Here is a 68,613-nt window from a genome sequence, read left to right as displayed (position 1 = left end):
TGACCACAAACCATGGTATGGTAATCAACCATGATGTCTGATATTTCCCGTGATGCAAAACTTAGCCTCCGGTACACGAATCACTGTGTCCGGGCTACGCCAGCCACAGTTCTTGCTGATGCCGGGGTTTATGTGTTGGGCGTTATGTCTGTGACAGGCCACTGCAAGGAATCCAGTGTACGGAGTTATGTCACCAAACCGTCCGTTTCAAAACGCCGTGAAATCAGCAATATCCTGCATGCTTCAAGTGTGTTATCAGAAAATGCAGAAAGTGAAAATACCGTTCAGTGAAAATACTCCCATGTCAGTCATGCCACTCTCAGTGCAAATGCTCGACGCTGTGGACGGTAATGTTACACGTAACAGTGGCAATACCATCCAAATGGCAAAATCCCTGTTTTCAGTCACGCCGCCATGTCTCGGAGGGTTGTTCAACAATGCAACAATAAATAACGCCACAGTTCACATCAACTTCACATCCTCGGGATAGTGGATTGGCTGCAGATCGTCATTTTCAACTCCCAATCCTTGTTGGATGTTTATCTGTGTTAAACTGATTTTTTTTCACAATGTTCAGTCCGTTTTCTGTCCGCAAACGCTATTTTCTGACTGCCGCCAATATATTGCCCTTGACCCTGATCTTCAAATTTGGTACATCATGTGACCTTTGTGCATAAATGTGACGCGTAACAAGTTTACGTAACAAGTCTGGTATGGCGCACTGAGTGAAACAAGTTCACGTGGCTGCTTTAATGTAAATATGACTTTGTACGGGTTGCGTCATTACAAATTTATATTCTGATAGCCATCCATTGTATTTCACAATACTATAAAAGCTCATGATACCTTGAACATATAAATTATAATATATTTATTTGCTTACTTATAATAAGCATAAACACATATTTATGATGCTGTTATTGTTTTCTTATTTATCAACATATGTTACCAAGTGTTTATGAATTTGATACAGAATATAACACGACTGCAAAGCATTTACATTAGCAAACCAAATAAAATTCAGTAATAAACTATTGTGTGTTTCAATTCTTTATATCAATTTCGTACGTAATTCATACTTTAATGACTTTTAAACTGTTAAACTCCCTACTTTTGTTATCGTTTTGCTGATGCCAGAGGTTTCCAGCTCCTTCAGCGCTGTCACACGGAGTTCGGGAAAACTTTTGACCTGCCCGAACTGTCGCTGCCAGCAACGAGCGACCTTCCCGGCTCACTGTCTGTGTGGTCGCTGTTTGACACCGTGGCCGTCTCACTGAAGCCTACCCTGATAACAGCGTCCTAACTGAAGGCAGTACAGTATGAAAGCAACCCTGCACATGCTTTATTTTATCGTTCTATATTTTATAGTCGGCATTCTTTTCGAGAAACAAACGTATTCTTTTTATTATTCTATCCTAGTCGTAAAGCACGTCCGTAATATTTAGCATCGGATTTTAACACCCCCTGTAAAACGCATCATGGTTTCGTCCAGAATTAGGTCACGCCCCTTTAGATCGTTCGGTTGGACGAAAACAACGTGGCAGGGAAAATGGGGGCGTTTTTAGCTGTTAATCTATAACACAATGTCGTTTTTGTTATAATTGCGAAAACATTTTGCTGCTACCAAGGTAATAGAATGGAAATAATGTTCGCGTCAGGGCAGTCTACCCTGACGCGAACTTTATTAATTAAGCATATGCATGGCGTGGAAATGACACAGAGGGATTTACTGAAATTACGATTAAACTTCATATGCATATATGTATGAAGGAAGCTACAGATGCATGTCATTAATATCTGCCTATATGTTTCAATTATATGGCGTTTATGTAATGATTAATTGATGGACAGTATATTATTCCATTTATATATTTAAATATCTTTAAGCCTTTGTTCTTATGCTTATTTTCGTTTATATTACATGTATTAACCGTCGGAAAATAGCCGCGGTATTATAAACTAGTGTCTCCAGGTGGGCTCCGGACCAGCTCAGACGTTTGCGCTAGGGAATAAGACGTAAACTAAGCCGGCTAGACTTTAGTTTGTGGGGTAACCTTCAGTTTGAGAAATGCATTTGGCAGGTGCGAGCGTGATGCAGCACGGTGTCAAACAGCCCCAGATGCGAGAGTGGTGCAGCACGGTGTAAAATAGCCCCAGATGTGAGGGTGATACAGTAGGGTAAGCAACTTCTCTAACAAAAATCGACGTCAACGACATGTTCTTACAAATTAACTAACCTGTACTTAGGTTGACCTAACCATAAAGTAGTAAATTGCAAGAACACAAATTGACAAAATATGATATTTTCAGGGTATACCCAACTGCGACAGCCATCTCGATCAGTTTGTCTTAGTCACATGATCGAACGAGGTCGCTCAAAATATCATTCAAGGGAACCGTACATGTGTCTGCTTTTTTTATGATGGTAAAGGTCCTGACCGCAAAGTCACTCTAGTTATAGCCGCATGACGAATGTGATAATTTTTCATGAGGAGATGTGGTTGCCAGGGAACTTTCTTGATTGGACGAGTCTCACAACATGCAGCACACTTAATTATCAAGACTACATCGTTGACGTTGATTCCTATTAGGAAAGTTTTAACGCGTGTGTTTTAACAGCGGTAAGTGTTCTTTACCGTAAAACTGACATCATTGGGGTCGTTTCACATAGTAATGGCGTTGCTCAAAATGCGAAATAACCCACCCGACTAATTTAAGACGGTCTTTTCTTAATCGCAAATTTTGATAGCTTAAATTGGTTAAGTGAACCGCCTTTTCTTTGTGTAAACGTAAATGGGCAATTGCCGACTCACAAAGACATCGTAGATGTACGATAATGGCATGTTGTGGTATGATACTCATGGTAACTGTGACATATTACATATTGTACGATAAATGTACGGTTAACAAATTTTGTACGCCACTTTGTGAAACTGGGCCCAGATGCGTATTCATTCCCAATGTGACATAGGTAGTCGGTATGTGCCGGTACCGGTAGGTTAATTGGCAACACATCTGTAAGGTGTGTGCTGTATGCACAGGAATCCTGTGAAGGTTGCCTCATTTTACCTGTAATACCCTACGATAAGTCACCGGGTTCGTTTAGTTAATCTGTTCGTCACACTTTTGCTTGAGGATATTTATTTTTGGACAGGGGGTGAATGACTCAACAAATCGTCTACAATAAATATCGTGCTGAAATTTGAATGTCCGTTAATGCCATCTAGGCACTTCTACCGCACCAAGAGACAGTGCAAATAAGATCTTCCAATTTCAAACAAGGTCAATAATATTTATGTGGGTTACGAACAAATGACCTGTGTTGAAATACCAAGGTTAACATGGTGGTACATAGACCATGTAGCCTTGTTTATTAAAATTGTCGGACATGCGCAGTTAAAATGTGCAGCTGACTTATTGTCTTCTTAGATGGGTATTAATTCCGGAAGTGACAGGTGCAAAAACATTTGATCTACTGACCGACGTATAAAGGCAAGCAGTCGTAAATTGGTGAAATTAACAGACCTGTCTCTAACGCTGGCCTTTTTGGGTCCAGCAGATCTACGCTACTGTAATAGTAGGCCTATATGTACAGAGGAGGACAGAATGATGATTAGGTGAATCATGACATGCGCAGTGCACACTCACAGCTTTATATTGACTTGCATTTGGTTTAGACAGCTCAAGTTCCCCCTTCATTCTCAGGAACTCCTTGTCTCAAAATCATCTCGTCATACTGAATAAAAGCCCTCTGGCGCCAACCACACATATCGTTTGATGTAAACGGTGCCTATGGTTTTGTACTTCATTGACAGGACGAAAGTCAACCCTACATTATTACCTGTGCCACGCAATTGTCAGGTTTGTCTACATTAATGATCACCTACCAGAGGTTATCAGACAGCCTCGTTACCATTCTGCGAAGCACAGTGACATATAATCGATCAAAAATTTTTCGTCGTCTGTAATTACGTCTAAACAAGACATACAACAGCTTACTACGATCGCCTAATCACTGTTAGCTGCATTGTGGCTGTGGTCATGCTGAAGTTGGAGCGCAGATAAAAGCAGCGTAAAAGCATGCAGTAAGTTGTTGACGTTCTGTAAAGAGAATGATAATTTCCTTGTTTTTGAAAGTTACAGTTACAATTTGGATAGAAGGCAGCGGTAACAAGAGGGTTAGGGCATAGAAGTTAAAACGGGCATTGATTACTATCCAAATGTATGGAAATGAGGGTGTGCATTGGCGTGTGTTGGTTTTACAAGAGGTGCCAGTAACCCGAATAACTATAATGGATTTGATTATTAAATCCTATTAGTGCAGCGAGTGGTCGATTATAAAGACGCTTGTCATTCCATTTCCAGGATAAAAAATGTGCGGGTGGAATCCCGGCCTTGGATGTGTAAATTTCTCGCTCTCACTGTTTGTGGTGACGTAATGGTAAGAAGCGCTCTACGATGTTTGTTTTGCCGTTTCCTCGGCGTAATGTTGGGAACTGTTATGACAGGCATACATGTAAGTCATTAAAGAGTCAACACCGACTTTCGCGAGGTCGGCCTACCTGATAAACGCCATGCTACAGTCACAGCCAAAAGAGAGGGAGTTGGATTCGAACATGTAACCGCATTAGTAAAGCCGGGAGGATCATATCAAAGACTTTAATAAAAATGGTACGTGTTGCTACCTCGATTCAGGCTCAACCATGTCAGCATGAAGCGGTTAGAGCATAGAAACAGAACTGCTTGGTGCAGTGTCAGTGTCATATGACTATGTGGGTGTCATGTCTGGTGTCTGGCGTTACATTGAAGTGGGGACTACATTTAACGGCACCGGACACGGCCTATCACAGAAGACAGCGTATATGTGCATGCACTTAATGTCTCCTTGTAGTTATTTGACCGAAAGTCAGTCCTTTGACCATCAGAGCCAGCAAGGCATCCGTGTAATTGTGAGGTCCACCAGAGAGCAAGTATTCAGATTGGACCCTCTTCTAAAAATTGACCTGCCGCATCTCCACGACATTTTCTTTACAACCTTCCGCAAACTCAATCTCCCTCCCTTCCACAATCCCCATCCACCCCGCCACCACCTATCCCACTCTCATTTAGTTCTTTCCTGGTGCTCCCATCCAAAGTACTAATGACCACGTGAGCAGTATTCCCATTACTCTTTCGCAAACTCGATTGTGTTCGATAGCACTTTCAGAAAATGACTGCGGCTTTTGAGCTTCTTACACCGACAAAAGTGGAGAGACGCACTTGTCCGGATGACACCGCTTCTGTTTGCGGTATTTATTGCACATTCTGGCAACACGCCAAGGGGAAGATAACTGAGAGACACACTGATCTCTGTTGCAAGCTGTATTTGGCAGGAATAAGTACACTTAGCGTTTCCCTTTTTTTCATTCTCGACTTGGGAATTGTCTGATCAAACTGGACAGAAGCCTAAAAATTGACAGTGTATACCATGAAATCGGAAGAATATTTGCTATATGGAGTGTGTTCCATGTATAATGCTTGAGCATTTAGCTTCACGTGTCACTTTTTATATCTTATTTATGCCATGCTTTGTCTTTCAAGTTTCTGTTTCATGTATCAACATTCATGTGGAAAGATTCATACTCCTAGTTTCATATTTCATTTTTTTTTTCAAGAAAATATTTTGGACCTTTCAGTAACCTCATCTTAGTTTGAGACGTTCATTTATGCATCCACCGAAAATAACTCGGTTTGTTTACAGTATAACATGGTTTTCTACATCATGTTGGTCACTTTAATTTTTTGGCACATTGCTGTGCCCGACGTTAAATACAAACAGTAAGACATCAGACAGCAAACCTGCTCGCTTTACACCTACCGGATTCGCCAGCGCCGAGCAGTTAGCCCGCCGGTTTGGCGCATTAACTCTGGAGCCTCTCACCAATGCGGTCGATTTGAGTTCAAGTCCAGCCCATGCTGGCTTCTTCTCCGGTCGTACGTGGGACGCCTGTGGATGATCGTGCGTTAACCACGAGTTATGCCCATTTTCCTCCCGCCATAAGGTTGGCCGCCGTTGTATAAGTGAAATATTCTTCAGCACTGCGTAAAATTCAAGTCATACAAATAAATAAATTATACTGACTGGTACTTGAACATATTACCATGCACTGATGGTCGAATAAAAAAAACAAAAAAAAACAAACAAACTGTGCAATGGATCGAGCTTTGAGCGTTTATACACCCTATAATTTGTATGCTGCTGTTCTGTCTTTAATCGACTTATACCTGAAGTTTTAATGTTGACACTCCTCTTGTTTTCTTGCTTTATGGATGCGCAGTATAAGTGTGCAGGTCAAAAGTATACTACTTTGGTTTCTCCATTATAGGTATTTTCTTCTGTAGAAAGTATACGGGAGAATAATGGTAATATGTTGAGGGTTAAGCATTTAACACCAGGTTTAAGTGGCCTTAGACCCCACACCTCAGACATAAGACACACCGTTAGTGTTATTTCCTGTAACCAAGCCCTAAACCTTGTATACGCAATAAACATCTGGTGCCTGTGAAAAAAAAACCCTTAAAAATCTTAACATATGTTGACAGTTGGGAGTGTTACATATGGCAACGTCAAAGGGACCTTCCGCTTCGGGAGCGGTAGATCCAGGGTCAATCATGGGTCGAGTCACACCTAAGACTATAAAAGAGGAAATTGTATCTTCCTCGCTTGGCGTTCAGCATGAAGGGGATAGTACTACAAACTGGTTGACCCGTATCAGTATAATGGCTCGGGCGGGAGGCTTACCTGCTTTCGGTAAGGTGTCTCAGTGAATCAGCACTAAATAAAAGAGCGGTGAAAATCCGTCCTGCAACAAGGAAACACATTGCATGCATTCTACGGATTCCTTCGTCCTCATGTGGCTGAAAATTTTTAAGTACGACGGTAAATTCCAAGCACTCACTCACTCAAGGGGACTTCACACGCAGCCTTTCTCCATGTGTTTTCGTCTTCCACCCTCATCTTCTATCTTTTCTGCAGAGGCCAAAGCTATTTTCATCATATGCCCACTCTGGGCTTGTCCAGAGGGCAGTGATATGCACTGCTATGACTTGTTGTCTTGTCTTTTGGCAATTGAGAATAATAAATTTAAAAATCCATTAATTCTTAAGATTATAGCCTTGCATAGAAAAGTTGTGAAAAGAGGTAAAGACATTATATTCTGTTGGATACCAAGTCATATTGGTAACCATGGAAACACAATCGTAGACAGGGAAACGAAGGCTGCCCTATACAAACCTGTGTCTCATTTTAAAGTCTCGTATTCTGACTTTCGTCCAAATAGTCTTAAATATATTCGTCGCTTTTGGCTGGGTGAATGGGACTTGCAGGTCCATAATAAACTGTATGCCATTCACCATGTCATTGGCTATAATCCTTACACTTGTGGAATGTCTCGTAGAGACCAAGTAGTTTTAACTAGGTGTCTTATTTTACATTGTCATATAACACACAATTTCACCTTGGATGGGAGCAGTGCTTTCGAGTGTGTTGGATGTGATGCACAATATGACATCAAACATATCCTGGTTGAGTGTGTGAACTTTCCCCATGCTCGGCAGGAACTCTACGCAGTCAACTCTATATATGATTTATTTGACACCATTGCTGGCGATGTTGTCATAAGTTATTTGAAGTCCAATGGCCTACATCGTAAAATATAAATTTTAATTGATATTCATAGATAAACAGTTATATACATATATACAGATTTCTAGATAAACTATTTTTGAAATATGCTGGTTTCCCAGTTTTACCTCTTATTTTTTTTTATCTGATTTTAAACGTGTCTGTACTTTTTGTTTTACTTTTGATGTTCACACTATCATATCGAAAACCTTAACCCTCTCGTGTTTTCACTTTGTTCTCGCCACGATATGGCTGAAATATTGCCGATGTGGCGATAAGCCATAATCATTCATTCATTCTCCACGTGTTTCAAACTTTCATCAATGCAATTCATACCTGCTCAGGATTTAAACAACTTCTATTTTTTTTTAATACCAGACATGCACAAGTACATCAAAAAAGGCCGGCTAGCATCAAATAAAGGTTTCACACTTTAAAATATGCAGTGGTAATGGGTTCCTCGCTCTATACCGCATGCAGATCGCGTACATGGGTACATGTGCCCCATGCACTTCGCGTCAGGCCTGATACAGTTGTGTCATAACTGCGATCCCCGCTTGCCACTTAAAGGGATATAAAAACCACTGCACTGACCGACAGACAGGATTTAGGGGTTACAGGGATACCGAGTCGACGCTGATTGGCTGATATTTAGGAGAAGATTGCCGATGATTGCCTGAGGGTGTAGATAGGATGTCTTGATTAAATCGTCTAGCCTTGGTCACAGTTTAAAGCATCTGCCATACCTAAGGTTCAGTTCACGATAAGCATAGCCTTTAATTACCTTTCTGCCCAAAATGTCGCCCTGCAACGAATATGTATGTCTGTGAAGCCCATAGACTTGACGATGATTGAATAAACATACAATATTTAAAATTTAGGTTAGTCTGGGGATATGCATCCCGTTCAGTTGTTAAACACCATTAAACAAAACTAAGTATATAATCAAATAGTTAAAAAAGAAGACAATCGGAACGCCGTTTTGTAATAAAAGTGCTAAAAGTAACACAGTTTATTGGACATGGTGCAAAGGTTGGGGTTAAAGTTCAAATATGAATTTCACACATTATAACAATGTAATGAATATTCGATTTTTATTGACACATGTACCAATAGAGAGAAATGTAGTCAATACAACCCACTTACAAAATCCACGTTACAAGTGGCTGAAATTTGCGAACAACTGGAGCATTTACAGTCTCAACCACACTTATGATATATGCTCCACAAAACGAAACGCATAGCTTACGCAGAGTGGTTACACCAGATGCTGAGGTGAACGGCAACGTTTGACCTGGTCTCATTGCCGAATGAGCGTCTCTTACATGGACATATTTCACGACTACCGACATTCTTTCCTCTGTTGTGAAATGGTGGAATATGACCACTTCAAAAATGACTCAAATTAATCATCCGACGTCGGACTAAAGTAGATTGATGTTATAAAACTTCGAGGCCTTTTTTTGGCACCCTATATGTTGATACTCAGTGAAATATAATGGCACAAGACGAAGTTGAACGTACAAGAAAGTCACTTAATATCTCAGTCCTAGACAACCAAGGTCATGTACCCTGCCTTGAGTTCAAATTCCCCTTTGATCAGTTTGCTCCTGTAACCTAAGATTAAATTCCATTAGGTTAGATATCATAGCTACTGGCTACAGTCCCTTTATTATAATTCCAAACTGACGCCCATTTTACTCCAAGCATCAAAGCATTTTCTGTGATGAGTATGTGGAAAAATGGAAAATGCTTCGTTTGATCTTAAAACAGCAGTAATTCCATGAAAATGTGTTTACTTTAGGATGAAGACATGAATGAGAGGGGCAAGTCGTTGATCATGAAAACAGTAGTTTTTTTAGTCAAGGAAAAGAAAGAGCACGCATACAGATTAGTATTCAAACAAAAAAGGTATTCCTGACCTTGAAGAATTGGTCTTGTTGATAAAATTCACTTCTTATATATTACCGTTAAGAAGATGCAGATAATTGAAATTGTTTTATATTTGAGATACACTTGAGTAAGCTCAATGATACGTGTTTCTGGGTTACCCATAAAAACTAAAATACTACATCTGTGGTCTATACAGATGGTTTGAAAATTTGGGCATGATTTTTTTTTTTCGCTCAAGCTGAAAATAAATTTAGATATACCAGTACCCATACTAAATGTAGGATGTAAAATGACATATAGAACATTCTGTCAGAAACGTACATGGTGGTATTAATTTAAAAAAGAAAATGAATTTCACTGTAGCAGTAACAGTGGTTATAAAAAAGATTTGGGGAATATTTTACTGCAGAGTACAAAGAATTTTTAACGTAGATGGTAATTAATTCGTGTATAAATGGTTTCAAACCGATAGCACCGATGTCGTAATGATAAAATCGGTATATACATTGTATCTGGATATTGGCAGACTGAAAAAGCAGAAAAGTTGATACCTAAGCAAACTTGACACCAAAAAATTGCTTATATCGTTATCCAACAGAATTCTACACTCAGCAATGGGATATATAGAGCATGCTGGTACAGGATTCCCCCAGAACACCATCAGTAACAGTTCATCTTTTTATTTATTTATGCGATTAGTGTTTTACGCCGCACTCCTGAATATTTCACTTATACGACAACGGCCAACATTATGGTGGGAGGAAACCGAGAAGAGCCCGGGGGGAACCCACGACCATCCGCATATTGCTGGCAGACCTTCCCACTTAAGGCCGGAGAGGAAGCCAGCATGGGCTGAACTCGAACTCACAGAAACCGTATTGGTGAGAGGCGCCCGGGTCATTACGCTGCGCCAGCGCGCTAACCAACTTAAGGCTTGAAGAGGGGAGCTAACTAAAGGAGCAAGTTAGATTAACTTGAGATATAACGGAACCTTTGGCATGAGAGTGACCTCATTCGTTTATATTCCTCGTAAATTTTGTTAAAAAAAAACAAAAACAAACGGTTTCATCTGAATAAACAATGATCACGCTTATTAGAAAAATAAACACTTAAGTTAATGAATAACGAGAATTTAGGAGAAACAGTCGGTATACGATATTTTTACACTGACAGCCCTGACACACATATACACCTTGTTAGTCTTTAATCGAGGAACATTTGGTTACACACCGAGAAAAAAATGACACCTTCTCATATGTACTCAATTTAATAAAAACTCCAATGCAACACGTTACGTGCTTCCCTGAAGAACATCATATAATTTTATCTAGCTAACAAAAATGGACATCGTAATTGAAACGTGGGGATATGACAGCATTTTCGGCAAATACAATATACGTATGTCAAAGTGAAAGGTTTCCAGTTATTTTTTTAATCTTTAATTGTCTAAAAGAACCTTTGAGAAAAAAGGTAGTTTCCGTTTGCGTTAACATCTTTAGAGACAAAGTACTCTTTCCAAAGCGTCTCAAAAGCACTGCGGTTAATCTGAGTGCGGCCGCCCTGAGGGAAAAATAAGAGAAATATAAAACATTTTCATTTATTTATTTAACATATATTTGTAAAATGCAAAACAACTGACTTGTATGACGTCGATTGCGTTTATGCATGGATGAAAGAAAGAAAGCAGACAAAAGCTGGAGGAAACCACTACCATAAGCGACTCTGACGTCAGATGCAATCGTGACGTCAGAGCCAACTGTGACATAACAGTCAACTGACACGTAGGCCTGTTTAAACCGAAACGTTAACCCTGCAGAGACAACATGTTTGTTATATGTGGAGTTACCACAAACCGAAACGTTTTACTCTGCAGAGACAACATGTTTATCATATGTGGAGTTACCGCCCCTGTGTGTACACCATTCAACATTTTGGCTGATTGATAAAAAGAGAAACGGAAGCTTTAGAGTTAATATCGTTGTCTTGAAAGCGTAATGTTGATTGGCAAAGTTTCCAGATGAGCTCTGAGAACAACGGTACTAATTACTTTAGTTAACATACATGTACTTTAGAAACTTTGGTAAGACAAAGATCTCCAATGGAGTGAAGAATACTGCCTCAGTATTATTAAAGGCTGTTAACTCGATTCACATGTCAATCCGCTGACTCTTTGCTGCTTATTGCGAGATAATAAAATCCTTGCGAATGAATACTTCATAATTCACAAATGCTTCGGTAAATATATGCATTTACTTGCAAACTATATTCTATGACCATTATCTGAAAAATTAATGAGAAAATAATTCACATTGCTAATGACGTCTGACAATTTTCCACTTTTTGGGAACTTTAGGTTTAGGTGCCACTTTCACAGAAATGCCGTACTTGTCATAGATCACACATATAGGACAACGTTAACAGCGAAGTACAAACTATCGTAAGACAAATGTAAGATAAAAAATTGCCGTACGCTTCTTTGTGAAACTGGGCCCTGATTTGTTATTTACGTTGGAAAAGTGTCACTTCCTTGTGAATTTTACATTCGGATTTGTTACTTACGTCTGAAAATGTGTCACTTCTTTGTGAATTTTACATTCGGATTTGTTACTTACGTCTGAAAATGTGTCACTTCTTTGTGAATTTTACATTCGGATTTGTTACTTACGTCTGAAAATGTGTCACTTCCTTGTAAAGTTTACATTCGCATTTGTTACTTACGTCTGGAAATGTGTCACTTTCTTGTGAATTTTACATTCGGATTTGTTACTTACGCCTGAAAATGTGTCACTTCCTTGTGAATTTTACATTCGGATTTGTTACTTACGTCTGAGAATTTTTCAAAGGCTGCTTCGCAGTTGGACTTGGAGGCACCGTAAGAGGTGAACACAGTGGTGTATTCCTTTACGTCAATAAGGTCATCACCTGTGAATGCAACAAATGGCGAAATATAACAACAATCGTCTGTACGATCGTGCGTATCAATTTTAGTTCTCATCATCCATTTTCAAGGCTACCCCTACTCCCCTTGCAAATCAAAACTGTTTTTTTCCTATATGTGGACCTGCCCGGAACTTGAGGATGGTTATGTGTTTCCCCCGGGCTCTGCCCGGCTTCCTCTTATCATAATGCTGGTCGGCGTCATATACGTGAGATATGATTGAGTAAGGCGTCATATACGTGAAATATGATTGAGTAAGGCATAAAATCCCATCACATCAATCATAGCCCTCTCTCATCTTAAAAATACAAAAGCTAACAAAACTAAAATCTAACTGAAAAAAAATATGTATATATTACCTGAAGTATCAATGACGTCAAACATAAAGTTCATGTATCTTTTCTGCCAATCAGGTAGGTCTGTTCCATTTTCTGCGGCCCTGACGCATTCCGTCCACATTTTCAGCCACTCCTCTTGCGTGACTTTGTCATCTTGGTTCTCATCCGCAAACTTTCTCAATCCTTCCCAGATCACTTCGAATGTAGCCTTAGCGTTCCTGTGCTTTTCGCTCCCAACCTCCCACTTGTGAATACCACAGATTTTCTATAATGGAAAGAGAAAGTAACATGATTGTTGTTAAACGCCACATTCATATATGAATATGATATATATCATATATGATATTCAATAGCGGCCAGCTTTAACGACGGTCAGTTTTAACGGGAGAAAGGGCAAAAAATACTTGGTGGAAACCACCCAGTTTAGTAAGCTATAGTCAAATTGTCCTATTTAAATGTAGTAAGCAGATTTGCAAGGCATATTGGTGCAAAACAACTGTTCCTCAAATAACAACGTTTACACTCCACAAACGCCCACAAGTAAGACGTCAGTCTTTTGTTTCCACTAAAGCCTAAGACATGGACTATGAGATGGCATAAATCATCATATTCCCTGATATTCACTGCCCTCGGTGGGAATTGAGTGAGTGAGTGAGTGACCGCTTAGGGTTTAATGTGCCTTATTGTTGCGTGACGGATTTCCAGTGTTTGTAGTCTCAGATTTCGTCTGCAATCGACCGTGAATGCGTAGTTGTGGTTGGTTCGTCTTTCCTCTCCAGCATTAGGGAAGCCGCTGTTTGACTGGATACAGTATCTTTTATTAATATTCACCATTTATCGAGTCTTGTGGATTGTTAATTTCTGCCTGCTGGATTATTACAGAAAACAAAACTATAAGCGAAATGTATGACTTGATAAAATGAAGATGGCAGCTCATAAGCTCCAGGTGGAGATTTATATTTTCTCCACGCCAGAGTGGGCGAGTATTCTATAACTCTTCTGCACAGGTGAATTATGAACTTCACTGAGATGGAGATCGTTGTAAATATCATGCACTTACCGTTATCCAGTAAAATGTTTTTGTGAAGTGGACTATAATAGTTCAGTATATGTTATTATCAACTATTTAGAGAAGTGACAGCCACCGGAAATGTAACCTTACGCAATTTATTAACTTATAGTAGCAAAAACTTTAGTTCTTGAAAGGAAATAAGTATTACAGCACTTTTGAGATAGCCCTGGCGTCTTATGGTAAATATTTCCGAATTTGGGGCTCAAACAAGGATGACTTTGATATGTCAATTCCTGTTTTGTGTTCACAAATAAAGGTATTTTGTTTTCGTGACACTTGGTTTTAAACATGTACATACTCATCGAAACCCACCAGGTTTTCTGATAAATAAAAATACATGGGCAATTTTAAGCGTCAGCAAACAAAAAAAAAACAACAACAACAAAAAATGAAAAGAAATAGGCATATTGTGCCGAGGATATATTTTATGTGCTGTCAGATCGCTTTACTACAACTCTCTAAAGAATATAAGGAGACTGAAAAGAATCAAACGTGTATTAAATCCCGAGTAAAATCAACAAGATTCTGTCGTATTTACATGAGTGCGGTCACTGACTTCCTCACCGGCCGTACGTGGGATGGTCTGACAGCAACCTGCGGATGGTCGTGCGTTTCCCCCGGTCTCTGTCCTATTTCCTTCCACCACAATGCTGGCCGCCGTCGTATAAGTGAAATATTGTTGAGTACGGCGTAAAACACCAATCAAAATAAAAAAAATCAAATATTTAAATGAGACTTGACAGTAGATATTATTTCTGCAACACCAGGGATGTGTGCCGTTCGGAACGGATGATCCTAATGTGACATCTGAAAACCCAAGGATAAACCACACAAACCTAATGTGATATCTGAAAACCCCAGGAAAAACACCTGATCCTAATGTGACGTCTGAAAACTCAAGGATAAAACATCTGATCCTAAAACACTTATACAATACTCATTGCTATATGTATATGTACATGTATGCCAGTAAAAACTTGCAACAATTTAGATTTGTTGATCTGTTTGAGATATGACAATCTGTTTAACAGAAAGCGCATGCATACCGCATGCTAATTATGCAAAATCTAAACACATGAATCAAACTGGTTTTTGAAAGTACGCACATTGCATCGCCACAATCAAAGATATTTGGAAGCAGTGATTGCACGGATTTCAGGGAAAGAAATAGGTAAATAATAAGAAAAATATTTTGCATGGATAAGGCTGATTTCAGTGTGTAAATGCACACTAAACTTTATTAAATGGAGAAAATGGCTTATATTATAAAACGTAGGCATGGATCAAGCTGGTTTTCGAACTTAGTGTCAAGGATCAAACAGTAAATCCGGGAACCTTATTGTGTTCAAATGAAGACATTCGGAGCAGTTATTGTGCTGTTTTCAAGGCGTGAAGAGGCAAGGCAGACAGGCAGATGATCAGACAGACAACAAGCCAACCAGACGGACGGACGGACGGATGGATGGGCAGACAAACAGACAAACTGTCTCTTTCATTTGAAAGACAATGACAGCATTAGACCAAATGTAGATATACATCACTAAAGCGTTCCGCATAATGTTTTGAAAGCATACTTTTTTATTTTTGTGATGTTACATAAACAATATATCGCAGATATAAGTAAGCATATTCGCTGTAAAGCCCAAGAACGACGTATTCCGAAAGCAGCTTTGCCTTTAGCAGGTGAGCGTGTGCCAAGTAGTGACTCGACATCGTGTTTCCGGTTTCTCTAACATGGCGTACATCATGGCTTCGCACGAATTACAGATTAAATGTTGATTTGTACAGTTACAACACCCATCGAGAAAAAAAGATGGCTGCGGCCATTTAACTCTTCCATTCATCTTCCGAAATAACTATGGTTATATTATTGTTTTTTTTTATCTATTGAAACGGTGCTCACATCGTTTGCACACGGGCGAATCACCTGTATGTACCAGGTTCAAATTCGGCGCTCTCTTGTCTCCAGCGTCAGGGTGTTTTTCAAAAAAAAAAAACCAAAAAAAAAAACCTTTATTTAAAGTAAAAGAAAGGTAAAACATAAAGTAAAAAATAACTGAAAACTATGCGTAGCATGGCATATTTTACTCAAAACTACTTAAACCATTGTGCTAGAAGGGTGTATGTTACCACATGTTAAGCAGAGAGATGGTCAGTTAGAATAAAGTCTTAACTCAGACAACGGGGTAAAACATCTGATCGTATGCCAACTGCCACACTCTCGTCATATGTACTGTGTCTTTTTGTGGCGGGACGAGTCCATGCTGTTAGAGTGTTGCTGCTGCTGAAGTATAATGCTAAAGAATGAGTGAGTACCTAGGGTTGAACGACATACTTAACAATTTTTCAGCCATATGACGACGAAGTCCTCAGAGTGCATGTAATATGCTTCCTTGTTGCAGGACGGACTTCCGCCGCTCTTTTATCGTGCTGCTTCACTGAGACGATTTACCGAAGGCAAGTCACCCGCACCATCGGAGCCTTTATACTGATATGTGATGAACCTGTCGGTGCACCATCCCTTTATGCTAGACGCAAAAGCGAGGAATCTACTGCCCCTCAAAGCGGACGCTTTACCAACTGTGCTCACGGTGCCCGTGTTGCCTAAAGCACCATACATGTCTTTGGCCCCACTGAGTCACAATATACTGACACCAGGCTAACCAGTCTGGTTTCCTTGCTCTCACCTCACAGTGTCCTGCGCCAAGCAAGGCACAAACAAGTCCTATTTTTAAAGTCTTAAATTGTGACCCAATGCAGAAATTTGTAAGTCCATAAATATCTATGTTTTATAATTAAAATGGCAGCAAGAGAATTAGCCGGCTCGGTGATGTGGTTTTTCCTTAGGACAACCATTCACAAAGCAGAAAGAAATGTTGTGCTTTACATTTCCTTGATATAAAAAAAAAATCCATTTACGAACGCAGATTTTTATAAAAAAAATATCATCAAAGAAGATTAATTATGGCGAAGCCAGTATAATCACTGGGAAGAGACACAGGTTTAGACTAGCGTTGGCTGTTGTGCTGAAGTGTTTTATTTTTGTAAATTGAAAATAAATTGCAATTTGTCCATTTATTTGAATATAAGAGTATCCTTAGTTTTTTTTTCTCCAGGAAGATTTTTTTTCTTAAGCTCTTGAATCAATTTTAGGCATTATTTTTCTTTGTGGGAAGACAGGTTTCCTAAAGATGAAATCTTCCTCTGCAGAGACTGATTTTTATATGTGACAATTAGAATAGCATAGCGAGAACTCTAGAGTAAACAGAAGACGTGTCCCTTTGTTTATTTAACTGATCAGTGTTTAACGCCACACCCAAGGTATTTTCACGAAGTGCCTACATAAAGATCAACACGCACATCTACTGTGTTCTCGCTGAAAGGCCTGACCCCAATGAGTGTGGTGGGGGATTGATAACAGAGCTACACATCGTCGCGTGATTTGGTCATGCTGTTGCTTTTATCAGTTGATCTAAATCAGCTCTGGGCATTGTTCATCAGATAGGGGTAGGCAGCAGCCATTATAGATATTACCAATTGAAAAAATGACGAATTAAGTGCAGCATTGTCGGTAGAGAATGTCACAATGAGCTACGGTTGATGGAGATTGGAGAAAACAGACGACAGTTGTCAACGCGCCAGTTGAAATGGTTACCTTGTTGCCATAGCAACACAGCCACCGTGTCGTATTCGGTTTATGCAGGAAATTAACGTCTGGACGGAAGGGAATGCTAGAAAAAAATACAGAGGCTTTGTCGAGGAGAGAAAAACACGGGAATTCACGTGATTTGATGAGCTTTTACAGTTCATCACGCCTAACATGCCGATTTATTTATAGAAGGAGAGAATTGGAATTTGCTGGGATTATACCCTTGGTTATTAGCTGTAGGAAAACACTCTGCCTGCATGGCGGGAACACGAATGAATCCTTAAAGAACACTGTGTACTGTCACTGACAGCGTGGCGAGACCGTTTGAGGAAATCGACGCATTTTGTCAGATTGATTAACAGGCTGGTTGCTTAATTCATTAATCGATTAGTTTATGTCGATGATTAAATATTAATCAGTGAGTGGTCGGAAAATTCAATAGAAATACCAAAAAGATGGCCTCAGTGATTATTAATGAACTGATTTGTATCAAAATTAATAGAATTAAGTTGTCAAGACAAGAACATATGGCGGATGTACGGTGTGAAGCATGTGCATTTCAAAACTACGTCCCACCAACAAGATCAACAATATACCCATCCCTAACAACACCATGCAACAGGTAAAACAACAAAAGACAAGAACAAACTGGTGTACGTAGGATGTGAGAAAAATAGGATTAAACTAATTCGAAGAAAGATGATTTAACCGCCTTGTTCACTTTCGTATTTACTCATATTTCATATGCTTTATTAGTATTTGCCGTATTTAGTAAACACAACGTTTTTGGCAAAAAATACTTTTAACTCTAAATAGTGTGAGTTGTTCCATTGGGAATGTTGGTTGAGCCACATAAATAAAATATATCGATCAAATGTTTTTTTGTCTGAATGATACAATCAGTGAATACGTCATGTGTTATTAGATTAGTTTCATTTCAGACTGCCTTTGAAAAAGACTTATGGCGTTTCAATTAATAACACTTTCAACTTAGAACACTTCCAATTACAAATGGCCCTGGAGGTTTTGCTCAGCTCCTCAAAGTTTCGCTGCGGGTTTACGTCAGGAGATTTGGCACGTGTTTAATTTCATTAACCTATAGTCCTACCGCCCCTTGTACAGCGGAATCATTAACCTACACTCCTATCGTCCGTTGTACAAGGGAAACATTAACCTATACTCCTACCGTCCGTTGTACAACGGAAACATTAACCTACACTCCTACCGTCCGTTGTACAACGGAAACATTAACCTATACTCCTACCGTCCGTTGTACAACAGAATCAGTTTTAGAATAGTGTTAAAACGAACTAATCAATCAAATAAATAAATACAGAAAAAAATAAATAAAGAAATAAACGATCGTGTAATACATACATGTTTGACAATTATCTTAATTTGTTTGAGTTAACGATTATTAGGCCTAACTATGAAAAACAGTGCCGAGGCATTTTTGGAGTTTAATTCATTTGTATAATCAAAACCAAGAGAAGTACGTGTTCCGCCGTAACGTACACAAAACCGAAAACACAATACACATTTAACAAAGGTAAAATTTCAATTGTCATTTGCAGACTTTGCGCTCTAATATCCCCATTACCCCTGAAAATCCCTATTCGGGAGTTTCTGCCTCTAATTCCCTTTTCTTGAAGGTGAAAATATCATACTTTACCAAGTGACCTGTCAGGCATTTTAGACAACCATTTCTTAAATTATCTTTACTTTAATATGGTCGTCTGAAAACAACTTCACAAAAAGCTATTCTTAGCTGACGGACGATGCAGGAGGCAACATTTTGACAAGTTACATGATACAGTATGGCTTTCTGTACCGTTAGTGATGAAAGAGTTCGACCTCAAAACTTCCAAATACCCACCGTTTTTGCTCCATTACCAAACAGGTAAATAGGAGCGCTGAATTATCAAAATCTCATGCCAAAGCACCTGTGAACAGAGGCATGGGCAAATGAGGTTTACACTGAGAAATATGGCTTTAGAAGGACATCTGTCTGCTGTAATGTTTCAAGTGTTTAGTATGATATATTCTAGCCAAAATCAAACCTCATTTGTTTCTTGTAGCCGTCAGAAGCCTGAGCTACAGAAATTAGGCTTTTACGTTTTACTTTTTTTCTTTGTCCAAACTATCAGAATGGGTGAAGGGATGATGTATGTTTACCATAACACTATTAGTATTACAGCCATATCGTGACGAGAACTTTTTGGAAGAAGGAAATTAAAAACGCACGATGGAGTCCTCCGTGGCTCGGTTGGATATCGCGCTAGCGCAGCGTAATGACCCAGGAGCTTCTCACCAATGCGGTCGCTGTGAGTTCAAGTCCAGCTAGTGCTAGCTTCCTCCCCGGCCGTACGTGAGAAGGTCTACCAGCAACCTGCGGATGGTCGTGGGCTTCCCCCGGGCTATGCCCTGTTTCTTCCCACCATAATGCTGGCCGCCATGGTATAAGTGAAATATTCTTGAGTAAGGCGTAAAACACCAATCAAATAAATAAATAAATAAATGCAAAGTACATGTACACAGGTTCGAAAACAACGAACCAGTCCCTGTGCATTGGGAAGGATAACGTGAGCCAGTTGACACGGCGAGTGTTTGTGCATGTATTCATGGCTTATAAACTTAACATGGAAAATAAAATAAAAGACTCACAGAATGGAGAGTAAAACAGCGAAGATATATACTTGGGAAATGGTCACACGAACCGGTAATCGGTGAAATAAGGCCTGTTGTCAATTTAACTCAGTTATGGTATTATTCCAAGGTTTCATGTAAATGTTTGAACAGTTGCAAATCACAGGCCACATAGCATTATGGTTTAAGCAAAATCAGGGGAAAAATGCAGTGATGTTACATGGAATTTACTTGACATCATCCGGAATGTACTTGACATCAAATGGAATGCACTTGACATCACATGGAATGTCCATTCTAACCGAAATCTAACATATCCATTTCATTTACATGGGTACCATTACTTCCTCGTTATTCTCAGATCCGTACGCTGCTGAATTCACGCTAATTATATGTTTATCCAAGACGCGGCTTCACAACGTTTAAGCTGTCGTAGAAGAGGTCATTTCCCACAGTGTTGTAAGGTTGAAGGAAATGGTTTTGTCGGTGTTTTCTCTTGCTGGCTTCCGAGGAGCTTTACAGAAGTAATGGCGTTTACCCATAACGGCTTGTGGGCGTTAAGCTAATGTAGACAAGGGAATCACGTGTGGTCTGTTTTATTAAGGAAACGCTGTTTTAAACCTCCAATTAACGGCGTGACGGTGGGCGGAGTGATTAGCAAATAGAACAGGGGTTCTAAGGCCAAGCACCGGGTTATTAACGTCCGAGAAAACGGGCTGATCTTAGGGCCAAAGCAGTCATCGCTGGCCACCGATGACAATTCTCCGACACGTCTGACAGCTATACTGTCCGGCCACAGGCATAAAGCTCTCAAGTTAATGAGCTGCCACAAATACGGCTCTAAAGCATCGAGCGTGCTACCATGTTCAGCGGCTCTATCCAGGCGGGAACGAATCCACTTCCTTAGCAGACGACCGTAGAGACCAAATTATCACTGGGCACATGTCGTACTCTAAAATAGATTTCATAGCGCCGATGCGCAAAACGTTTGGTATATGCGACACTGGATGGGCACTGCAATTAACTCCGAGCGCAGTTTAGGGGATGGGAGGGAAAAAAACCGAATATTGGGTTAAGAAATGGAGGCCTTAGTCGTGGAAGGGATGGAGGAAGCCAGTTTTTCATCCTCGAAATCAATGGTGTACGGAATGTTCAGCTAAACTTTCTCCGTTCTGTGTTTGGGCAAATTGCAGCATAATGTCAGTGAACTTGACAGCAGGTAGACAACAAAAACTAACCCTAACTGATCTGATGTCAACAAAAAAAGAGATATGTTAGGTTAAAAGAAAAGGCAAGGCTAGGAAAATGTATATAGGCCCCGATGAATCAATGAGGTAACGGATTTTTTTTTTAATTTATGTGATGTTGTAATCGAGAGTTCAAAGTTCAAAGTTCAAAACAAGCGCAAGTTATTTCAATAACCACGTGACCACGTAAGAATTCCTTATTAGATGTTAGTTTACAGAGTTACTTAGCACGTCAGAAATGGTGTTGAAGACCACTTACGTCTGTTTTCACCCTCTTCCCAAATACCTATTTTTGTTCTAATCAGTTTGTTGACCCCAGTCATTCAGCCCCTGATTAACGAGCACAAAGCCGTGTATTCAACACTCAGCCCTTTGCTTGTCTCTGTCTTACAGCGGTGGTTTGCTTAGCTGAAGTGCCATTAGTGAAAGACCAAAGACTGTATGCTCCGACGCGTTTGTTTCGATTTGCTGTTGCCTTTTGCTGCTAAAACCGTGGATTTAATACATGGTCATGAATTCACAAAGAGGATGTGCAAGGCCATGATCAAGAAACACAAGCCAGGTTCCCGTTTGAGTGTTAACACATAGATACAGTTTGTAGTTGCACTGTAGTTGTAAATTGTATATTTATATGTCACATTTGTCATGTGGGTTTTTTATAACGAGGGAGATGCTGTAGTTTTCACCTAGTTGTAACATGCTTGAGGCCTTCACGATAGGAATATTGGCATTTCATTACCTGATGCTCAGGAATAGAATAAATGGCAAATTCTGGTTGGCTGACTGGGTGAGGCGCTATGTCGGGTCACTTCGACATGACGTTCCAGTGAGGCATTATTGAAACTACAGTACCTTGCACTAAGAATGCTACAAAAACACCCCTTTGAGACATCACCAAGTTAGAGTCATGTGCAGGGAGACGTAAATCGCGAGAAAACATACAAATTTGACTAAAACGCGGTAGAAATATATGATAGAATATCCGAACATGCCTTTTCATTACCCATAAAGGAACGTTACGTAACTCGTGCGAGCATGTATACATGTAATACTGCCACGCCACGGCTTATTCTCTGCAATTCAGACTTAGAACTTTTCAACCCACTTAAAACAAAACTTCACAATGTCGCAGTATAAACTATATATTTTTAAACTTCCATATTTGTATTTGGAAGTTTTAGTTTGTACACATATTACAGAAAGAACTCGGTTACGCCAAATCATCTTCAAAAGATCAGGTGACAGGAGAACTTTTAAACAGCGACGGGTTATTCCAACCAATGTTTCCAACTTGTTTAGAAATGAGTGAGTGAGTGAGTGCTTGGGGTTTAACGTCGTACTCAACAATTTTTCAGTCATATGACGACGAAGGAATCATTAGGGTGCATGCACGTGTAATGTGCCTCCTTGTTGCAGGACGGATTTCCACCGCTCTTTTATTTAGTGCTGCATCACTGAGACGACTTACCGAAGGCAAGTAAGCCGCCCCGCCCGAGCCATTATACTGATACGGGTCAACCAGTCGTTGCACTATCCCCTTCATGCTGAACGCCAAACGATGAAGTTACAACTTCCTCTTTTAAAGTCTTAGGTGTGACTCGACCAAGGATTGATCCTGGATCTACCGGTCCCGAAGCGTGTTTAGAAATGAACTTAGCTCGCCTCTTCCGAACGGTTGAATACATTGCACAGGTTAATTTAGAATAAATAAAGAATTAAATGACTCCGTTGTATTGAAATCAAAAGATTCGGTGGAACGAACCATCTCAGTTTACGTCAAAAAGCTGAAAAATATATGATAATATATGTACTGTTAAAATTAGTTATTTCGAATTTTACAACAACAACAGAAACAGCAAAAATAGATTGCTAGAAAAAAAGTGTGCTCTATTAATAAATCTAGGTCAAACCTAATAGTATATCAATACAATATAAAATACAAAAGCATAGAGAGAAAAACCAGACGACAGAATGATATCTTAAAAATTGTCAAACGTAACTTGTGAAATTGTGCTTCTTGTTAATTTGCTTCCGCTGAGGCTGTATTATTCTAACTGCCCATGCTAATGCCGAAAACACGTGGGAAGGTCTGTCAGCAACCTGCGGATGGTCGTGGGTTTTCCCCGGGCTCTGCCCGGTTTTCTCCCACCATAATGCTGGCCACTGTCGTATAAGTGAAACATTCTTGAGTACGGCGTAACACATCAATCAAAAAAATCAAATAAATTATGCTGAAAACGTTTTAACAGATACACCCTCTGGCATCATGGCTTAAATAGAACTGAGCAAATAAACTGCAGTATAGTAAATGCATGTCGCTGGTATAGATTTATTCAAAATGCTGCGTGGTCACCACATTTAAAGAAACAATTACACGGAAGCATTGCAAGGGAAGAAGTACGCTCGCCGTGCATGATACATTGAATGCACCAGCGTATCACAACACGCCTCAGGACATCTGACTGTATGTAATCTTGTGGGTGGAGTAATGCTAGACTTGAGATGCTCAGCCTGGTGGATATAAGTGCTGATTCCTAATGACGAGCCATCCAGCAGTTACCAACAACGACATCATCGTAAAGCAGCTGGTGCAGAGAGAAGGCACCGATGTTGATCGAGAGTCAGTTGACTCCCTCATTCTTATGCTATCAAATACAGTTTATCTGAATTTAATTAGTCTTTCGGCCTCACCAGTCGATATGTGCGATGTTGTTATGCGCGGTTGGTATCGATTAAATGTCAATACTGAAAATAAACACAATACGATAACGTAACGACGCTGAAGATTTCTCAGCAATGGTTAACATCGAGATTTTGATTCTACCGTGAACAACATAGAAAAAGGCAACGGACTGACTGAGTTCGCAGTCAGAAGCTCGGCATAGTATTGGTTTTTGCATACATGTATAGGTCTGCATTAGTTTCTGAGAAAGGGCTGGAACATGGGCAAAATGATAGTCTCTAACAAAAAGTTCACGGTGGAAACAAAAGTCAACTAGCAAGAGTATGTTTTCTTGAGTGTTTTGGGAGCACGGGAACTCCAAATTCTGTGTCGAAAAAAATCACGATTTGTTCAAGCTTGACCTGAGAAGCTGCGGAATGAATTCTCCGCCCTTCCAGTCAAGGAATTTATCAAATATGTAACACATGGAAATATCTACCTGGTTTTCAAACTTATCTGAGGTTCAGTAAAGTTAATTGGGATACTAAATGTTAAAAGAAAAGACAACACGATGCCAAATGGATATACGCATGTATGAATCTCTAAAGCATCTCGCTTCGAATTTAGAAGGTACACATTTTTTGTTTTGTCATGTTGCACCGCCCTATGTCCGTACTTGAAAAAAGCAAATGTATGCATGTTGAGAACATTGATAGCGCCACTATGTTAACAAGTCTAACCAATTAGGCGCCAGTTATTTCTATAAACCGGGAACGGAACTGTTACCGCTGACTGGATGCATACCCTGTTTAACCTCTTAGCTATATGAGGTTGGGGCACGTGTGACACCTCAAGACCTCGTACATGGAACAACTGCCAGATTAAAAGTTTATCTTTTGACTTAACAAACACGCCGGAAGACGATGACCGTGGTCTTTTAATTCTGGTTCCATTTCTCTTCTCTTTTTAGATAACTAAAACTGTACACTGTGTATTGTCTTTGCTGCTAACAGACATGGGACATTGTTTGAAGCGGTCATCAGAAGAATGTAAAGCTCACAAACGAAGAGACGAAGTGACAGATCCAGTTTAATAACACTTGTTTCGCTTTCACAACTATGATAACAAAAAGGAACGTACCTTTGGATGAGTTTTTGCGAATTCCTATTAGATGAGAAGGGCCACATCAAAACTACAAAAAGTGAACATAATTATAGGGGACAGGGGACATACTCACTTGTAAGGCTAGTTCAAAATCAGCCCATTCAATAACCCCGTCTAAGTTACTGTCTGCAACAGAAAACGAGTCAGCCAATTAAGGTCCAATTATACACTGTAACATACGCTCAAAATAGTTTACCTTTTCGACTGATCATATTTTCACCAAAGGGTCAGTTTTGCACTTGGCTTTTTCTTTTGGCTTTTATAGGGGAACTCGTGGAATCTTAGGGACTGAGAACTGTGGAAAATCTGTAGATTGTTGCAATTTCAGTCATTTATGTATTTATTTTTTTTCTTGTTCATGCGCGATATTTTATGTGAAACAAACTGTTACGGGTATTCATAGGAGAGAATGTGTGGCCAATGAAAGGTCATATACCCAGGACATAAAAGAACTACATCGTACAGAACAGAAACAAAGCAACGAAGGCAGTGTAAGAGCTGGCAAAAGCTTGCACATATCTGGCATAATCCCGTCCCCTGCCAATTTACATCAGGTATGGGTTCACTTTAACGGGTCATGCAAATACTTAAAATAGTAGATCGGCTGTAAGTACGACCATTAGTACCGTTGCTTAATCATAATTAGCTTAAACATGACAGTGATCACAGTTGTAAATTATTAAAATAAATCAATTATTTAATCCTAGTGTATGCAACAATACGTAATTAACGAAAGACTTGCATCTTACGACGTAAAATCAGAGCACAATGTGGTGATAGGCTGGTGGGATCCGGTCTCTCACGGCATCATTTTTACTTAATTCTGCTTAAGCCATGGTGCAAAGGGGTTTGCAAATTGCTACAATTTATGCATTTACACAATGAAGTTAGAATAAAACCCTGACTGAGGTACATGTACAGTGACAAGAGGACGTATTCCAGCCACCACACTGTCGTGGATGCTCTAGTTCTGCTCTGTATGCCGTTATATTTTAACTGTTCTTGTCAATCATTCTAAAATAGTAGTAACTTGTGCGCCACCACGATAGCTTAAGGGGAATGATTTTATTACATTATACTGGTCTAGAATTACTTAAATTCTTTTTCGTCTCCCCTTCGAAAACACGAGCTATATTTATTAGGGAATATGTCTAAATATTCTGATGAAATCCGTTGGTTTATTTCGGGAACTACTATCCTCAACTCTCAAAACAGACCGCTTTTACCGATAAAAATGTATTGTGCACCGTATAAACAAAAATTTAAAAAATGACAGCTGCCCGCAATGACCTACCGTAGAATACGTTGAACACGTGCAGTATTTTTTTCTTTTGGAACTCGGAGAGCTGATATTCCGCCATTGTTTGTGCCTTTTCCTTCCTCTTGGTCAAAACCTGGAAAAGAGTCATGAATGAATTGGCAATTAACTTCGGTACAGCGTTAATAACGACGTCGTATGCGACTGTGTATGTCGAGCATTTCAAAGGAAACATTGATTTAGTCGAAAGTCAATGCCGCGGAAGCCGTAGCAGATGAACAATCAGTCAGGTCTTCCTTAAGAAATACGTATCCAAGCAAAGGTTTTACAGCTGAACATGAGTACTCGGAAGCCCTTCGGAAATCAGTTGTTACTATAAGGCTTCCGAAATATATGATATTGGGTGTCGGGAACCAGCCAGTGTAGCGTGTATGCAAAGGCAGGAAATATATAGATCTGTTAAAAGCCCTGTATGACTTGTATGATTAGGAACACTGTTCAATGTTTTCATAATTGACTTGCTTGTACACAAACAAGGCAGCTGAATGTACCCTACACATAGTTTAAAGAACTAGCCCTTATACATATATACGTGGTAACAGACTTTTGCACACCAATCGTCATCCATAATGGATTTTCATTATCAGCAAAGACAAACTCAATTTTCCAAAACAACATTGCCCCGATGGCTCAGTTGGCAGAACATCCGCTTTGGAGCGGTAGATCCAGGGTCAATTCTGGGTCGAGTCACACGTACGACCTTAAAAAATGGGTTATAGCTTCCTCGCTTGACGTTCAGCATTAATGGAATAATGCAACGACTGGTTGACCCGCATTAGTATCATGGCTCGTGTGGGGCGGCTTACTTTAGCGGCACTAGATAAAAGAGCGGTGGAAATCCGTCCTGAAACAAGGAGGCACATTGCATGCACTCTTAGGACTCATTCGTCGTCATATGACAGAAAATTTTTCAAGTGCGACGTTAAACCTTAAGCACTGATTTACTCACTCACCCACTCACTCACCCACTCACTCACCCACTCACCCAGGGAACTAAAAGTATATCAAGTAAGACATTATTATAAATCAATTCCCTTAAGCCAAGTCACAATTTTCCAACCATGCCAGAAGGACGCAATAACTGTTCTAGGAGAGTAAACTGCAATTACCCATTTCTCAAGTGTGCAACTTTTATTCAAAACGATGTGTAAACCCTTTCTATCTTCGTGTGTTAAGCAGAATTAGGTGTATTTGTAAACTAGATCAGTAGAGATTCTGTAGCTGAAGGATTCTTTTTACAGGGGCTTGGGCAGTTTAAGGATCAAGTGTTGTAAGAACATCACATTACGCTCATAAATCTACTAGGGTTTTGTTGCAAAACTTTTTTCCCAGCTACTTGTATACTTTTATGAAATACCTCAAAATGGACAGCCCTTCTCTCTAATGATACAGCTGTCATTATCGTATCTACGACTCTTGGCTTTCATAGCACTTAATAGCTTACTGAGTACATTGATTCACCAATGGTATCGATATTAAATAGCCACACTGCAGATGTTTAAAGCACGTTATGTATTTACGTCAAGCGCTAATGTGCGTGTGCACTGACGTGAAGTACCTATGTTAAAAAACCAATTGTATTCGTGCACAACGGTACTCTAACAAAGAGGTTATAATGCTCACATGTTCATTAATTGCAAGATTTTTTTCAGCAGACCAATGCTTTAATTGGTTAAACCATTAAGTTATAAACTGATATACCTACTGTATAACAAATTCAGACTTTTATCCGCCCAGTCTACCAATGTCCCAAGTTCTTCGTAGGTAACGGTACGTATAATGGAAACAATCATTTGGGGAGAAGCAGTTAGGAACGTGTTTTCTAAATTTCAAACATATAGAGTACGCTATCTCCACGTCATGAATACATCTTACAAAGTTAAAATTCATAGAACCCAAATGGCAAAGTCAACATTTTTGGCGCCGATACTTGTTCAATTTGCAATGAATGCTGCTCGCCAGTGACCATATTTTAATGGTAGTGTGCCTTAATATTTTAAGCGAAATGAAAATAGGAATTTAATTATTTAAAAAATACAAACTCTTCATCATTACAAACATTTTTTGCGTGCTCACATAAGTGCACAATGCACGGTTGACTAACAAAAAAAGCCCAGGGTAACAACGAGCTTGTTACAAGTTAGCACTACTGTAGGCATTCCTTCGGGTATCCTGCGCATTTCCAAAACTCCTTTGTGCAATCAGCTCCACCAATTGCATTTTGAAAAGACTGCAATTTATTGCCAACAAGAGCATAATTAATATACACATTATAACTGGTTTGAAAGACCCCTGCTCACCTCCTTCGCATTTCGATAGCGTTGCAAATGGAAACCCACTCTCCAGTGATTGCAGCATTTATCAGGTATAATAGGCCGTGAACGACTGAATGATTGATTGAGATTAGGCGGTGTACTCGGGACCTAATTGGGGGCCTCTTTTTGCATTATCAGGATGAGGAGGCAATTATGTGGCAGATGCCTGGTCAGCTTCGGATATTGATGCGCACGACGCACAAAGCTATTCATTTATGAACCACAATCCCCTTTGATCCCTACAGCGGAGTCCCCTAACCGCGTCCTCGATGAAAGGGGATTCCCCTAATTGGACGATTGTCCCGAAACTGCTTCCATTTCTTCCGACTGACGACGTGAACGGCACTGAAGAAGCTTGAATCTCGATGTAGAGATACGCTAACTTATTATTTTCGTCAGATCTGTCGGATCGTTATCTTTTTTTTATAACTCCCGAGTTCCTGTCAGGTGTTGGCCGCTTAAGCTTGTTTTGTTACATTATAAAAGCACGTTCCGTCCCTAAGCTCTACTAATACACACGTACCGAATATATGGGTGTATACACTGCTATGTCCAAGTGTTTGTGACAGTTACGTTGTAACTTTGAAACTTTATTTTCGGCAAGACAATTTGACAAATGAAGCCGAGGGTTCGAATCCAGCTGTAGCTGACCTGACTTTTTTCATTAAGGAGGATCGTTAGGTACATGACCATTGCCACTAGTTTTTGCTGGTATTGTGGCTTCCTCTAAGCTTGTGTACCTTCGTATACTGCAAAAAAAGTTTTTGATTCCATTTGTTCACCTCCAATGTTACGGCATATTCGCTACCAAAAAATGCTAGTAGAGCTGTTGGTGTGGTCTCATATGAAGTCCACCACAATCTAACACACATCGAGGACAGAAAAGTGAAAATCTATGCAAAAATATGCCCGCCAGGTGTATCTGCTTATAAAGAGCAGTGGTTTGAAAGAAGCGGTGCAGTTAAGTTAAGCTTATCCCGTCACTTTCGTTGAATATGAGTAGCAGTCTTCAACTAACGTTACACAGCGCACACACCCTCACGAATGCTTAGTAATTCAAGATCAGGCAACTTTTAGCCACTCGGCCACGGTCCGATATTCCCGATTATATATATATATATATATATATCTGTTCCTCACTCAGCAGCTCAATCTCTGCACTTTGTTCTTTTTCCTCGTGACATAAGGGCAGGAAGCCAGTTGAGTGTGAACTTATCTATTTATTTATTTGATTGGTGTTTTACGCCGTACTCAAGCATATTTCACTTATACGACGACGGTCAGCATTATGGTGGGTGGAAACCGGGCAGAGCCCGGGCGAAATTCCATCCGAAGGTTGCTGGCAGACCTTTCCACGTACGGCCGGAGAGGAAGCCAGCATTTGCTGGACTTCAACTCACAGCGACCGCAGAGTGTGAACTGAGAGGAAGCATAACAAACGACGCATTTTTTTAGCAAAATACAGGCACATGTTTGGCAGCGAGTTTGCGTGACAAAGGTTGGCACAAAGGAGGTTTGATTTCAAATCAGGCTTTGGGCAGTCCATTTGTACAATCTTCGCTCCCTTGTTGGGGCTTTGGTGACAATGTGAAGTCGATGTCAGTGACGAGGCTGTTTATGCATTTGAAGATTATTCCAGAACATTTGGTTTCCCACAATTTCATGTTCGTGTAGTTTTTTTAGTAATCCAGCAGATGCCGGTGTGCTACATTGGCCATACCAGTAACACTTCACTTATGAAACCAAGTTTAAAAATATGGAGTATGACGCTAAAACAAAAAAAAAACAGATAAGTAACATACTATAGTGTCAAGAACCAAGAAAAGACATACATGCACGTATTGGGTATAATGCAATGTTATATTCCAACGCATGAACTGTAGAACCTGGACACACTCTAGAAAACATACAACAACCATCATGATTTATTGATGATAAAAATGACAGCACTTTACCGTTGACATCAACAGCCATATTTGGCCCTGATACCATTTAAGGGCAGTCCCATGGTTAATTGTAAAAAATGGCATGAACTGTATGCAGATGGACAAGGATATACATAGAAGCAAACACACTTAATATGCATATATGTATATACATACATGTGTAGCCCCAATGACATATCTCTAGAGCCACGCCCGATCTCTGTCCCCAGTGCTTGCTGTTTGGCTGGATCCTACGACATTAATGAATATCTTGTGATCAAGCAGACTAGACGTGGATCCCACCTGTTCCCTATTTGAGGAGTTGCCATGACGACGTTGTTACCATGTCGGCCTCTAGAGGACCATTAGGCAAAACTTCACCGCCATGCTTCCAACCCCCATAAGGAGCAAATGGTCTACTAATTGATTCAAGCCAGCTAATGGTCTTGGTAACTGACCGACACACCTTCCACCATTCTAAATGACCAAGAGTTTTCACGAACAAGTTGTCAGACATTGGCTCTGTGCATGAAGTGTACACGTGAGAATTGGCTGACACCTTAACAAACGGAAGTGAGACAGGGAGAGCAAATCTTACCAGCTATTGTGATGGCAAGAAAGTGGATTTTCACCAAAAATTTAGCCCAAAATTGCGTCCGCTATAACGGAGTTTCTTTTTTAAACAGTACGGGACTAGGACTGTTGGAACAACTCACACCTGTCTAATGATCTTGTATTACACCTGCGTAATGGATAGGTAATCCATCAGCACCGTCACAGTGCTATCACACGCCTCCACATGGTCAAAAGGTCAAAGCCAGGCGTGGTCAATTTGTCCGAAACATTAGTGTCAGTCGATTCGCGTTAATGAGAATTGTAAACCATAGCCTCGTACATAGCCATTAAATCAAGTTACGTCCATGTGGATATGTAGCAGATTGGGGTTCAGGCAAAGCAATTTCTGCAAAGTCCACTTTGGGCTTGGCGCTTACTTTGGACATGTTAATAGGATCATTTCGTCACCTATAAATTACATTACTCAAACAGGAAGATGTATCGAGCAAACTGACCTGAATTACGTTTATGCACAAGATATGAACGCACACGTATCCTTCAGGCTCGTATTAAAAGTGGTTAAAAATGAAGCCAAAGTTAAATGCGCCAAAACGAATTCCTGTGAATCATTCCGATCAGGATTTTGGGCACATGTTTCCTACAACTAATTAAAAAAAAATTAGCAAGCGTCCATGGTGCTTAACATCTTACACTATCAGTACATATAACGGGGCAAAGAATAGAAATATTACTTTGTGTGACATTGAGAAATTCTCTTTGAAGGCTCTCACAAGGAGGAAAGGAGGGCAATACTGGTAAGGAAATGATAGGCAATGATTTGTCCTGCTCGGCCGGTGGATCCGACTGTCTGGTTTTCTTTTTTCTAATTGCATAAAATACTCTAAAACAACGCTAACTAAGAGACATGTTACTTGGACCACAACTATTTATTTTTTGTCACCCATGTCACGACGTTATATAGGTTTACGTGCATATCCTCGACACCGACCTGTATCCAGGGGATACTCACTGGAGCACTACAATAACCCCAATCCAGCCTCAGCATATTTACATCAGACTTAACAATATTTGCCCTACTGTGTTTTACCTAAAGTTTGGTATGAACAATTGGACTTTCAGAAACACGTAAAGGCCTTAAAATGGTACTTTTGATGCCATCATTCAAGTTTTCCTCGTAAGAAACGAATCAAACTTGACAGAAAACACATATAAGGCCCTAAAAGGTGGATATTTTAATCAGAATAAAGCAAAATGTCCCACTTGAAACTTTTAGGACAGTCCAACGATGCCGATTCGAAGGTAACAAATGCTGTTAATCAATTGATTGACCCCGTGAACATCGCGATGTTGGCGTGTTTAAGGTTCCTTCCTGGATTCGCTGATTATGTATTGTTTTATCGCCGTGGCGATGACACACAGAGTTCTTGTCGACAGAGTAAGAATGGTAATTAACCTTTATAATTGCCGTGTATGGCAACAATGGCAGGGGGTTAGTATATCGTCAGTTGCATAATAACTTTCAAATGCTTCATGGAAAGAGATTGCCTCGAGTCAAGAGTAAACATTAGGTCAGTCCAAACCAACGCAGGCTTTTGTTTATACGCGAGGAACCTAAGGTTATGGCAGACTACACTGTAATGCTGTATGAAATTATGGGCACCCATAAGTAAATACAATAAAATTATTCCATGGCTGTCAACGTAACGCTAATTGATTCAAGTATCAACGCCACACTCGTAATAGTCTGATGACACAGTTCATTGACTCGGGTCTGATTTTTGTAACGTGCTCTTTTTTCTGCTTTTGCTCTAAATATGATGGAGATGTACGATGTTTTTGAATCGTTCAAATTCAGATTAACTGAAAAGGGAAAATGAGAAAAACTACCCCTGTAAGAAAGCTGTTGCAATTTAAGCAGAAAATAAGAACGAATGATTAAGCCAGATCCACATACAATGGCCAAGTGGTTAAAGATGTTTCCAGACTTCACCAATCACCACCTAACGATAACAATCTAGAGTATGGCCTCAAAAGACTAAGGGATAAGTAAACATTTCGTGAGGTTGGAAGTTCAAATTATAGATATTCACATATCTATATTTAGTATATATATTTAACCATATTTAGTTTACCCGTTTTGAGTTCTCTGCGTAAAAATAAGAAATAAAGTCATACAATTTAATACATTGAATGAAATTATTTGGCAATGCCCTCGTCGCATTCGCCACCACAAGCCCACGTAATGATAATTAAAAAAGTGACGACACCTATAAAGAGTTAGGAGGTTAATTGCTATAGACACTCTACATATAGCACGTGTTCGGGTATAAATGATTTTACCGAACGAAAATCCTTGTTTAAGGAAAAAGGCAATGGGATAAACAAGCAAACAAACACCCCAGCAGATAAACACTGTGACGCTTTTCTTGAATGGAGAGAGCTCTTTCCAATGCTGATTCCAACAGTAACCTTTCCAAATCATACACTACATAAATGGAGGTCACAACTCTTGGCATGCAGGCGTTGCACGTGGTTGACGCTTCTGTACGCCTGTGTTTATATTTTGTATTCCCATTCCATGTTTAACTATTATCTTCTCAAAATCTCATATCTCAACCTCTTATAAATTTACCTCGGTTAGGGTTGCATTCCGAGTATTCCTGTAACTGCTTAATTAGCAGTAAGTTACACGCCCTCCTCTAAATGTTTACCTCAATTTATTACTCGTCACTATTCTCGAATTACTCCAGATCCTGTGTGTCATCAACTACATCCTCCCTACAGCGTAATCTATCCAACCATCAGTCATCACCTATGCTGTGTCAGACAAAATCGCCAAGTCTTGAACACTTGTGACCAGGGTGCGAAAGAGATTCACATTTGAATTAACCGCAGACTATAAACTACCATGGTACACGATTTGCTCTAGTGATTTCGTTTATTTTCGCTTTGACATCTTTAGTGTCATCATTGAAAATCGTTCACTGATTCTCTGTGCATTAATCCGTGCTGGGATCTTAACTTCCATGCTACACTATATGTACTTCTTTGATGTGCTGTGTTGAGTGCTGTGTTGGAATTGGTTCTAATTACTGAGCGCAAGCGTCTATTATTACTGACGGTTAGTAAACGGATGTCTGTTTCGACGCCTAGATTCACCATGACAATCTGCCTAACTACATTACAACAAGCTTTATCCCATTTTGCGGCATGAAGTGAGTTTGAGGCACAGTCTCCCTGGTATTTCAAGCTCCGGGTTCAAGCATTGGTTGAAAAACATCAGGACAGTCTTTTATAATTCCATTTACTGACAAAAACAGCCTTGCGGCATGGTTTGGATCAGGGTGAAGGCCACGACAGAATTGCACATGTACATGGATGCTAGACGCTCGGTCCAACACATTCAGATGGATCAAATCAAACTGGAACATAGCAGACTTGTTTTTTTCGTCTTCGAACTCTGTCGGCTCCCTCCGGATACGACACGATCGGTATAAGTCGGTAAACATCGCTGGCGCCAAATTACATATCCGCTGAATAGCACCGCAATTGAATGAATTACCATTAGCCAGTGGTGATGGAGAACAGAAGCAAATTCCCAGCACCGCAGGCGTAGAATATCAACCGGGGAAATTCCCTAAGCAGAATACAAGAGAAACCTAATAGAATTTGTCTGAAGGAAATGACATAACAGTGCTCAGAACGCAGCATTAGGAAAACTCGACCCACGGGATCCGATGTGAAGACTAAAATTGCGCCTTATGGCACGGGCAGAGAGACGGAGAGAGGGACACGGGGTGGGTGGGGGTGGGGGTGGGGCGCATGGAGACAGAGCAATGGCATACTTAAGTTTTTATCTGTGGAATGAAACATACGGTTATATCCTTTCCTGGGATAATAGCGGGAACCGCTATGTAAATTGCATTTGGCTCTTTAAACATACATGCATGTATATTGTACCAGGAACAGTTGGGAATAGGAAACTAGAGTGCATAACGCAAGTGGTTATGCTATTAAGCCCCATGTACATACATCCTGTGATTAGACAAGCAACCAGGTGTACGAAGCAAGGGTCATAATTAAAATAGACGGATCATTGGAAATTTTGCTTCTCAAACATATTGAAGTGAACATCTTTGTGACGGCCTTGGCCTACCACTTGTGAAATATCCGGACAAGTGCATGTGTGTGCCATCAGCATTACTGCCTGTCTTCGTACGGTGGATTCCGAGCAAAATTAGAATTAACTCTGTCGCATGGGTACGGATGATGTCATTTATGGTGGATAAAATGGGGGTTAGGGCGTAGGACGGTAGACGGAAAGGGATGGGGGTAGGCGATGATGAGACCAGTCTGTCTGAACAGCACTTAACCGCTTTGTCAACCCCTTGGCTACGCCTGATGAACATATTCTCCGAGCTGACTGAATTGGACTGACTTGAGCGAGCCCGAGGCTAACGAACATTGTTGAAGAGAAAATATGGTTAATCCAATAGGTCTAGAGATGGTACCCCCTGGGCATAAAAAGGTGAAGAGAAGATCAGAATCGTACAGTACAGCCAGGCAAATACATCTCACACAGATTGAAGTTTACACGTCAGTCACTCGAATCTTGAGGAGGTGTATGACTAATTTTCTTTTTCAGTGAAGTTATCCACTCGACGTTCCGCCCATCAAATGCAATCATATATGCCGGTAACAAGCTTTCACAAATACTCAGAATGAGTTAAACTTGACCTGCAGATGTCCAATTGTGGGGCCAGGTATGTAGCACGTTTCCATGGCAACTGCAAGTGTTGATTGTATATCCTCGAGGCTTTTAAGCTTTAAAGCAGTTGGTGAACTCGATGACATAACAGCATCTCTGTTTTCTGCCATGGAGAAAGAACTTTGGTAATTTTTTTTTTGACATCCCAAATTTTGACATTTTGCTCCCCCAATTTGCAGTACTCCATAAATAGTCAAGGGCTGCAATGAATTGTGCAAATCAATCAAATATCTACCTTTTAATGGATTACAATTTACCAACTTCAACAAAAGAAGTTTACGCAGCCACATCGGGCGTTTGTGTACCATCTTTTCACGCAAGAAACTCCTACAGTCTACTTTGTCTAAATTTCTCTCTAAAGCAAAAACTTCATATTCCCTTGTTTATAGATCGAGTGATCCGAGCGTGCATGAGAAACATTCCACAAAGATTCCTTTGATCCGAAGGCCTCTTTGAGGTAAATACATATAATTGGCTCAGTTTGGAAGGTCCTAAGCGAAACGGACACGCGATTAATTGGGACCAGGTTTGCATAACCGTCAACATTAACGGTACATGATTGACGCTAGGAATGGTTTGTACAGGCATAATAACTAAACAAATACACAGAGAGTGATCCCAGGAACCATCGTTTTCGTCTCACCGCCTTTTCATCTCTTTGTGGTAAGATTTGTGCAGTAATAATATACGATTGATTAAGAGACATTTCGCAGACATCATCAAAGGAAACATCAAATAATGTACGCAAACCACTGATGGCGACACCCAGACACCAGCTGACAGTACGTGTCTAGTGAGAACACAAAAGTGGTGCATTCAGTCTTGTCGTAACACGTTAAACTATTGACCAATGCAGTATTGTACACATGATTTTGGATTATGGTACAAGATGACAGGGACTCCCTCGTGACAAGGTACATATTTCAAGCATTTATTGGTCTTAAGTCAAAATGTGATACAGATATGGAAACATAGCGTCCTTGTTAAAGATACGTCGACATGTTTTTGTTGAGGCGGACAAACTCCATCTGTGGGTATTCGTCATCCGGATTGCTTTCAACAATATGACAGGAGGTGATATTTGCAAAAGCAATCACACCCTATCCTTGAAAAAATTTAAAATTCACAAAGCAGTGAAGCTAATGCCGGGTGTCATATTTGATGATAGTGAGTCCAGCGCCAAAGTTCGACAAGTACAGATGTCTCCAAGCCTCCATGTCACCTGACCACGGTGCTGTTGTTCAAACAAATTCCTGCCAAGCACAAATGTGTCGGACCAGCAATGTCGGGACATTGAAAAAAAATATGACCATGTATAGGGCCGTTCAGGTGATCTGAACTAAAGCTAAATAGTGTCCTCATCAACCAGTCGGTCATTTCATCAATTAATCAAAATATCGATCTCGTCTTCCAGACTTTTTTCTCTCATTGCATTGCCTCTGCTTTATCCCCCATGTGAGTAGGTTGTACACGCCTAACGTTCTAAAGGCATACCTATCACTCGATACAGTTGGGAGTAGCTTATTGTTGAACGTCGCATACCGCGTTGATCCGTTCTCAGACAAGATTAGCCATAATGTATCAAAGGCCTTCGGCCAATACAAAGAGCGAGCAATGTGGAAGACTCTGTATGCACACTAGCCCATAGATAAACAAACTGTACTCCTTGTGTAGCCAAATTTTGTCTGGGTTTGCAAGACAACGTTTGGAAATGCAACTTGTTGAAAACTTGTCGAAATACGTAGGTTTTGTTGGTGGAATAAGTAGTCGTGGTTGAATAACAGTGTTTAGTAGGCACAGTATAAGCATTAGTTGTGCCTACAGTTCTCCGGCGCGGGCATTGTATTGCCTGAAATGTTCCAAATGCACATTTATAATCTACTGAGATTAGCTCAATGTCTGAAGGATAGTATGGGTAAACGGGCAGTTCCAAAAGCAGAGAAATGTCTTTGTGGTATATGGAAATGCCTGTCAGCAATCTGGGAATGGTCGTTTAACCCCCCTGGGCTCTGCCCGCTTTCCTCCCACCATGATGCTCTCCGCCGCCGTACAAGTGAAATATTCTTGACCACGGCGTGAAACACCAGCCGACTATATACCTATATCTGAGTAAAAGTGAAAACAATGCGCCGTGGGATTTGATGTGAAGAGTATGTGACAGACTACAATTTGGATATTTAATACATACATACTGAAATTCACTCGAAACACAGCTGTACCTCAACCATTGTACTCATGTGCTCTCAGTTGGTTAGCGCGCTAGGGCAGCGTAATGACCCAGGAGTCTCTCACCAATGCGTTCGCTGTGAGTTCAAGTCCAGCTCATGCTGGCTTCCTCTCCGGCTGTATGTGGGAAGGTCGTGGGTTTTCCCCAGGCTCTGCCCGGTTTTCTCCCACCATAATGCTTGCCGCCGTCGTATAAGTGAAATATTAAATAAATAAATATATTTAAATATACAGATAAATTTTTAGTACGGCGTAAAACACCAACCAAATAAATAAATTTAAAAATATAAATAAATATTTATTTATTTGATTGGTGTTTTACGCCGTACTCAAGAATATTCACTTATACGACGGCGGCCATCATTATGGTGGGAGGAACCCGGGCACAGAGCGGGTGAAACCCACAACCATCCGCAGGTTTCTGACAGACCTTCCCACGTACGGCCTGAGAGGAAGCCAGCATGAGCTGGACTTGAACTCACAGCGAACGCATTGGTGAGAGACTCCTGGGTCATTACGCTGCGCTAGCGCGTTAACCGAATAAATAAATAAAAAAATGTACTTATGTACTCGAAAAGAAGCAGAACATCGTGATTTATAAAGTATGGAGATGTGTCTTAACGGAGTATTACGTAGAAACATCATATTTTTTGCCTGATTAAATCAGTTATACTGAAATTAGGTGTAATTATTTGGGAACACAGGATTGTCTCAATGACTGAAACATATATTACTCTGAATATTGATAATAATCAAATCATCACTAACGCATTAATGCATGTTTAATGAATTTCCAGAACAAAACGCCGCAGACCAGTGTAGGCGTTGAATTGGACGCGTTTTCCCCACAGTCCACCCCTTTCCTCCCTAGCCCGACGCTAAGGGCAAAGCAAGGACCTTATAGGTATGTATTATGCCTTCGTGTCTTTCACACTATATAAGTTCCAAAATCACTCCGAGTCAGGGAGATATACCTCACCACCCATACGACGATCTTAGGCTGTTTTAATATTTTTCAGGAAAATGAAAAACCCAAAATGCAGATTGCTGTGTTTGAAATCATCTTATTTTACCCAATATAGCCTTGGACATAATCACATAGTTCAGAGAAGATCACTGCAGGGAAATGACTCCGTTGATGCTGCTGGTGATATTCGCTAGGCGAGAGAATAGATGACTATGGAAATATCTACACTGTGCAAACATGCGTATCTTAGTTGATATGACAACACCTCTGAAGTGCTAGGTACGATCCTTGGCCTCTGTTCAAGTATTTCCACCTGGGTAACGTAAGGAAATTTTAGGTGTGACCCTTCTAAAGAACGACGCCGTCGTATGAGTGAGATATTCTTCCGTAAACACCAATCAAAATCAAATCGAATCAATCTAAAGAATGAAGACGCCATCAAGAGGACATCATTTTAAAAAAATGAATATTTATGGCGTTCTTCCTTTGTGGAATACGGGAATATTTTTCCTGTTAGATGTTCTATGGAGTATTCTGAAGACACACCTGGAGGATCTGGAACAAATTGTACTTGTACATGTGTATTATAGTACATATTCTATGTCTAGTTGTTACAACTAGGATGACGTGTTGCAATGTATCTGCCGCTTTATTAATTAATTTATTTATTTGATTGGTTTTTTTTACGCCGTACTCAAGAATATTTCACTTATACAACTGCGACCAGCATTATGATGGGTGGAAACCGGGCAGAGAACATGACCATCCGCAGGTTGCTGTCAGACCTTCCCACTTGCGGCCGGAGAGGAAGCCAGTATGAGCTGGTCTTGAACTCACAGTGACCGCATTGCTGAGAGGCTTCTGGGGCCGTTTCATTAAAAAACGAGACTGACTGTCAGTTCTCAGTAATCATGGATAGAGTACTTGAACTTAGCTGAGCCATACAGCTCTCTTCAGGACGTTGTTGTTGTTATGGTTGTTGGAGGACAGTTTCCTTCTTGTTTCTGTTCACAGCGCATATGGCTGATTTTTTTCCTTTCCCTTACTTCATTTTTTTCTGTTGTCAAAATAACTGCGAAAATGTAGACGTGGAACAGATCGGCATCACGATGTGAATGTAATACTTGTAACAAAAATATATTAATAATACGCTTGATAATAAATAGACTGCTCACTGATGGAGCGATAGAGTATTTGTACACTGTATAGCACGTCATAGGACATTTGGTGGCATTCCAGACTTTCTTCTCGATTACGTTCTCAGACAAAGAAGGCGACAATGCCAATGCCAGGCTTTGGGAACACAAGAATATCAGAAAAATAACGATCCACAGCGGAATAAATTGATTCCATTGGTAGCAATGCACTAGAGAAGGCGACTTAACCAAATCAAATGGATTGGAATAAATAAAGTTGACAGAACGGCTAATATATATTTGTTACAGCCCACCTTAGACCTTTACCCGCGAAGCTGCTCCCACGCGTCTTCAAATCGCCTCCGCATTCATTTTAAATATCACATCAATGTTTTCCTCTTCCTTCTAATTATTTCCCCAGGAAGGTGTAGCTTTGTGTTTAAACTGGAATTTTACCCAAGTCGCCCACGACTTCCCGTAAGCGAACGATGTCATAGGAAGCTATAACAAACTTGTTTACAATTAGTGACAGCAATGTTTGATGACAAACCCTTTAATATAGACGCTTGTAAGAAAAACGGTTTAAAGAAAGCTGCGAGCAAACTACATTGATAATAAGTTTACTTGTTTACCTTGATCGTTCACAGGTAAGTTTTTTTTTTAAAAACAAAGATCAAATATCACAAGGCTTTGAGCAGCTCATAAAACAATGAACTTTTGAAATAAAATAAAAACAATGTTGAATGTCAAGCTTAATACACTAATCAAAACTTTAGGCAAATGATTTTGTTTACTTAATATGCATATACATATGCGCATGCGTGGTCTTTACTCTTATAAACCACCAATAAAAAAGAAACAGTAACAACAATATTTGTGCCCAAGAAATGTGTGCCCAAACAAATGGATGTCACAAGCATGTCACACGCATGTCACAAGCATGTCACACGCATACCATCCGCTAGTTATAGCCAATAAATGGGTTCGCGTGATTGGGAGTAGATATAATTCATTTCGGTCAGCATCTCGGTTTATACATGGATACACTATCGCTTCTTTGAAAACGCCTTGCCAAAGGTAATCTACACGATTCAACAGCTAGTAAGAAACAAGGGCGATATACTAACCAAACCACTCCCACGCTTGTTGTCAGCAACCCCCCACCCCCCACACACACACACACACCACCGCCACCATTGCTCGGTAAAGCTAAAGGATTTACCTATATCGCAACTTTCAGGCGTTCAGGCTAGTCTGAACTCGGTGTTGAACTCTTGCATTTCGCTTATAAGGATTTACCCATATCACAAATTTCAGGCCTTCAGGCGAGTCTGAACTCGGTCTTAACTCTTATATATCGCTTATAAGTTGCACGTTGCATAACCTTTCACTTTATTATCGCCATATTATAACAAATAAAGTTGTCTTGTGCTAATGTATAGATGACCCATCGCCCCCTTCCCCACCCTCTTTAAAGTACACCACAGTGGAAATTTTTTTTCTTGAGCACTTGCGCCTCGTCAGTCTAATTTAAAAATATCATAAGAGGAATATAGAACAATACGTTTCCTTTCGCCTAATTGCTTTCAGTTGAAATTGCGACACTCTGTAATCCGTGTTTTTTTTGTACAAAGCTTTCTGAACAAACTCCTACGTTTCTTCAACCCAGGTCTGTGTAGGCGAGTTTGCCTTTGAAGTAATGAAGTCCGGATTTTAGAAGAAATTACCAAGAAAACCACATTAGTCGGATCAATAATAAATCGACAAATTAAACATTATTATCATACCTTTACAGAACATATATCTCTTTATTCCCGCCCCACTGAGCAAAAAAAATACCGTATGGATTTAGCCGAATTCATTTATTTGATGATATTTCTTTTTCTTATCTGTTTGGTTTTGTACCAGCACACTTTCCCGCGCATTTTTAACAAGTCAGTTGTCCAAAGACATGGACGTGATACAGATATTGTATGATATTCGCAATGTTTTACATTGTTAAACATCAACAATTCGTAGAGGACTCGGACGATTCATGGAAGTCTTCAGACTGTTGTAGAATTCAATTTCGCACGTCAATCTATGCTTACCTTTCGGGTTTTTCTTTCGCAACATCGCAGTTCTCGATTGTTACTGGCTGGCATGCAAGATATTACACTTTGAGAACGGAATACACCTTTTATTGAATCGGAGGTGTCAGAAGGAATTAGATGCCTATTTTTGACGTGGTGCGCATGTAGATATAATAAGTGATATTCGTGCTTTTGAGGATTATTTAAAAATACACCAATTGCTGGCGGATGCGTATCGCACATATAACACGCTTTCTCCGAAGAATATCAAATAACGGATAATAATTGAAAGGTGTGCATGAGTAATATCTCAGGTAGTGTAAGGCAATACCTCTTTAGGAATTGATGATGGCCGCAGTGACTGAGCTCTAGGGCGTGGCGAAGGTTGACAGTTGTATCCATTACGTACGATGAGCACGTCACAGACGACTAATAGGATTGTCATTGCCATATCCAGCAATGAATGCGACTGGTACCTCTTAAAACTACGGATATTGACATACCCTTTGCTATGCATCGATCACAACAGTTCAACATTGTGCGCTTCTGTGAATTATTAACGTCGTGCTGGCGATTCCGTGGCGAGGACTGCAGACTAGCTAGCCAAGGACGTCTTCGTTGCCAGCCTCTCAATAGGGCAATGAAAAGGCTTAGACCAGTTCATGGCAAATATCCCACCACAGGAATCCTCCAGTGTGAAGTATACAAGCGATGAATACAGAATGATGTATCGGAGATTAAAATATAACTTGCGTGACACAGTCAGTAACTTATTTATCAGATCCATTGTTGCTCAGCGAGAGGTATCGACGGCTTGTTTAAAGAAAGCAAAAAGAGTGTTTGTTTGAATGACAAACAGCATTTCTACAAAACTCTAACTGATGACATAGTCCCCCTACAGACAAAGAGGATCAGCATTCGTCACCTGATTAGCCACAGGAAAAACTGAACAATTACCTGTTTTCTGTGAAGTCTTAGTTGGAGCAGCTGGCAAGAGTTTATTAATTTTTTCTCTGCTGGCTTTCACCCATTTATGATTTGCACTGTTATATTTGTGACTACTCAATATAACGTCGCGCTGTTTAGGCTGCCGTTGAACGTTCAACATAACCAAACTGACGAAATATGCCCCACTTTGCACTTCTGCGGGTATACTATTTCCCTCAGTTTAGACTAAAGAAAGTAGTTTGGTGATCCCTAAATGTTATTTGATAATATCCATTCCCAGGATTATTTTTTTATAAATTTCCAAATTTTAACAAAATTCTGAGTGCATGAAAGTGATACATTATATAGTTCGGTATAGCATATAAAAATAAAAGGACTAATATGAGGACATTTTAAATCTTCCTCAGACACAAAAGCACATCGGTGACCCCATTTGTTTTTCCACATTGTTTGTTCTCAAGGCAAATGCTATCAGCTATCACTTCATTTTTTTAAAGAAAACTCCGAGTCTTGCATGTTAGATGAGGCAAGCCAGCGTCATGTCTATTTTAATAATGTCAGTTCACGTATGCAGCAGGCTACACACCCCCAACACGTTCACTTCTCTTTCTTTCTTTCCAGGAGGAGGACGGGGATTGTTGCTTATAGAAATTTCATCAAACACAACCCCTTTTCATTTACCTTTTCGTAAACATCCTAGTTGTGATGTATCTATTCCTATCTAACAATTTCACGTAGACATCCTAGTTATACTGCATCCATTTCTCTCTAACAATTTCAGGTAAACATCAATATTAGAATGCATCCATTCATATCTAACAATTTCAGGTAAACACCCTAGTTAGAATGCATCCATTCCTATCTAAAAATTTCACGTAAACATCTTAGTTAGAATGCATCCATTCCTATCTAACACTTTTACGTAGACATCCTAGTTATAATGCATCCATTCCTATCTAACAATTTCACACAAACATCCTAATTGTGATGCATCCATTCCTATCTAACAATTTCACGTAAACATCCTAATTGTGATGCATCCATTCCTATCTAACAATTTCACACAAACATCTTAATTGTGATGCATCCATTCCTATCTAACAATTTCACGTAAACATCCTAATTGTGATGCATCCATTCCTATCTAACAATTTCACCTAAACATCAAAGTTAGAATGCATCCATTCCTATCTAACAACTTCACGTAAACATCCTAGTTAGAATGCATCCATTCCTATCTAAACATTTCAGGTAAACATTCTAGTTAGAATCCATCCATTCCTATCTAACAATTTCACGTAAACATCATATTTATGATGCATCCATTCCTATATAACAATTTCACGTAAACATCCTAGTTGTGATGCATCCATTCCTATCTAACAATTTCACGTAAACATCCTAGTTATGATGCATCCATTCCTATCTAACAATTTCAGGTAAACATCCTACTTATGATGCATCCATTCCTATCTAACAATTTCACGTAGACATCCTAGTTAGAATGCATCCATTCCTATCTAACAATTTCAGGTAAACATCCTACTTATGATGCATCCATTCCTATCTAACAATTTCACCTAAACATCGTAGTTATGATGCATCCATTCCTATCTAACAATTTCACGTAAACATCCTAGTTGTGATGCATCCATTCCTATCTAACAATTTCACGTAAACATCCTAGTTGTGATGCACCCATTCCTATTTAACAATTTCAAGCAAACTATATATATATATATATATATATATATATATATATATATATATATATATATATATATATATATATATATATATATATATATATATATATATATATATATATATATATATATATATATATATATATCTATTCTTAGCGCTAATGTCTAGACATATTTGAGACTCAATGCGACGAAGGAAAAGGGTCAAGCCTATACTGATAATGTTAGGTATTAATGCTCAGGGCGCAGATTTCAATCACGGTTTGATCTAAAATTATTTTCAGGTAAATTCTGTGAAAAAACGAAGATTCGGAGATATTTTTTAAAAATGGACTTACAGAAAACGTGGAATGAAAAACTAAAAGCCTAAGAGTGTGACACATCTTAAATTGTCTGTACATGAAAATGTCATGCCATTACCTGTAAAAAGGTCAGTTTTTTCTTTCATTGTCATGAAAATATCAGTTTTCTCCTGCATGAGTTCTTTTAAGTGTTTTGCGCAAAGAACAGGTTCTAATCGATAGCTAGAGTCATTTTCGTCTGTGTTTATGAGCGAACTATGTTTCATCAAGTGGAATCACTTCCCCCGAGGCGTGTACAGCGGTTGAAGTCAGGTAACTACGCCTCTGCAAAGCCTTTCAAAGGAAATCCAATTAGTAAAACCAACAGAGGCGATGGGTTGTCAACTTTCACGGAGAGCGATCAATACCGGCTTCTTCGTATTCAACTAGGCGCTGTAAAAAACGGAACGTGATTCTATTACCAGGTCACGTGAGGTTTTGTTTAGACCTGGCCTCATTGGTCAGTGACAAGAACTGAGGATAAGCTTGGGTGGCTGTTGATCGCTGATATATTTGTTTATATATGTAATACTTTACAACAGACTCTATCAACGATATTAAATTTTCCCAGTAAACAGCCATTCGTTTTCGTGATTGGAATGGGTGGATATCAAGACGTGGAAGACAAATTCATGTCATTTTGTCCTGCTGACGTTTTGCGAAGGCGCCAATCCGTCGCGAATTAGCATTATTTTCATTATTGTCTTTTACTGATACTTTATCCAGTTTTTAAAAATAGTTTCATAAATTGTGATTGATAGTAGATTGACAAACGTGATGGCCGCCGCCGTTTACCCTAAGTTTTCAGGTAAATGCATAAATAGTAGGAAATTACACGTTTATGCCGAACTAGGTCAAGAAAAACGCTGCGATGTTAATTGCAATACTTGAAACGTTACCGGTCTACATCTAAAGGGCTTATCAGAGGCCCTGTAAAATGACCCTTTTTGATGAGAAAAGGGATGTTTTCGTCAGGGGATATGAGTTAAGAAATATATTAAGAACATTCGCTACCAGTCTCTCACAGTCACGCCAGATGACATCGTTGAAGACATCGAGAGGTGAGAGTGGTATGTCAAGCTCAATCTATTCCGCAAAATATAGGAGTTTGAGCCAGGTCTAAATATGAACTGCTTCGTGTAGGCCTGCCTGAAGGGCTTAACAAAGCTTTTACTTGTACGAGTTTTTAGACTAGATCTACGATGGCTGTGGGAAATGCAAATTGTCAGCCAAGACAAGCGACGCCTGGACATAAAACCTGACGTAAAGTAGCATTAGGTGGCTCTGTCTCTGTGGCTCTTGCCTGAACCGAAGATAAAGTAACTCCAGAAGCATTATATTTCCCTTGTGCAAAGCTGAGTTGCACCAATACTGTGACAAAACGTGGGGTGTGTTTTGTTTAATATGTTTGGGTTAGACATCACTCTCCTTCTCCAGTTGCCCGTATATTTTTGTCAAGAAGTACACGCAAACCAACTCAAACCAACTTGGAGTGAGGTTGCTCCATGAATTAATGCTATGCTAACAGGACTATCTAACTTCACTCGTACATTTCCAGACGATGTAATGTCGCTATTATTACTCCTGGCCACGTGTAATGTCCCACTTATTTACATGCTGATAGCAATTGTGCTGAGCAGTGCCTCAACAAGCCTTAAACCTTATGCGGTTTTCCCGGACCTGAGAATGGTAAAAATAGTGAGAGACCATGTAGATGAAAACCTAGAGTGTGTCGTATACAAGTGGCATCGGAACGCCTCAGATTAACAACAACAAAACGAACGTTTTCGCCCGATTTTCAAAGTATGTGACGACGTTAAACCCCAAGCACTCACTCACTCACGCACTCACTCACTCACTCAAAGTATGTACATTTGACCACCAAAACTACATTGGCCAAACGGCAGAAAAATGAAAAAAGTGAACCCTGAAAAACAAACCGCAAAATTAATATATCAGAATCTACATTTGTTTGTCTCGAACCTGCAAATGCTAAAAGTGCACGCTATGCTAATACAGAAGTCACACTGCACATGCGTACAAGACGGAGCGCGTGGAAGGCTTCAAGTTCATAGCCGGTCATATCAGCCGAATACATTTTGCGAGAAGACACTGTACTTACTATAAAAAATTCAAAGTATCTTGACTCAAAAGAGGCCATCATTATCATAGCCTGGGGCGTTTCCTTGGCAACCCAGAGAGTAAAAAACAGATTACGATGTGTGGAATGACTTTTTGTCTCGGGAATATACTAAAGAAGAAGCTTGTTCCAGGAGAAATGCTTAAGTTAACTATATGTATATATTTGCCTAATCGCAGGTACAAGTTCCTGTATCACTCCTGAGTCAGCCATATGGTTTAAGACGCAAAAGTTATAAACGAGTCTCTCTTTAGCTCAACTGAGTATAGCAGAACTAAATACTAAGTAAGTTTTTCATTTATAAGGAGATTTCGGTTACACTTTATTAACTCGTCCTGGTGTTTCTTCATAAAGACTATGTTTAGCAATTAATGAGATATAAACATGTGGATTTTTTACAGTGAAATGCATTGGTTACTTAAAGTAAGCACAAGTAGCAAATTTTGTGTAAAACGCCTATAATCATGTCACAGTTTCCAACACTAACCATATTACATATTTAAATAGTAAATGTCACATGTTTACAATGTAAACGCCTCATAGATAACCCAATGTAACCCTAACACAAGGACGTTTTGATAAAGTGTAGTAGAATAAAGTGTAGTAGAATTGTGTTTATAAATGTACATATATTTTAGTGTCTACGTAGCACGCTAATTAGAGGGGCGAAACTTGGATATTCAAATTCTATGGCTCCAAACAAGGTTACTTTTTACATGGTCTCCCTGTAGAAGACTAAACCCAGTGACTACATAGTTTTAGTGCTGTCTCACTGGAAAGCTATGCCAAAGATATGGTTAACATGCCAGCTTGGCGCAATGACACAGACTCCTCTAACCAATGCGGTTGATGTGAGTTCAGGTCCAGCTCACGAGGGTTTCACTCTGGCTCTGTCCGGTTTCCTAACATTCCTCAATTCTGGCCGCCGTCGTAAAAGTGAAACATTTTTCATTACGGCGTAAAACACAAGTCAATTCAATATGTAGCTAAATCCAGGATCTACAGTTCACATTAAAGGCCAAAATGAACCTGTGACCATTTACAGAATAAAGCCAGAGTAGTGATGATAGTGTGATACCTGGCAAATGGTCATGCGTAACAGGTAAAACACAGCCTCTCATCACAGTTAAGTTTTTATTCAAATCCCTTACATAAGTGCTTAAATAGCAGTAAATTGCCACGTCTTCTGGCACGATATCTTAAGCCATAGTGCCGGGAGGGGGGGGGGGGAGGGTCTGTTAAGATGAAAATAGTATGATATTAATTACAATTAATTAGACGTCACTGGTCCCTATTTATTCCAAATACTGTGAGTCGGTAGTTGACCTATATTCCAGACGATCTACTGATAAAATGTTTTCAATACGGCGTTCATTATCTGACAAATTAATGATTTAACAAACATTAATTTAATATATATGAAGCAGAAAGGCGAGAGTACAAAAATTCTAATTCCTTGGACAGCAGAAACACGGACAGCTGACGCCGTACGATGAGACAGGATTTTGCCTTTATTCTCTTTTCTCATTCTTAAAATGTATTGCATTATTTATAAAACCAAGACTCTTTTGGCTTCGTAATGGGCCGCTATATCATAGAAGATCGTGTGTAGCCATGGATACAACATTGTTGTTACTTAAGGATTTTTGCATCCCTTGTGCTTTTTACCTTCTTAACATTTTCTTTCTGCAAACGTCTTGAATCACACTAAAATCAAGTTTTCTAGCTGAAAGCTATCAAGAGCCTGCAATGAACTGTGATCACACAATTTACTGTTAAAAAATCCATGTCAAAATACTTGTGATACAATTAGATCCCAACAACATCGACCTTCTTAGAGACCTTTTATTCCACATTTCTCCATAGCCCGAAATTCTCTGGAAGGTTTTGCTAAAAATGATCTCTCGTACTTGTTTTTCTGGTCATCCTAACATCCTGTGGTCACACTTTAAATTTTCCGTAAAACGATGGCCGTGCATACCAGGAGGAATAAAAAGACTTTTCCTCAATTAAAAAAACAAAAAACAAAAACTAAAAGTGCTAGATCAAGTAAACAGTTAAAAAAAAGTATGTTGTACTAATAATGCTAGAATGTATTCTGTAATTGCATCGCATTATTAAAAATATCACATGGTCTCTATTAATTCAACATAAAGATTCTCTTAGACTAACAGCATATTATGTTGACTATGACAAACTATTTTTCTATAATAACATAATACATTTTAGCATCTCTCAGACAACAGATTTTCTGTTGAAATCAACGGATTAATTTTTTATTCAGATCAACACATCAATTGCCAGGCTTGTGATATTGTGATGCGAATGCTTATTAAATGATTTAATCTGCAGATTCGGGAACACCTCTACTTTGACATAAAGAGCGTCTATTTCAGTGGATACGATCTCTTCACATCCAGGCTTGATCAGTCAGCTTTGAGATCGTAGGATTCGGATACGAAATTATGGCGCATGTAAATTTGCTCTTCACCGGAAGTTCTTGTTTAAGAGACAAGGTGAGTCTGTAGTAGGGTAGCCATTTTGACGAAGGCAGAATAGTCAACCCGTGTTTTAGGGATGTAGTGAATTCTTTGCTTTCTAGGCAGGGAATAAAAGTGGGGGGGAAAAAAAGAAATGGTCCACCTGGGTCACGTGAATTTCCGTTTTCCACCCAGCCAGGTTTCTGTCAGAGGCTGAAAGTACCCATCGATTAGGTTGTCTTATTAGGGAATTGATCCTCGCTATTCCATCCATGTAAATCCATATCCTGTTGTGTTTGAGAAGCCGACCGTTGTCCGACAAACGCCATCCGCGTCGCGGATTTCATGTCAGATGGCAGACGTGTTCTTCCCGAGGAGACGCCATCAATGACAAGTCTCGTACATGTAGGCGAGCGCTGAACGTCGCTATATCGTGGCACTGTTACCGTATTAGTGCAATACGCCATAAACTGGAGAGCGGGTCTATTCGAATTGACTTAAACATCTACACAAGTTCTTCCATATTCAAAATACTCTATCGGTCCAGAAAGACATCACTTATAGCGCTGGTCTGTACAAATTGATTGATTTATTTATTGATTTATCTGATTGGTATTTTGCGTTGTACTCACTTATACGAGGCGGCTAGCATTAAGATCGGAGGAAACTGAGCAGGGCTCAGGGAAAGCTCAAGGACATCTACTGGATTGCCTTCCTTCGACTAAACGCAGACTAAACTAGCATGAGCTGGACATGAACGCACATCGACTGCATTGGAGAGAGCCTCTTGAGTCCATATGCCATGCTGAGAAGACACGCACCCAGGCCCCACGAAGATAATCAAATGGTGTCCTTCGGAGTGTTTGACAACTTACATTGCCTCTACTCCAATTGTAAAACATTTTCAAACGGTAATGGGGCTTACCCGCCATAAAAAGTCAAGCAAATTTGGACGAAAGCAAAAATTAATTATTAGGCGATAGCAAGGGTGAAAATCTCAGCAGGGCGAGCAGTGAGAACTAGTGAGAAAAACGACACAGGGGTGCTTCATTCATTTACTTAAAATGATTACTGTTAAGTTGTTTGCCTTCCGGCGATCGTTCCATAGCAGGTTCCAATTACGGCAGCCGAAGATTACGTTGCACAAATACCAATCCATCTTGAGATAACTGCTGTCATTACAACGCGGTATTTCTGGGAAAACATCGTCGACGTTTTAATATCAAGGTTGTGGAATTACTGTTACAACTATGCGACTTTAAGTCAAGAGGCGTGTCAAGCCCATGTACTACGCAAGTGACGGTGGTTTCAATACAATTTTTTGCACCCATCAGCCTAACCAATTTAGTATCAGTGAAAAATCAATGAGAACACGTCAATCAAAAACATAATATTTAAATCGCATGGAGAAATTCAGCGCCGTTATTTCTGTTCTTCCTGAAAACGTCTAAGGAAACCAAAAGAAAATGAGTGTTTTCTTAAGCATGTGTATAAAATGTGCCAGCAGGTTGAGGGTTCAGTCCATGACGACTAGAGAATCTTTTAATGCTATCCACAATGCATTAAAACAAGTGGAAAAACGCTGTGTAGATGCGACTTACCGCCAAAAGTTGACGACGACATGCACTTAGGCAACATGGTTGATAAAAACGTGAATGACCAATGTTAAAGAAGGAAATGTCATAAAGTTGCCCGACTACTGGACTGACGTACAGACAGAGCGACTGGTAGGGCTACTTATGATAGCTGGTGACCTTCTGTAGCGGGCCAGTAGCAAGGCCTTACTGGGCCGTCATTTTGATAACTACACAGTGACCAAAGCACAGGACACTAACTAGTATTTGGCCTCCTGTATTCTGAATGAACGTTAAACGCTAAATCATAAAGATGGAAAATTTAAAAGTTTGGACGTGGAGAGGTTTGACATAACAACTTTGAATTCTTCACAACATTGCCTTGTACATCCCATCAACAATTAAATCCAGCAAATGTGATATACGTATACTAGTGCCATGATCAAAACCATAGTTGATTCGTGTCTTCAAGTGAGAGATCTTGATACTTGACATGCCGCTTTTTTCCACGATCCGTGCAGCACATTTCGACTGATCAGGTGTTATAAGTGAATAGCGAAAAAGGTTTACACTGTACATCTGGTAATAACATCTCAAGGGTCTGGTAATAGCGCTTACTGGTACCAAAATAATTGCCTATACACGTACAATGATTTCTGCCATAAAGTTAAAGTGAAATCTAAATAAAAGAACTCGCCATAAGTCCAGAGCTATAAAATGCATAGTGTACAGAAAAAGTAGGATTTTTGAAGCCTGCTTCTCTTAGCGCTTAGCTCTTTGAATCTTTTTTTTTGGTGGGCTTTCAATGTTCCGTAATAGAATAATTCCAGTTGTCTAAAATGGGGATTTTATATGTTTGATGTTTGCAATCTTCCATTTTCAAACAGCGTAGTTACTTCCAAATGTAGAAGGCGATAATCTTGAAAATATGAAATTCAGCAAGAGATCCATAAAACAAATGTTGCTTAATCTTCATTTTCTTACTCAAAATACGTATGAAATAAGTTTGATGAGGAATTTAGGATACGTTCCCAACCCAACCATATTCACACAATTCAAGGCAACGGTCACGTCCTCAGACAAATCCGGCGTTTTGTAGACACGTTTCAAATCCTTGGCGTCCAACAACGTTTTGATCATTATTTGGACATTGATGTTTCGATCGTTATTTTGGATACCTGATGTTTTAACCATTATTTTGGACACATGGTGTTTTGGTCATTTTGTTGGACGTGTAAGGAAAATGTCTCCTTATACTCGCAACAAGTTTGCTATAGTGGCGGCATTTTTATGCCCTGCCTCACTGGAACGCCCATCTGGATAAATCACGTAACAGGCAGTGTACTGGGACATATTATTTCACATTCTCTAACAACGCCACCCCGAAGTGCTGGTTCAGTAGCGGTATCAGCGTTGCCCGGTTACTAACATCGAGCACAGACTGTGCAGCAGTGCCGCTGCCCAGTGACAACATTCTTCGTACACATTAAAGCACAGCGAATTCTTTTGCTCGTCATATTTTCCTTTCATCGCATTAGATTTTTCTTTCTACCGGGAAGTTCTATGATCAAAATGGAGTTAGCAAAAACATAAATCGCCTTGACGTAAATTATGCAAAGACGAAATAATGCTTTATTTTTCATGAACCAGGACAAAACATAATTTTTTGCGCTCGTTCGATCACCATGGTAACAATAGAAATAAAGGCGCTATTTCATATACGGATGAATTTATTCCGCAAGGATGGCAAAGCAGCTTAATGTGCATAACTAGCCAGCTCTGTGTGCTAATGGTGGTAGGATTTCCTCCGTCCCATCTAAATGAAAATTAGTGAGTAAGATATACAGCTAAACGACGTGCAGGTTCAATTCTGTCCTTCTCCAGCAAAATCGAAAGTTCCCTGCTCTCACTGTTGAAAGGACGCTTGGTGACAGTAAACTGTCAACATAGTTTGTTGGACCTTTTCTACAGTTCCGCGTTCATTCAAGACAATTTATATTCTAGGAAAATGGCCAGCGAATCTGTAAGTCACACGTGGGGAGTTTTTTCTCGTCATGTCAAATGTCGATGGTTTAACTCGTAACCGCCTTCTTCTTCCTCCCATAACGATGATACCCATCGTATAAGTAAAGACTTCATGAATAGGATATTTCACAATCAGGCCACAATCAACTAATCAGACCATGGCAAACTTGTCTATACATATTTATGCAAAAGATTCTAAATAATAAAACAGCTTTTTGCCCTTAACAACTATCGCTTGTAGGAAAAGACCCTCCATTCGTAGTATTGTAAGGTCTAGGGGAGCATGTACATGATAAAAGGCCACACCACACACAGTTTTACAGTAAAATTAATTCGTCAACAGAGTAACGTCCTAGTCATTAATGACGTCCATGATTTATGGCAAGGTAGGCTACTTTTATATCTTTTAACCTGATAGCTGCGGTGTTAAGATGAAACCATAAAGAGAATGTCTCTGTTTATGTAGTATTGGGACTGAAAACCCAGCAAGAACATACTGTGGAACTGTGGCGTTATTTCTTGATGCATTATGGGTAGTTTTGCACTTCCAAAATCGTAACGGACATCTATGAGCCCCGTGGTAATTGCTACTGAGAAAGCTCAATGCTTTCCTGAAAACCCTTACGTTGGCAGATTTATCGCGCAAAAATCCTTTGTTACAGGATATATAACACTGATTTAGATGTTATCGACATCTTCCTAGAAAGCCGTGCTAATGCGGTTTTGTTCGTTTGTTACGCACACAGACCGTAAATGTTTCAAAGGATGGGTTGATTTGAAATGTTGTAGCAATGTTTGACCAGGGACTATGGTGACAAGGGGTCTTTTATCTTTTTGCTAATTGCACACATTTCCTCCTTCACAGACATGTAACCAATTGCCGACTAAACCCACGGAAGTCCTATGGATGTTGGATATTAAGCTGATAAAGTTTTGAAACATCCTTCCGATTTCTGGAACCATTCGATACATTCATTATTGAAAACTGCTTTTTAATAAATCAACTGATTGATTGATTGATAGATTGTAGGATAAGGCCATCCTTATGGCGGTCAGTCTTACGGGAGGAAGATGCAGGATTGCCTCAGCATGTCACCATGCCCCTGCCATTTAGAAGGCCTAATGACGCAATGAAATGTATCCACTGCAACATGACCGAAAACCTCAAGTCAATGTTCTTTCAATCAACAAACTCGTCTTTGTTTGCGACCCTCTTGATCGTAGCATAAGTCGTAACATATCCGAGGCGAATGATCTGCGATCAAAGCAAAATTCTCCGACGATGATATTATTGTTTCCCTGTATATAACAACGGCTTGAGTTCAAAGCAGTGTAACAAAGGTGAAAGGAAGCCTTTGATGTGGCATCGTTGAACCTCTATCTTGCACATCCAGGTACAGTCGTCATGAATTTGTCGTAAAATTTAGAATTAACTTCGTTAAGACTCCGCAAAGGGCAGTCATGAACTGGATTTTAATTTCGTCAACGTGCAGTTATACAGATACGCCGTCTTATACAGTACCCAAATCATGTGGAGACTTTTGACAGATGATCAACCGACGTCAATGTCGGAAATCTTCAACACTATGTAGGACCACGTGTACTCTAAAGTGACGCATTTCTTGTAGTCCAAACGTGTGCTATTTATTTGTTGGCTGGCTTGGTTCGCATCACTGAGAGGATAGAGGAAGGAAACACACACGGCTGATCCGGGGTCTGTATAATGTGACTGGGTAGGATGTTAATTCTGGTATCTTTGGCATGCCAATTCAATGACGGCAATATCACTTTGGCCGCCCTCCCACGAGAAAATGCGTTGGAGCAGATATTCTTATGTCAGCCGTTAACCAAGCTGGATGTTGCAAGTGAAAAATCGCTAGGTCAATTCCCAAAACGAAGCTTTGCATAAACCACCTAGAAACTAAGAAAGTGTATAAAGTACGAAATTAGTTAGAAATCATGCAAAGAGAAGCAGTCGACAGTTTTAAATGATCTTTGAAATATTTAAAACGTGTACTATGCCAGTGTATAAGTAAATAATAGAATATGTATCTCAGCTGCCCTTTGTTTTTAACTGTTCATATATCCAAGGTGGCGATGTAATTCAGCGCGATAAATATACAGTCCCTAGCCCTGGGCTAAGTGATGAAGTACAGCACCAGGGATTCTTGACGCCCAGTGCACATTTACTTGCAAGAGAATTATACTCACTGTAAAATTTAAGAAACTTTTAGCGAAGGCGTTTGATGGAATAACCTTGAGACACTTGTCTTCACAGTAATGATTTGTGACGTTAATTGAGATCGTTACATACATGTAACACACTGGAACTAACAAATGCTTCATCGCGAGATATGTATATGCCATACGTAGTACTCTTCGGTACCTTGCTGTCCAAGTAAGGGTAACTTACAATGTCAAAATAGAAACTATCCCCTTTGTTGTAAAGTCTGCGAGAGGAATCCGGTTTGTCTTTGTACAAATATAGATCCAGAATAAGATATACCATATGGAAAGTCTGTGGATTTCCATAAATCAAGCGAAGGTTGGTGCATATCTCTCACAGCCTTTGTTATACATGGATTGTTTAAAGCCAGCAGATCACCAATGTACCGTTTAGTGAATGATAAATATCGGGGCTGGTGAGAATTACCATAGTTTCTGCATATAGTCGTATTGATAGGAGAACAGGTATAAACGTGGGTCGATCAGAAGAGTGCCACCATTTTTACCCATTGGAATACCTGTACACTGTTAATATATATGGTTAATCACTTCTTCTGGACCGCTTGTAACACGACATTGAATTTTTCGGGTATGTCGAGGCTATTGCGCATTTCCGCTTGTTTCTTGACACATCTCTATTTCTCAAATTTTTCATAAACTCGGTTTTCTTTCCATTTTGCTATCAAAAAGCTGTTAAAGTTTGTTAATAAATTCGCTGTGGCATCGGTAACCTAGCACGATCCACAGTCTAATCACTTCATATATTTTTATTATTCACAATTGTGTATAAAACACATAAAACCAGTTAATATGCGCATTATTCGTTGCCAGGATAAACGAAGCTATGTGCAGTATAATCAACAAAAGCTTTTCATGTATGGCAGGTATGCTTTTTTGCACAGTGTATCATGTAATGACCTTGTTAACTATACAATGTCCTTCGTGCTACCATGACAACCAGTCTGTGATTATTGTAAACAACAACCATTGTAACTGCACAACAATACGTTAATGCTGAACTGCACGAACATTGTTTTCTGAGCCACCAAATTAAAAATAAACGATATCGGCAGGTTATAGGCCATTTTTCATTAACATTCACATATTTGCATTGTGGCGCATATACACGTCTATATATCTGAAGAAATATCTACTATCAACCTGTTCACTCTTGGTCTGATTGATTTTTGGTCCGTATTTTGGGAGCTCAAATTGGTGCTCGCTGTTGTCTGTGTATTTATACGGCGAATTGTTGACGTTTGAAACCAAAGATGTTTGGATCGACTGGACGTAGCTCAGCATGCATAGAGAGCAGCTATTGGATCTGACTTCAGACAATGCAATGTATTAAGGATCACATATACACATATAGGCTGTTTTGCATACATGCATCGGCAGTTCATGCTTAGAACTGCTAAATACACCATGTGTTGGAATTGGTTACTTTGGAGCTATGCTGTCATTGGATTTAATATACTCTCGCATTAAAAATACCAGGATGCTTAGTCCACCAGTAGAATCTTGGCGGAGATAAGACATAAAAGACTACAGTGAAGAGGGAATAGCAAGAGCATTGACGACCGTCTGATCGTTTGCAAACAGTCGGGATGATCGGGTATTCTATTTTCCGATCTCGGAATGAGATTGGATATTTCCTTTTTCCCAGAACTAAAAACCTTTCAGCCATTTTCCTGTACTGCCTACGGAAAACTCATCCATGTCGGCTAAATGTTTGTAAATGACAACCTACGAGTCACCAGGGACGTGACAGGTTTGGTCGGCATCCGATTGGTCATAATGGCATTTCAAGCTCAGCACCATCGCATAAATATTTTAGTATTATCAGCGATTCGTCTCATTTCTGTAATTTGACCAAATGGCCGGCTTAGTTTATCTGCCCGTCTTCAGGGAGCATCTTCTTCAAAGTGGACCTCCAATCATTACGACTAGCAAAACGGGGATCTTTTATCACGATATCCCAAGCGACGGTGCTTCCATAGTTAGAATAATCTCACGGGAAAGGATGTAACAGCAGACCACCCCCAGCAACTGATGCTATTTTCCGAGTATAAGCAGGTCAAGCCACTGAGTATTGGACATATATTCCGCCCATGTTAATCAAATATCAGCTATGGTTGTTAGGTCTGTGGGGAAAGTCTCAGGTGGCGTCTTTCCGTTGATTACCTCCCCTGCCGATAGGCGTCCACCTATGAGGTCATAGTGATACATTATACAGCAAAAAGTAGACACATTTAATACCATTTAATATTTAAGTTATATGGACATCCAGATGGATATACGCTACAGAATATGTAGAATGGACACTTTCACAGTGTGAAAGACTTCAAAGGTTTTGAAAACTGCATGTCGACTGCAACAAATCACATATGACACCACATTTAACTATGTGTAGGGAATATATTTTTTAATATTTGACAAACTTACTATCATGCTGCGATGTCAGAATTTTGACGCCATGAGAACACGGCGACGTCCCTTTCAACATGTTGGTGAAACTACCTACATACACCTTATACCATGATTGATAATGTATATATGAGATATATGTCACAATTTCGTAATTATATTGTCAGCTTAAAACATTTCGGACGTCTAGATACCGGGAAAGATATATTAACGTTTCTTTACGTAATTCGGAAAAAAACATGTTTACATCAAATCTGATTTACGGATGCTCACCCAAGAAATATGCTGACCACATAAAAACTGTAGAGAAAACAAAAATGATATCAATCATATATGTTTTAACGGAGATCACAACATGGATCCGACACAGCATTTCGCGGCATATTTTTTTTAGCTCAAGCACTTCTTAAACGGTCCATGCTCTTTGGGAGTTCAAAAATCTTAAGCTAGCATCTCGGAACTGAAGTAGCCATTGAAAATGCTCTACCCTTTGGCAGTTCTAAATACCTAATTGTACCATATGGAGGGGCATTCTCAACTAATCGGCAAATAGCTTTCCCAGACCAGTAAGCTGCGTTTGTTCCTGATGTACCCGAGAGTGAATACACAGCTTAGGCGACTAGCGGGAGTTAGTCTCGCCCAGATATGCACAAATTATTGATGCCGTTGTAAGACTTTGTGTGTACCGTGTAGCTATTCAAGGATGTGGGTTATAGTCTATTGAGAGAGACACCTGTTGAGAACTGGAAATGTTAACAAATGACACAAGCTGGCCAATACAATAGCTTGGTGAGTTATTGATGGCTTAGACAGATCCGTATACTTTTGCTGATATAGTGTATAAAAAATCTCCAGGTGACTTTGTGCATATTGTCTTCACAATATTCCAGTTGGCATATTCTTTTTTCTCCGTCACGTTTGAGTGAGTGAGTGAGTACAATCGTGTAATCATATGACGACGAAGGAATCCTTAACGTGCATGTAATCTGCTTCTGTGTTGCAGGACGGATTTCTATCGGTCTTTCATCTAGTGCTGCTTTTCTGAGACGCCTTACCACAGGCAAGTAAGCCACACCGCCCGAGCCATTATACTGATACGGGTCAACCACTCGTTGCAATATTCCCTTCATGCTGAACGCCTTGCGAGGACGTTATAGATCCCTCTTTAAGGTCTTAGATTTGTCTCGATCCAGGATCACCGTTTTTTTTTCTACAACATTATTTAGAGACCAATGCCCGTGCATCGTGTAAGATTGTTATATAAAATAGAAAATATCATATTTTTTGGCAGCTGTTCCCCTTTGCTCAGGGAGCACCATTTCCTAAAATCAAAATACAGCAAAGTAAGAATGTATCTCCGCCTTTTGAACCCTATAATCCTTTATTTTGGTTGTCCATGACCGGGTGTAAAGACATAGATTTCCATATAAATGGCGAAATGGCCCAAATAAAGTAAAAAAAATGTTTCAAACGTAAGAATGAAATGCCCGTTCGTTGCACGCTACAAACATTTACTTTCACCGCCGACAAAGTTAGCACAATTTGACAATACAACACGATAATTTACGAATCCATCTCGCAAAACACATCTTTAAGTGTCTCAACGATGTAAACAATATCTTCCTTAACAAGGGACTTTCAATAATTTCTTGTTATTATTATTTCCGTTGCCTCTGTGGCTTTACGCAATCGACGGCGCTCCAATGTTGGCCTTACAGCAGGTTGATTGGGTACTGTTTGCCTTCCACCAATACGATATAAATCATGGTCTTCGGTGACATGCCGAAGTTGTGTGGTTTATTCCAACCATAAAATTGCCTCCCATTATATAAGTGGCAAATTGTTAAATATAGTGCTTGCAACGATCAAGGGAATCTATGAAATATACAACTGTTATATCTCTGCTCAGAACGCTGTGACGGATAAGCTGTCATTATCAATCCTTTTGTTGTTTACTATGGAGTAAGTAGGTCATTCAATCTTTGCCTTCCGGGTAAAGATCAATTCATCGATCGGCTTAGTTGGTTTCTCCCTGCAGCGATAGGCAAATAGCTCTACACATGCAACGTCAGATTTCAGAAGGGTTTTTTTCCTGCATGTTCTGTACGCTTAAACGATTATACATAAATGACTTGAAAATTCCGAAGGCAATAAGTCTTGCCTAATCGAAATAGTCAACTGCTACTTCAAATCAAATGCCGTTCAAAACAGAGTGGACACCCTGTCATGGGAGTTGTCACCGATACTGCGTGCCACGCCCTATAGTTTATTTTCTGCCGTGTTCTGGTGTAACAGTTGATCGAGGACTTGTTGAACTGCTATGTATCTGACTTGTAATTAGTGCACAGGGATTGCGCAGGCAGATGCTGTTGCTAAAAAAAAACAAAAACAATCTAAAACAGTTCCCTACTGCAAAACATTTGGGGCGACTGGTATATTTTCAGGGCCATTGAGAAAGCTTGGCCAGTGCTATACACTATCTATATTTTCAGGGCCATTGAGAAAGCTTGACCAGTGGTATACACTATCTGTATTTTCATGGCCATTGAGAAAGCTTGGCCAGTGGTATACACTATCTGTATTTTCAGGGCCATTGAGAAAGCTTGGCCAGTGGTATACACTATCTGTATTTTCAGGGCCATTGAGAAAGCTTGGCCAGTGGTATACACTATCTGTATTTTCAGTTTTCATGGATTGTTCTAGCTCAAACAAAGTTTTTATTTTTTCTCAGAAGAAATCTATCAGTATAGGTGATTACAGTTCTTACTACCGAAACCCGTGGAAAACACAATCAGATAGACGGCCATCAATACTGCGCAAGCGTAACGATGCCTCCATCTAACGCGGAAGTTAAACACACGGCGGTTACAAGTGCTAGAAGCGTTTAGACTTGCTGGTGTCAGACCACGGACGATTAGACACGCCCCGCATACATGTACGAGGGATTTCTATCGGCCATTGGTTGCTAGTGTAAAACTAGCCTCCAATCCGTCAGTCCCCACAACAGTTACATCTAAATCTGATTGACAGCATCCATCAAAGACTTCAATCAATGTCTACAATAGGACACATGCGTGTATCGATTACACAACATTTTCGGAACCGAAGACATTTATATTCACCGGGGAAATGAGAAACTAAAACGAAAACATAAAACAAAAAACACAAGACTGTAGACTAATGATTGCCATTAGACTGGAAGTAATTAATTACCTGCCATATTCTTCATTATAACAACGCTCATGTCATAATTCCGGGTACGGACAAACCGGCTTTATTGGCTCCTTGGGTTCTGTGTAAACAACGACGCCTCCATTACTGATCGATAGTCCCCCTACACTGTTAAAAATGGAGGTGTAATACTTCACCGTGAAAAATACAGGACTGAGCAGAAGCGCTCTGGTGTCACACAGTCTTTATTTGTACAACCAGAAACATTGAGAACGAGGTCAAACGGTATTGATCAATTTGTAACTTTATCGCATGAGTATAGGGGGAACGCGAGAGACCGAAAGGCAGCTAATGAACAGAGGACGCATCGCTTGTAGGTTCATGACAGACGTAAATTCGAGTCTAATCATGATATAGGTAAATAAATGTTGTGTCCCAATATTTGAGGTGCGGTGTGATTTTACATCACATTGTAAAAAAAAAAAAAACATGCATCCATGTAGAGTCCAACAATTGTTATCTTAAATACATTATACTATGCATTATCGTGACTTCTGCCAATGGCATTTAGAAGTTGAGCTGGATAACATAGCACATGTATGGATCACAACTTTATTTTGTTCAGTGTGCGACGTTTCGGTATGGGTGCTATCACCGTTATCAAGCATAAGCGTAGTTTCAAACCTTTATGTTTCCAGTATAATTTCCATATCATTATGTACCTATAATAATATGTCCCTCAGGGAATAACAAGAAGTTGTGATCTATATTTTTGCTATGCTTTGAATAAACGTCTGTCCAACAAGATGATAACTGTCTGCTATACACTTTTAACATTTGTGGATTTCCTACGACACATTTATTTGAAGTAACCGTATGGTTTTAAACTCCATCATGTACAACTTAACAGACGAGGGCTGAGAGTTAAAATCACATTTGCAGTACTTCAACCAGATCGTAAAAGAAAATATTATCTTTAAAACGTGGCAAAAGAATTTACACCTTCACAATAAAACAACCAAAATCTGACCTAAAACCACATTTGAGTCAGCGGGAACTGGATTTGAGTCTGCGACTCCATTTCCATAAGTTGCTACAAGAACTACGCCCTGACCTTCCATAAGCAAGCAAGAACTGAGACCTCCACACAGAATGCAAGAAGGCTGGATAGAGTAGCAAAGCTTCTAAAAAGTCTGTCTCTCATATTTAGCTTCGACGTTTTAAAACATTATTTACAGTAAATTTATTCACACGTTTGACAACTTGACGCAAGCTTGACTTAAAACATTATTTCTTAGTTTTGCATTCAGGTTTTCAGGTACATCAAGACTATGTGGGTTTTGTGACTCCTATTATATTATAAAGTTATTAAAGTTGAGTATTACTGTGAGCTTTACGGTAATTCCAATGTAACACAGTGGGGACTGGGCGACCTTTAGCAACAACGTTAGTGTTCCCCTAAAGAACAGCACCGGCAATCGTTGGCAGCATTTTTGCGAGTGTACTAGCTACACATAACAGGTGTGCCAGAACAAGGGAAAATGTCGATAACCACGATGAAAATGAATACCGCTGAGAGAAAAACAGGCAATCCAGGCTAAATGACTGGCTTTCGAAGAATTTGGCGGGACCCTCGGACGTCGAGGTAAGAAATGGTTTCACTTGGAACAAATATTTTCACCACTTCTAAAATATGCATGAAGTGACAACTGTCAATAGGGTAAAAAAAAACATCTGGACTCGAATGACAAGTGTCCTTTGTGAGCCAAGCGATACGGTGAATAAAAAAATGATCAGCGATTAGAAGTGATTTCTATCTTTTTCATCTTAAAATAATTCATAGGAACGATTGGAAATGGTGAGGCTTACCTTTGAATCCGTGTCTCCACCTTAGTCTGTCAAGCGTTCCAGTGAGTTTCCGACTGGACCGTTATGCTGTTGACAGCGGTGAACATCCGACGAGGCCCGGGAACATGCGTATGAATAATTAACGACCCTGGGGAGATCACAATGGTAAAGATTTGTCACATTTATTCATGTTCTGTGCACAAAGAGTAATAAATATGATAATCGATCCGATGCACAGCGCCAGTGGGTATGATTTATCGAAACTGATGCCAAGGGAGCTCGGTTGATAGACAGGTCATTCAGAATACTGTCCATGTCCTCGTCCAGATTTTATTGCGCTGCGCTGTGTGTTTTGTCACTCATTCCTTGGGAAGACTGCTCGAGTATAAATTCGCCTGCAACTAAAGGAAGTGACGGCATGGTCAAGAAAGCCTGGTTCTATTTAAATTTCGAATATTGTGAAGTCAATTACACCCTGTTTATAATTACTTAAAAACAGACAAAAATATCATCAGGAACAATGTTAAGCAATTTGATACCCGAGTTTGAACGAAAAAGCAGACTTCCATAAGCACAGATCTAATTTCCTGAAATCAACACCTCCACCATCGGAGATTCCATCGGTGGGTTTATTGATAATCAAGTGGAGAAATTGCTCCCTATTACCTTATCACGGTTTACAGCTAAATCTATTTATTTCCAAAGCTATATTGTGTAAAATCACACGTGCATAACTCTGTACTTTTACAAAAACCCTTCTACCACGCAGAGTGACATCGAACCTTCCACTACTCGGTCCCTTTAAGGCGGACCCCGCTTCATCAAAAGGCCGCGAGGCGCAGTAGCGTTCCAGCGGAATCGGTGACCTGCGCTATTTGGTACAAACAAGGAAGTTTACTCTAGGGACTCGGGTAAAAAAGGTACAGACACTATATGGCCTTGTATCCTTAAGTTCTTCGGATTCTGTTAGCAGCGTAAATTTGTTCTTCCATGTGTCCGCTGTGGAATTTTTGGCGACCTTCTTTTTAAAAAAAATGGGTGCACTTTTGTCAACAAGAGTGTGTTAAAAAGTGTTCACCTATATAAAAGGTTGTACGTGCAATCTGCTAAATTATACATTCCTTTCAATCTACTTTAACTAATATCTAAAAATAACTGTTTCGATTTATTTTTACAGGGCATAATTTGTTTTCGATATTTGACATTATATAACAGATTAAACATAAGATTTTAGATGCAGCCCTGACGCTAAATCGGGGTAGCGGGCTGTGGGCTAGGTTATAGAGATTAGAGGCGCGGGTTCAAACCCAGCAATGGTCGAAGAATTTTGAAATTGCTTTCACGGGTAGTGAGTCTTGTTGGCATGCGTTTGCCATTTCTCTCACACCAATATGATGTGGACATCACGTCACAATAACTTGCATATGGCCGTTGGTTTAATGTGAGCACTCCAGCTTCCTCAAACCATATGTCTGACAACAATCGTTAAAGTAAAACTTTAGTTATTTTACCAAGTATGGCGTTAAGCATCAACTGATAAACAGATCTTTTGATTGCTCTCTCGGTAGATAATATTGCATTCTTTTTGTAATTGGTAATGGCGGCTGTCATAAAACTTACACAGGCAACAAAACCATTCAAACAACTCGAAGGCTCAGCTTTCAAAAGGGAGTGGTTATCATACAGTGTGGATTGCACATCAGTCAAATTAAAAAGGTTGGAATAACTATCAGTTGAAAAAAAGCATATCTGACATTTGGAAATGTGTACGTCAAACCTGTGGTGCATCAGTTAAAGTTGATATCGCCGTCAGTCAAGGTTGATGTGTTACTTTGTAAAAGTATTTTCATATTTGTAATTGTCTGCTGAAAATCCCCGACACTTGTAAATAATGGATAGACTCAACTTCTAAAAAAAATTAAGAACAGTCGTTTGTTTACATATATTCATCAGTGTTCAGAAAATTTGCCCAAAGCGTACGCATATATGCGGACGAGCAAAGAAGACATTACATGTTACTTGCATTCAATCATTGAAATGACGCCATTCCATGTATTTGTGCATGCAATTTAAAGTTATTATGTTGAATATATTACCTCCACTTCTAAAGAGTTAGACACTTTGTGCTGTGCTACCATAAGCCCAGTAAGAAACTGCTCTGCATCTTCACCAGTGCATTTATTTGTGTATTTCACTTATTATGGCATTATGATGGAGGGACACCGGGCAGAGTCCGGGGAAACACCACGACCATCCACAGGTTGCTGACAGGCCTTTAAAAATACGACTGGAGTGGAGGCCAGCAAGAACTGGACTTGAATTTACAGCAATGGCGTTAGTGGGATCCTTATCGGTCATTTCGCCACTGAGGGCCCTCTTCACGTGTGTATGGCTACATAGGGACAATACATATAGATGGGTTCCGTGTAACAGTAACATATGGTCATCACCTCATTGTTATTGAAACAACCCGAAAGCTGGGAACTTCTTTTGTGGCTCATTGTCAAAGAAGCTGTGATAAGGAGTTTTCTTCCTGCATGTACTTATACATTTAAGAGATGTAGTGTTCCAATCTTTCTGAAAAGCTCTCAGGAAAGAACATAGTATATTTTCCTGGAGATGTTATTGTATCATTACAAGAACATGGGGATATCCATCACTGCGCGTCTAATACAACACTAGTTCTCTAACACTTAAGGGAAATCCATTTGAAGTATGCGCCTGACAAATAAAACAGAACACGTGTCCGCGAGCAAAGCAAAGCTCATTACTGTATCAGCTGGTAAATATGATAGATGTGCTACCGCAATCTGTAACGCATGCTCAGTTGAATGTGCACCTCGTCTCGACCAATAACTTTTCCGCAGTAGCAACAACAACAACAGAAATATTTGCTACCAAGGATGTATTCTCTTCCAACATGTCACCATAGGTAAAATCTACAAACTAAACAGCGGTATACTTTTTTTTTTACCAATTAAGATAAGCTAAGTGTTTAGGTTCAAATCTCGTTGCACTAAGACCAACAAAACACCGAATGTCAGGAACAGTAGCAACAACAACTTTCCCTCACAGAGCAGTTTGTCTTGCCTTGAAACAACTTCCTCCAACAAATAAATACAAGTGGAAGGAAGATCGTCCTGATGATTTCCTTTTTACAGAGTTGTCATAGTTTCTTTCCATAGCAAGTCATAAAAATGAGAAACATTTGTCTAACGGCTACTTTGTACTAATCTGGCTAGCGGGATCAAGCATTTGGAATCATGTCATCAGGGGTCTCATTTTCATTGCGGGGATAGACGTTGTATCAATCAACTTTCACTTTTCCCGTTTTGTACAGGTCATCGGGGCCGAGATGATTCCTAATTTTGCTGTTACAATCACGGTGGCAATCACTTTGTGTCGTATTTTACTGATCATGTTAGGGTCAGTTTTTTAAACCCAAGTTTGTCATGCAAGATTTTCACATGACCACTTTGATTGTAATATATCTGTTTTGAACTGCAGCTGCATGTATATACGGCTGAATACACGATATATTCGGCTAAGGTTACATGTGTACGTGATTTGTACACATGGTACAAGATGGCAGAAAGATGGTACAAGGCGATTGTATGATGATATGATGATAGAGTTTACCCGATTCCGTATCACTCTAAATGATTGTTTTATGCACTCAGAGCCCCAAGTCAGTTTTGCATCTTTCTCTACCTGTGCACTGTTTCTGCTTTGTTTAACATCCACAAGCAGAAGTTAAACGCAATTCTGACAGAAATAGATACATTACGTATATATACGACTTCCTCATGCAAGGAAGAAACTCTTGGTAATTTTTTTTATCTCATTTGTCCATCTTTTCACATTGAGTTGATGATCTTATAGATACCCTGGCACCTGGCAGATACTCTGGCACCTGATAGATACCCTGGCACCTGATAGATACTCTGGCATCTGATAAACGCCTTGGTACCTGACAGATAACTTGGTACCTGATAGATACATTGGCACCTAATATATACCATGACACCTGATGGATACCCTGGCACCTAATAGATACCCCAGCCCCTGATAGATACACTGGCACTTGATAGGTACCCTGACACCTGATAGATACTCTGTTACCTGATAGATACCCTGGCACCTGAGAGATAGCCTATCACCTAACAGATACCCTGGCGCATGTTAAATACCCTGGCACCTGATAGACTCCCTGATCCTGATAGATACCTTGGTACCTGATAGATACCCTGGCACCTGATATATACCCTGGCACCTGACAGATACCCTGACACCTGATAGATACCCTGGTACCTGATAGACTCCCATGGAGGTGATAGATACCCTGGAACCTGAGAGATACCTTGGTACCTGATGGATACCCTGTCACCTGATAGATACCTTGTATCTGACAGATACCCTGGCACCTGATAAACCTCCTCTTACCTGATAGATACCCTGGCACCTGATAGGTACCCTGACATCTGATAGACTCCCTGATACCTGACAGATACCCTGGCACCTGATAGATACCCTGGATCCTGATAGATACCTTGGTACCTGATAGATACCCTGGCACCTGATATATACCCTGGCAACTGACAGGTACCCTGACACCTGATAGATACCATGGTACCTGATAGACTCCCATCGGAGGTGATAGATACCTTGGTACCTTTTAGAAATCCTGGAACCTGACAGATACCTTGGTACCTGATGGATAGCCTGGCACCTGATAGATACCCTGTATCTGACAGATACCCTGGCATCTGATAAACCCCCTCTTACCTGATAGATACCCTGGCACCTGATAGGTACCCTGACACCTGATAGACTCCCTGGTACCTGACAGATACCCTGGCACCTGATAGGTACCCTGGCGCCTGAGAGATACCCTGGCACCTAATAGACTCCCTGGCATCTGATGGACTCTTTTCACCTGATAGATACCCTGATACTTTATAGATGCCCTGGCACCTGATAGATACTGATAGGTTCCCTGGCTTAAAGCTGTAGTGGAAGTTTAATTGGCGTTTCAGATCGAAATCAAGTTTAGCTCATTTATATGACTGGAGTAAGTGTTGTGAATGGACGAAACCGAAAAAATCCAAGAGCCATTAACTGCAATTCTACAAGTACTTATTAAATACATGTA

The 68,613-nt window shown here is 39.8% G+C and overlaps 1 protein-coding gene across 1 annotated transcript; it reads right to left on the bottom strand.

The window, feature by feature from the left end:
* Positions 1 to 8,700: 8,700 nt before the first annotated feature.
* Positions 8,701 to 63,528, bottom strand: LOC135462863 (sarcoplasmic calcium-binding proteins I, III, and IV-like). The gene is made up of 6 exons (XM_064740152.1): positions 63,483 to 63,528; positions 26,567 to 26,666; positions 25,346 to 25,398; positions 12,854 to 13,097; positions 12,381 to 12,478; positions 8,701 to 11,116 (listed from the first exon to the last, which is right to left on the bottom strand). The coding sequence occupies exons 2-6, from the start codon at positions 26,631 to 26,633 to the stop codon at positions 11,003 to 11,005; spliced, it is 576 nt and encodes a 191-aa protein (XP_064596222.1). The 5' UTR covers positions 26,634 to 26,666; positions 63,483 to 63,528; the 3' UTR covers positions 8,701 to 11,002.
* Positions 63,529 to 68,613: the final 5,085 nt, after the last annotated feature.

Source organism: Liolophura sinensis, chromosome 2 (genome assembly GCF_032854445.1).
Source record: "Liolophura sinensis isolate JHLJ2023 chromosome 2, CUHK_Ljap_v2, whole genome shotgun sequence".
In the NCBI taxonomy this organism is placed as follows: Eukaryota; Metazoa; Mollusca; class Polyplacophora; order Chitonida; family Chitonidae; genus Liolophura; species Liolophura sinensis.
The sequence above is the reverse complement of the archived record's forward strand: the minus strand, read 5'-3'. Positions and strand labels throughout refer to the sequence as shown.

Bases quoted from the DNA above. Each gene is read 5' to 3' on its own strand.
- LOC135462863 (XM_064740152.1), bottom strand. From the start codon at position 26,633: ATGGCGGAATATCAGCTCTCCGAGTTCCAAAAGAAAAAAATACTGCAC. The intron at 13,098-25,345 runs GTGAGTATGTCC...TTTCCATTATAG, and splicing joins ATTTTGAACTAGCCTTACAA to AAAATCTGTGGTATTCACAA. The intron at 11,117-12,380 runs GTAAGTAACAAA...TTTTTCCCTCAG, and splicing joins CCTTTGAAAAATTCTCAGAC to GGCGGCCGCACTCAGATTAA.